This window comes from Nicotiana tomentosiformis, chromosome 12 (genome assembly GCF_000390325.3).
Source record: "Nicotiana tomentosiformis chromosome 12, ASM39032v3, whole genome shotgun sequence".
NCBI lineage: Eukaryota > Viridiplantae > Streptophyta > Magnoliopsida > Solanales > Solanaceae > Nicotiana > Nicotiana tomentosiformis.
The window spans coordinates 115,520,610-115,592,698 of record NC_090823.1 but is presented as its reverse complement, the minus strand read 5'-3'; the positions used below and the strand labels follow the sequence as shown (position 1 = coordinate 115,592,698).

Here is a 72,089-nt window from a genome sequence, read left to right as displayed (position 1 = left end):
TATTTGTATATACACTGTTAAATTGTACATGTTGATTTGTAGGTGCCTTGTCTTAGCCTCGTCACTACTTCGTCGAGGTTAGGCTCGACACTTACCAGTACATGGGGTCAGTTGTACTGATACTGCACTCTGCACTTTCTGTGTAGATTTTGATACCGGCTCGGGTTGATCGAGATTTTGCTATTGGTCCGCTGTCCGGAGACTCAAGATAGATCTATCGGCGTTCACAGACCTTGAAGTCCCCGTCTATCTTTTTTGTTCTACTGTTTCTTTTATTCAGACAGTTGTATTTCTTTTAGACTATTACTTATAGTAAATTCTAGAATGCTAGTGAATTGTGACTCCAGATCCGGGTGGTAATAATTAATACAATTTTATGATATTCCGCACTTATTATATTTCATCTTAGTTAATTATTGTTAATTACTAAATGAGAATAAGGAATTGGTTTAATGATTCTCTAACGTTGGCTTGCCTAGGAAGTGAAATGTTCGGCGCCATCACGATCCCGTCGGTGAAAAATTTCGGATCGTGACAATTCTTATTAAAAGAAATGATTTAATTTTTGTTGATTTAAATTATTAATATTAACTCATTAGAAGTTTTAAATATTTGACTATAGTTATAATTTTATTTAGAATTATATGTTTCAAGCATAAAAAATCAATCTGATATTTAAGTTTGGATATTTGTGTTTGCAAAGTTATTTGTGTTTTTTTTATTATTTCCAACTCCTCTCTCTCATGTTTTTATAGTTATACTTGTTGAAACTACTGAGTGTAATTTTCATATATTATAGTATGTGATAAATTATACAAATTAATATTAATAATTAATCATCATCTCATGGTATTTATTTGAAAAGTCTTGTTCATGTCTATAATGGTTTCCATCATTTAACTTTGTCGCATTTATGTTTTTCCTCGTCGTAATAGCATAAGTAACATTACATTGGTCTATATAAGGAAAACTACATAAATTAGTAATAGTTTTTTAATGCACGTACCACTAATCCTTCCCAATGGTTTGTTGCTGATTTGGGGTTGTTGATAGTTTTCCTTTCATTTTTTAAACGATTTATATAAGATAATTTTTTAATTGATTTTAAAGTCTTAATATTAGTATTTTTGTACCTAGTTCAAATAAGAAAGAATTTAAAGCACAAGTTTTAGTTGATTTAAATTTTTTGAATATTAGAAAATAATTTTTAAATGTTGATTTTGTCCAAAATGAACTCTATTTTAAAGGGGTATAAAAAGGCGAACGACATTTCACTAAGGGTTTTCGCAGAAGCGGATCCAAGATTTGAAGTTTATGGGTTCCCACATCAATCTCAAGTTAATAAATAGGTTCACAGGTATATAGGGCAAAATATGTTCATATTAAATACTCGCATAATAGAGCGACGGGTGGAATTGGAGACAGATGAAAAGCGAGACAGGTGAAAATCAAATACGGGGGCAGCAATCCCGGTTGTCCCCGAATGGAATGTTGCTCATAAAGACAAATAAATGCCTGTCACCCGGTAACATTCAATGGAGAATATTCTGTAGCATTAAGTACATAGTCTGCTACAGAGAATATGATATTCATAGCATGCTGTTACACATTCTTCAATGGCCTCCATAATTGTTATTTAAGAGGGGCTTGATCCTAGGACCTTGTTCCCTAGTTGCAACTATAAATAGTGAGTTCAACCGCCATTGTAGGGGGACGAATTTTCTGACAAACTCATTCTATATACTGTTTAAAAGCTCAATAATATTTTGTTTCTTGCTTATTAATATTGTTATTACTGCCTTCGAAAAGCTCTGCTCCTGGAACCAAGTTATATGTTGTCTTATCTCGATTTCAACGCTAAGTCTTGCATTCTTATTTAGTTTATTTATCATTTTGGGATCAAATCGATTCGCTTGTCTGTTAACCACATATAAATTCAACTGCACCATTTTATGGGTAAACAGTTTAGCGCCTACTGTGGGGCTCAAATAGTTGCATAATTGAGTTGATCCTTGCATCTGTTACTAACTCGTTTGATTCTTTGTTTCTTAGCAAAAAATCATAAAAAATGGCAGATAACGATGTCAACGTCGCACACAACGTTGAGGCACAAGGAAATCATCCTTGGCGCGAAGACTCGATTAGTGATACCCGCAACGAGGGGGATGAGGCCATGTCGGTGTCACGTCCCAAACTACCCCCTAGACATGACTGGCACTCAGCTAACACCACATGCCAGGCGGACCCATTTCTCATATATTTAACTATTTACATAAACACCGATTGAACAATACGTGCAGGCCTAAGAGCATTATTACTAATTAAAAACGAAATGGTTACCAACCAATACCTTAGTAAATTGATAGAGCGACCAACGGTCAATCAAATAATAATACTCTAACTCAAATCTTACACTTAGACCATGGAGCATTTAACAGAGTGGCATGAGTTTAACCGACGAGTATACACACACTAAAGAGAAGGAAATAACTAACACAAACTAGATAAAGCTGCAGTGACAGCCTCGACGAACAATGCGGTGACTTACCTCAACAATAGAATCAGCCTGAACGAACTTGTTAGCCACTGGCTCTATCTCCCGCAACAGTATCTGCATAGAGATGCAGGTAAGAGTGAGTTATAAGTAAATATAACTCAGTAAGATACTCGAGTCGTCACTTTGAATACATCTGGGACAAGTGTTAGAAAATACAAACACACCACAATAAGAACAATATAATAAATATGATAATTATACAACAACTCAATATATATGTATCAACAGAGTTAATAAGAATTAACCAGCAAGAGTACACATATCTTAGCACAGTGCACACTAAGTACTTGTTATGACTGCGGTGAAAGAAATTAATCAACATATCTATGAGTCCACAACGGCACCACAATGCCTCAAATATGTAATGGAGCATACACAATGATCGCTGAAACATACACAATGCCCCAAATATATCAAGAAGCATACACAATGCTCGGGGTGATGTTCAAAGGCATACACAATGCACCAACATTATGGCTCATAGTCGTATCAAACTATCAAACTCATCACCTTGGCTCACAGCCGTATGACCATATCAAACTATTAAACTCAACATCATGGCTCACAGCTGTATCAAACTATCAAACTCAACACCTTGGCTCACGCCCATATAAAACTATCAAACTCAACATCATGGCTCACAACCGTATCACGTTATCAAACAACTTATAAAGTATTTTTTTTTTGTATTTCTCATAAAATAATATATTTCTAAGACCACTGATTTTGCCAAGCGCACGCTTGTCCCAACACATAGATCAGGCAGAGAAAACACATTTTCAAACAGGTTTTAGAAAAACAAGTATCAAAACTAAAAGTCTCACTTACCTCGCTAAGGGGAAGTTCCTCAATCTTGTAACGCCTAGAACACCAACCAAACGGTCTTCAATGGCCCACTCTATTCAAAATATTGAATAACGCGTCCTAGTTAGTTTAGGTGAATAGTTTACATAATCTTAGGACAAATCAAAATCAAAGTCAAACCCCAATTTAATTAATGAAGAGAATCTGGATACAATTAAGTGTCTAACAAAGCACTTAGCAGTGCAAAAATTACCGTACAGTGGCCCTCAAAATTCAAAGTCTAATGTCAAATTCTGCAAATTACTCAATCCTTAGCAAATTATATTGCCTCCCAAATCCCAAACATTACCCTAATGATTGCAATATATAATTCACATAGAGGCAACGAAACTGTGTCAAAAATTATTTTCCATGGTAAGATTTCAATTCTACAATTCATTAACTAATATCACTATCAATCATGACATCATGATGATCCTACATTCCACTGTAAAGTCTAATTTTAATTACAAGTTTATCTCTGTTGCTATGAAAAAGGTTCCACTCATGGTAGTAATCATTATAGTGATATAATGAATTAAATGGGACATGTAATACTGTAGAAGGACATTGTATATTATGATTTCTTCCCCAAAACCTTTTTCTCCAATTGTGATCGCCGTCTACCAGACGTTGTTTCCTTTCGTTCTAATTTTTTTTTTCTGTTTTATTTATTTAGTTATTTATTTATTTATTTATTTATTTATTAAGACCTAAATCACTCATTTTTCTAGGCCTTAGGTCTTCATACATGTGCCAATAAAAAAAATATATAAAATTTTAATTCCTATAGCAAAGCTTTACACCTTATTTATTATAAATAAAAACTCTTTTAAAATATTATTTTCTATAGCTATTTTTTAGTTTTTATAACAAAATATGTATTTATGGTCACTTCCTACTGTTAAGCCATTAAATACGCTGTCTAATATTTCTCTCTCTCTTTCTTTCAGTTTTTTCTTTCCCAAAATCACCGTATAGTATCAAAGTTCTCTCTCCACAATCTCTCTCTCCACTATCGCTCTCATCTCACAGCGCTGTTTTCTTCCCCATTTTATAGCCACGATTCTCCTTTTATCATCTCTCTCAATTTTTAATATTTTTTGCTCCAAAAAGTTGTGGTAAGTGTTAAAGTTGTTAACTTTTCGCTAGTACTGTGCTTCTTCTTTTTCTCTTTACTAATATTTTTTAAATATTCACCATTGTTATGCTTTCACCAGAAAACTTGAAATTTCCTCTCCAATGACTGATTCAACAACTCAGAAGAGGGTTACCCGAGGTATACCCACCAAAGCACTCAATTTCGATAGGTCATCTTTCGATTTGCAAATCACTCAAGAGGAACATGTATTTGCAGGTTCAGCAGCAACAACTGTTGCAGAAAGGAGAACAAAAATACACAATGACACACCGAAACAAGGCCAATTTGAGAAATCTTCGAAAGAATCAACACTTCCTGATGCGAAAAAGAGACGAAAACTTATGGATGATGCTTCAGGGGGTAAGAAAAAAGAGGTCGATACATGAACTAGCTCGAAAACACCGAACAGAAAGGTAATTGTAGATGTATTTATATGTATTTGAGTCCGCATACATTGATTATTACCTTCTACAATAGTTTTCTCTTCTTATATGTTGATGTATTTATATGTATTCAATAGTGCCTACACTGATTTTTACTTATTACAGTGACTTTTGACTGTTGTATTTAGATGTATTTCATTCAACAACTTTTTAAAATACACTAATTGTTCTAGTTTTAGTTATGTATTCCAACTAAGTGTTTGCATCTGTATTCTCAAGCCAACTGTATTCTGTTGTATTTAAAACAACAGTCATTGTCATAACTCACATTTTTTGTGGTAATTATCAATACATTATGTTTGTAAATCATGAATGAGTTATGTATTCTAAATAACTATATTCATCTATATTTTCAACCATTTATTTTATCTTTTTAATTTTTGTTGTATGCAGGAAATAAAACTCTTTGTTAAACACCCGCCTATTTTATCACCACATATCAATTCCTATACTAACACAGACATAGTCTCCGATCTCAAAGAAAAGCTTATTCCAGAGCAGTATAAAATATTTGGTACTACTTATTTTGGAAGTTTTCTCGATATGAAGCACTGTGAGGTTCAACATCAATTGTTCAGGTGCTTCATGGTTCTTCAGCTAGAAGAAAGTCATGATGATTCATTTTCAATATATGTGAATGGTACAACATTATGCTTTTCAATCATGGAGTTTGCGGTAGTTACTGGTCTCAATTGTGTTAGTAACGCTGAAGATTTTCAGTTTAACACAAAGATGCCTAACAGGATTGTGATTACATACTTTGGCGGTGCAAAGAATGTCAAGAAGAAAGATTTGTTGAAATGCTTTGATGACAAAAATTGGGGTTATGACAATGATGGAGATGCCATTAAAATAGTTGTGTTGTATTTCATACATACTTTCATATTATCCACCGAGAAGAACTGCACAACCATCCCAAGACTACATTTTGACTTGGTCGAGAGCGGAAGATATTTTGATTCACCATGGGGTAAGGATGCATTCCAGGTCCTTATTAGATCTATTAGCAAGAAGATAGATTCTCAGAAGAAGTATTATAGGATAGCTGGTCATGATGCTTATGTGACTCCTACCGATCAGCAGGTCATGATGCTTATGTGAGTTCTGAGATAGATAAGCTTGTTAAGATTGTACCTATGTACCTATCGATCAACTATTTTTACAGAGATAAGCAAGGCATAGATTGGTCTCGTGAACCAGCATACAATGACAAGGCACAAACTGAGCCCTTTGATGTTGTTTTTATTTCGAATGTGCCTCAACAAAAAGTTGGGAGCATGTATGAATTCAGTCCTTTATCTTATTCTTGTATCAATTATAATACTAGATATATGAATTATATTTAACTGTGTCACTCTACTTTTTCAGGGATTGTGGGTTGCATGTCGCGACATACGCAGAGTATTTGAGCATTTATAGATTGGTTTCACAAACAACATTTGATGCCAATTTACTTCGTCAAAGATATGGTGCCCTCCTTTGGGACTATGCTATGCGGAAGATAGACGCCGATGCCATAAGCGACAATGAAGCACCTGTAAAGATTGTTAGGCAAATCACACATTCAAATACTTCTGTGAAGATAGTTTTAGAATAGTTTTCTGTAAAACGGATTTTTTTAAAGCTTATTACTAAATACATGGTGGTTTTACTCAACCTTTTTTGTCTTTGGAATACATGAATGTCTTTTTTGTCTTTAAAATGTTAATAAAGGAATACATAACATCCTTTAAGTTATGTTGTTAATTGATATATTATGTTATATTCACTATATTCAGTGTATTCACTTTATCTCAAGCTTCACTGTGTTTCACTGAATTATCCAGCAATATGTATTAAGTGTTTTTCAGTGTGTATTCAAATATTTTCTTTAATTACTATTAGCTATGTATTCAGATGTATTTTTAATTAATAACAGTTAAGTTATTCCCATATATGTTCAGCAGTAAATTTGTATTACAAGTCATGTATTCACTTTATGCACTGTATTCACTGTATTTAGTGTTTTCTCTGTTTTTAATGTATTCGCTGTATTTTCACTGTATTTAATGTATTTCGTTGTATTCACTGTATTTCACTATATTCATTGTATTTAGTATTTTCTATTTTTTCAATGTATTCATTGTATTTCATTGTATTTAATGTAATTCACTATATTCAAAGTCTGCACTTTATCTCAAGCTTCACTTTGTTCCACTATTTTGTCTAGCAATATGTATTCAACAGTATGTATTCAATGTATTGTAGAATGTATTCATATGTTTTTTAATTAATATAAGTTATATATTCAGATGTATATATGTATTCAGATGTATAAGCAGTATGTATTCAATGTATTGTACTATACATGTCCTGCTATACCTCATACCTTTATATAAATCAATTTGTAAAGATACTACGAAAAATAATATCGTTCAATTTAGTAATCTGAACTTAAAAAATTCATCCCGTAAGAATCCAATACACAAATAAATCAATATGTAATATAAACTTGAATAAGTCTATGACATATCATTATTGCAGTAATTAAAATCAGAACATGAACCAATTTCTATGTGGAACATTTCTACAATTACGCTTATTATGTCGTCCTTGCCCACATATACTACACGAATGTTGATTTTTCTTTTGAAACAATTCGCTTAGCGGCTTATCGCGCTTCTTCTTTGGCCTTCCAGGAGGTCTTTTCCATTTGGGTGGTAAGACAACTTCCTCTGATATATGTGCTAGTATATTCTATTCACTTCGATCAGGCAGCGGATACACAGGCACCTCGTATGTCATTACAACAAGCTTTGGTTTGTAATAGTCTGAGAAATAATCTTCCGGCATTAGAAACTTGCTTTTCAAAATAACCCAAGCATGTGGGCATGGTAATTCGTTAACTTGGAATCGCCCACAACTGTATTTTTTCTCTAGGAGGCAAACGGTGTTATGCCTTCCTTCATCATTCACCATATGCAAGTGTTCAATCGATGGTACAACCTGCATTAAACAAAGAAATATAAGCTGTGAACTTTTGTAAAAGTCATGTGTCTATCAAAGACCAAACGTATTAAATACAATATACATGTATACAATAAAAATATTTAAAATACACTGAATGTCAACAAATATTAATCTGACAGAATATTAAATTTAATACACGTATGCATGAAATATAATGACATACAATATATATGTATACAATGAAAATACATTTAAAATGCACCAAATAAAAACACTATTTTAATAGACAAACTATTAAAGTGAATACATTTATTTGTGATATACAGTAAAATTCTGTCAATACAAAAACAAAACTATTGAATACAACCAACAAAATACAGTTGTAGTAACATGTATTATCAACATATAATAAGCAGTTTTTACAACCGTTTCATAAAAAAGAATACTTGCACAAGTGCTATTATAATAACAACAGCCATAATGCTAATAGTAGAGATTGTATCAGGCATAAATACATGATATATCAGGCATAAATACATGATTCAAGGACTTATAGCAAAAAATAAAATAAAATTACAGTCATGCATGCATACAGTGCCTCATTCAAAGTAAGGATCTCCTAGTATTTTTTTCCAAGCGTTGTATACGTGTGTGAAGTTTCTTTCCGATTGCTGCAATTCCAACGTTCAAACATATTCCTAACTTCTTCTAGGAAGTCATCTATTGGAAATTCTCTTGCCGATACAAGTGCAGAATTGATTGACTCATCAATATTTGACGTCATAGTCCATCCCCGGTTATTAGGTGCATACAACCTAGCCCACTTTTCGTATCCAGCTAATTCCAAGTATTCTTTCACCCGAATATTTATCTTCTCCACCATTTCCATTAGACTATCAAATTCATCATGAGTGTATGCTTTTGCCATTGAGAAGTATACATCGCTCAACTTTGCATGACTCTTTTTTAATTTCTTATATACGTTGTTCCATAGAAGCCATATACAAGCAAAATGGGGTACCGTAGGATACACTCTCGATACAGATTTGATGATACTCTCATTTATATCTGAAATGATGCACATATTTTTCCGTTCACCATAAGCTACCTTGAATTGCTCGAAGAACCACAACCAAGCAGTATCGTTTTCTGAATCAACAACACCATATGCTAGTGGCAATATATGTCCTGTAAATATAATTGCATACATATAAAAAAATCATTCAAGCTGTATTAAGAGATCAAATTACAATATTTTATGTTAATCCGTATATATATATTTTTTTAACCGACTTACCTGCACCATCCAACGTGCTAGCCAAGACGAATTTCTCCGTGTATGCCGATTTTAGGTGGCTGCCATCCACAACCACGATGGGTTTACAGTAATCGAATCCCTTTATAAAAGCATACAACGATATATACAAATACATGAACTCATTTTTTCGGTGATTTTACCATTCTAATATGCGAACCAGGATATATCATATCCAGTGTATACAAGTACCCTAGTAATTTATTGTATGAATCAGCTGGTTCGCCTCTCAAAAAATTCACTGCCTTTTTTAGCACATCACGCCAACATGTAACTAACATCACCAAAGTCTGATTTTATATCATCAATTATATCCTTTGGCGTGTATTTCCTTTTATGATTAGTAAACTTGGACTTAATCATCCCACCAATCAACCTACTAGTTGCTCATACACCTTATCCTTCAACGGACATGTATGTTTATCATTGAACTCCCTCACTTTGAACATTTGTGATTTATTAATACTAGAAGCCTTAAATCTCCATTCACAATCCTCTGAAATACATAACAATGTATAGCTGCAAATACATTTGTGTTATACATACGATTGGTTATGTATGGATATAAAATATAAACATATCCTATAACTGATTTGGCTACATACACACATCATTTTCATTTGCCAACAATTTTTTGTATATAAAAACATACAACAAAATACAATGTATGTTTATTGAATATACTATAATTTTTTTTGAATACGTTGCATAAAAATATATATATAAACATACATTAATATAAATATTTAAGTTCTCATATAAATGTTTCAAAACACTAAATTACAAAAACACTGATACAGAAATATAGTGTAACGACCCGGCCGGTCGTTTTTACTATTGTAATCCCGTTCCCCCATTTACTGCTCAAATTGTGAATTACAGTTGTTATTTGGCTTGCCGGGGTAATTGATTTAGGTCCGATGAGGTTTTGAAATGATTTGGAGCACTTAGTTCCAAGGTTTAGAATTTAAGTTGAAAAGGTTAACCGGATGTTGACTTATGTGTAATGACCCCGGAGAAATTTTGCTAAGAAAATTAAGGTTTGGTGGTGCCGAGGTAGATCAATTAGTACAAAGATTATAGAAATTTCTCGCGGCTCGGATTTTTTGGGTTGAATAATGCATCGACGCGTAAAAAAAAATTTTGTCGGAAAAAGGGTCATTTCTGTGACCACTATGCGGTCGTAGAATCACTCTGCGGACCGCATAATGGTCGCAAAGTGGATCAGGATAGGGGAAAGATTTGAGGAAAATCTGCAGTGCACCATGCGACCGCATACCTGTTTTGCGGTGCATTATGCGACCGCAGAACAAGTATGCGGGTCGCATAATGACCGCGGACCGGGTCAGTAACGCTCAGCTTTGGAGGCCAAATTATGCGGCCGGTATGCGGACCGCATACCTGTTATGCGATCGCATAACTGCGTCGGAGCTTCCATTCTTTCTAAATTTTGACCCGACCCAACTTCGATTTATAGCCCTTGAAGCTCATTTTTTAGCCAAAAATCTGACATTTTAGAGAGAGGTGAGAGAATTTTAGAGAGAGAAAGTAAAGACTTAGTCATTTATCCATCAATTCTTGTTCAAGGTTTGAAGATTTCACAAGGATCTTACCAGGGCTTCAAAGAGGTAAGAATTTCTTTCCCTAATTCTTCAATTTTGAGTTTGGAGTAAAGATGGGTGAATAATAGTATGATTCTTGGGTGTAAGAATATTATGTATACGTACCAATAAGGTTGTGGAAAGATTGTTAAGTTCAAATGGGTAAAGATTAGGTTGAAAATGGTAGAAATCTTCATAGACTTTAATTAAAGATTTGAGGGTCGAGTTGATGCCGAAATTTGGTGAAATTTGTACGGTTGGACTCGTGGTTGGATGGGCATTCATACTTTGTAATTTTTGTCGGGTTCCGATGTGTGGGCCCCACGGGCAATTTTTGAGTTAATTTCGGATTTTATTGAAAAATTAGTATTTCCTTATGAAATTAATTATAATAATTGGTATTGACTGAATCGAATTAATTGTGGCTAGATACGAGGCTTTTGGAGGCAAATTCTCTTGGTAAGGGCATAGCAGAATAAAGAATTACACGGTTTGAGGTAAGTAACGATTGTAAATCTTGTCCTGAGGGTATGAAACCCCGAATTTCGTATCGTCTTTACTATTTTGAGGTGACGCACATGCTAGGTGACGGGCGTGTGGGCGTGCACCGTTGGGGATTGTGACTTGGTCCGTCCCGTAGCAACTGTAGAGTTGCATACTTTGTTGAAACTATATAATACTTATTTGTTTTAGAAAGAGTTACTGTAAATTGGGCTGAATGCCATGTTTGGGCCTTGTGCTAGTACTGCTTGGACCCTCAGGGGCCTTTTCTTACTACCCTCTCACTGTTTTCGATTGAAAAACTATACTCAGTCATGGTCATAATTGTTTACTGCATAACTCAGTTTTATTACTCTGTTTTGATGCATATAAATGTTGTTTTGGACTGAGTTCCTATTTTTACTGAAATGCCCGAGTGGCTTGGGAGGTTTATGACTGAGTGAGGCCGATGGCCTGATTTGTGAGGATATTTATGGGATCGGGCTTCACGCCGCAACATGTTTGATATAGGGCGAGGGCGTTAGTGATTTATGCCATGATTTAGCTTGATATAACGTTTGGGCTGAAGGATCCCCTCCGGAGTCTGTACACACCCCTAATGAGCGCAGGTACCTACTGAGTGCGAGTGCCGAGTGCGATCGCAGCCCTACTCTTCTCCCTCCTGTCTTCCTATAAATGGTTTTTTTAGTTGTTTTCCAGACTGTATTGGTCTTGGTATTATCAAACAGATATTGTAGATGCTTATGACTAGTGACAACCGATGTCGGGCCTTTATTTCCGCATTTTTCTTTGATTTAAATTACTGATGAAAGATTTATCGTTAAATAGCTTGAAGTTTATTTTTGAAATAAAATATTGCGTTACTTTTGGTAAAGAGTTTGATGGCCTAGTACCATGATAGGCGCCATCACGACAGGTTGGGATTTTGGATCGTGACAGATAGCATGAAGGAAAGCATATATTATAAATACAACATTATACATGCTGTATTTTTAAAAATTCTACCATGAATACATTATACAACTAGCCAGAATACATATCCATACAGTTGAATACAACATATTGGTGAAGAGGTTGTAAGTAAGAACACTCAAACCTGATGGCATTAGACCTATCAACCCGGAATTAAAACCTTTCAGCAATTGCATATTGCTCCATCACCACCTTCAATGTGGCCTTATCCTTATATACTTGTCCGGCCATGACCTCTCTTTGATTAGTTTTTGAAATAATCAAATCCCTTTCCGGTTCGCAAACCTCAATTGGTTCACATGAGTTTACTGACTTAAGAGCAAGTGTATCAATTGTATCAAATTTACTCACCCTATCTGTTTCGTCTAGTTGCATTAGGTCGCCTTGAATTAAACTTCCTCCAGCTACAATTTCTTTATCCATTGTTGTTATACACAATGGATACATCCCGAATTCTTTGTTCTCCTTTTTCAACTGTACATACACCCTGTAACCCATGTCGTTACGTATTTCTATTGGCGTGCAATTTCCTTCCACTTTGTATTCAATTTTAATTGACTTTGAGCTCAAATCTATGGCAAGTTGCTTCAAAAGTGAAGCAACCAAATCATTGTACGATGCATACTCCTTTATCAGTATCCCATCAATTGAATAATCAACATAGCTATTCTTAATGTTTCACTTGCCAAAATGACGCAGTAGCACAGTTAAACTTGCCATCTGGAAAATTGAATTTTAGTTTTTTTCTGTAGATACTTGTATGAATTACTAGTAGAACCTCAAACAATATCAGTGGGATAAAAATTCCTTGAACGATACCACGAAAAAAAAAGGATGGACTGAATCTCTGAAGATTGCTTTATTTTTTGGGTGTTTTTCGTTTGAGAAATCTTTTCATTAACTGGATTAATAATTTTGTGTGTTATAATTGAGTTTGTTGAGTTATATTAGGAGTCTATCACGTTAATTAATTCACTTTTTATTTTTAAATAGCTGGAGAGACCTATTTTTATGGAGATTGTCGTTACTGTATTCTTAAATACAACTCGTGAATACATATGGATACAACGGATGATAGCTTGACTGCCATATTTTTTTGCCGAGTTTTGCTATTGTCTTCATGAATATAGTAGCTTGAATATATCAAATACATTTCATAACAAATGAAAAGATAGCTATAAGAAGTAATTAAGTAAACGGTAGCAATAGCAAGTTAATAATCATTAAACAATAGTGATTTCTGAAAATTTCTCAAAACTATATGAGTTTAGCCCATTTCTTGACCATTAATTATTATCTTAGTTATTTTATTATCCAACTTAACATGTATGCTAGTTAATTAGGTTCACTAACCATTTAATAAATTTTATAACTTATAAATTAATACATAGGCATACAAATTTTGGTTATTACAGCCGGTCCATGGCGGGCAATATCCACGACATGTTCGAGAGGCAACTCCCGATGATGCTGAAGACGAGCACGTCATGGCAACAGTGAGAATCCCGAGAGAGCAGCAAAAAGCTATTATGGGCCATCCCTCGCAACAGGATCAAGTAATGACGGAGTTGAGGCAGGCATTGTCGGGTGCTTCCAACAACGCGAATGGATGAGGTCCAGTTCCTCCCGGTGCTCCCGCAAATCAAACAACACATAGGGTTGATAACATTACCCCGAGATACGAGGTCGGCTTCGACAGGGCCGGGTGAACGGTAGCGGATCCGGTAACAACAATGAGAATGATCCCTTTAAAACCAAACTCATGCGGTTTATGAGGGAAATAAATTCCCGTATGGACAAGATTTTAAGGCGCACCACCAGTATTAAAAGGACCGGATTCAAAGAAATACACTCAGTTGCCATTTAACCAAGCGCGACATCAAAGTTAATCCCGAAGCGGTTCAAGATGCCAGACGTCCCAAAATATAATAGAATTTCAGACCCTCGGGAGCACATCACCACTTATATAATGATGGTGAAGGGAAACGACTTAGCTCAATACGAAATTGAGTCAATCTTGTTGAAGAAGTTCGGGGAGACTTTCACAAAAGGGCCCTTGAAGTGGTATTCACTCTTGCCCGAGCACTCAATAGATTCCTTTGAGATGCTCACAGATTCTTTTATCAAGGCCCATGCCGGGGCCAAGAAGGTATAGGCCCGAAAGACCGACATATTCAAGATTGCACAAGGAGAGTTCGAATTGCTGCGGGAGTTCAGTATAACCGCTACTGCGTGCAGCTCGATCCCATAAATATCACTCATAATCAGGCCCTCGGCCTCACTCAGTCATAAATATCTCCACTCTCTCTCTCACGGGCTCGCTATGTTATGATACTAGCCTAAAAATAATAATATGATGTATCAATAATTAATAACAGAGACTGAGATATGATATGAAATGAATGAATATGATTGAGTACGAAATATCAATGAAATCAGTAAGACAACAGCAAGAAATGACCACTATGGGTCCCAACAGTTTCGGCATAAAGCCTAAACATGATATCTAACATGAGTGACAACTCAATTACTTTATCACATGATGAAAGAACGGATATCAATAAGATAGAATAACTAGACAGTGCCGTGGAATCGACCAGGTCACAATTCTCACGGTGCACGGCCACACGCCCGTCACCTCAATACCAATCACATAACATATAATTCGGGGTTTCGAACCCTCAGAACCAAGTTTGAAAGTGTTACTTACCTTAATCCGGGCTAAACTCTACTCCAAAATGCCCTTGCCCCTCAAATCGGTCTCCAAACATCCCAATCTAGCCACAAACAGTACAATATAATCAATATAGGCTAAAGGAATCAATTCCACAAGAAAATACGGAATTATAGCCAAAATCCAAAATCGGTCCAAACCCGGCCCCCGGACCCATGTCTCAAAATCTGACAAAAGTCACAAAATCCGAAAGCTCATTCGCTCACGAGCCTAACTATACCAAATTCATCAAAATCCGACATCAATTGGTCATTCAAATCCTCAAAACCAACTCTCCAAATCCCTAGCCTCAAACCCCTAATTTACACCCCAAAAACACACCATATGGGTGGGAAATCAGTGGAGAAACATAATTATCAAAGAAAAATGAACACAAGGAACTTACCTCAAGAATTCCCTTGAAAATCCTCTCAAAAACCTCCATAATCCGAGCTCAAAATGTTAGAAATGGTAAAAAATCTCGAAGTCTCGCATTTAAAGACTCCGCCTAGGCTTTCCGCACCTGCGGCAACTTGGCCACTTCTGTGGTCTCGCAGGCGCGCCCCTAAAGGTCACGCAGATGTGGGAACATCATCACACCTGCAACCTTCTGCTGCTTCACTCCCTTGGCCGCTTCTGTGGCTTATCTCCCGCTTCTGCGGGGACGCATGATAAGTTGGTATTTTACCAACTTATTTCATCTTGATACTTAGGTTTTTGTATAATTTTGTTGAGAAACTAAGGCATTTATTGAGGTTTATTGGCATATTTCAGATGTCAAGTGATTTTGAGGTGATGGTGAAGAAATCATGTGAAAACGAGTCAAAAAGGAGCTAAAATGGACAATGGAAGTCTGCCCAGTGAATTACCCTTCGCGAACGCGGAGGTCCATCGCGAACGCGAAGCATCAGAAAGTCAGACCTCCATGAACGCGAAGCATACATCGCGAACGCGAAGCAGCAGAACTCAAACCATCGCGAACGCGTGGGGATAATCGCGAACGCGAAGCTTAAAGAAACATACCTTCGCGAACGCGATGAAGAAATGGGCGAAAAAGCCTAGGCAGTTCTGGAATTTCATTATTTTGACTCCAAACCATTTAATACACGACCTAGCACATCTTTGGTAGATCTTTGGTTATTTTTCAGTTCCTAGACTAGAGAAGACAAGTTTTGGAACTAGGGTTCTTGCACACACACTTGGGGCTTGAAGATTTGATACTTTTGGTTGAGAATTTCTTACTCATTTATGCTCATTTCTTTATTTTCTTGCGTTGTATTGAATATTTAAGTGTGTAGTATTTTTTTCAACACTTGATTCTTGTTTATGGGAATATTCATATTTAAAGTGTAGATTAAATACCTTGTTGTGCTTATGTATTGAACGATTTTTATTTATTATGAAGTGAGTTATTGTTTCTTTAATTATTCTTGTTCTTGAATATTTTCGAAGGGATTAACTAACCCTAGGACTCGCCCATTCACTTTGGATTAATTTTGGGAAAAATAATTCGGGGTTGGGAAAGATTAATTAACAAGAACTTGAGGCGTTAACCCTCACTTTATAGATTCTACCTAGGGATAAGAATGAACTACTTGTAGCCATATTCGGGTGTGCTTAATCTCTTAATTATTTTAGGGATAATTCAATTAGGAAGTCTTGTTAGTCTTCGAGAGAGGCTAATAGAGAATAATTATCCGAGGCAGATTAACATAAACTCGCTCATATTTATAAAATTGTGAAATATATTGAATCGTTACTTGAGTGTAATTCCCGATGCATCCATGTTTGTAGCCATTGATCATTTTACTTGCTTTCTAGATTAGTTTATATTTTCGCATTTTGCTATAATATTTTCTCAACCACCATTCTAAGTGTTTGGCATTGCATAATAAGTGATAATTCTCCTACATTCCTAATCGCCTACATATTGTTCTCTGTGGGATTCGACCCCGACTCATAGTTGGGTAAATTATATTGCATGCGGCCGTGTCTATTTACTTTTTAGTAGTGGATTTGGACGTCATCAACGCACCTGCGATGAGACTTCCGCATGTGCGATTACACCGGCTGAGTCCATACTTCAGCAGCCTTACAACTTCAAATCTTGACCCGTTAATCACCCGAAATCGACCTAATATCCCCGGACCTCAACCAAACATACCAATAAGTCTTATATCCCAATACGAATTTAGTAAAATCCTCAAACCACCTCAAACAATATCAAAAATACGAATTACACACGGATTCAAGCCTAATGAACTTCGAAATTTCTAAATTCTACAAACGACGCCAAAATTTATCAAATCACGTCCGATTGGCCTCAAATTTTACACACAAGTCACAAATGACCACACGAACCTACTGCAACTTTCGAAATCAGAAATTCGACCCCGATATCAAAAAGTCCACTACCGGTCAAACTTTTCAAAATTTTAACTTTCGCCATTTCAAGCCTAATTCTACTCCCGACCTCCAAATCACAATTCGGACATGCTCCTAAGTCCAGAATCACCCAACCGAGCTAACGGAATTATCAAAATTCAAATCTGAGGTCATTTACACATAAGTCGATATCTGATCGACTTTTCCAACTTAAGCTTTCAATTAAAAGACTAAGTGTCTCAATTCACCTTGAATTCTCTCCGGACCCGAACTAAGTAAACTGATAAGTCATATAACAACTATAAAGTACAAATGGAGTAGTAAATAGGAGAACGGGGCTATAACTCTCGAAACAACCGGCCGGGTCGTTACATGAGCAAAACTTGGTGACCACGTTTGCTAAAGTTTATCATTCCCCCACGAAAAATCTTGGGGGAATAAAGGTTCATCAGTCGAACCAGGGAGAAATCTTCCCTCATCTCCTGGCATAAATGCCAAAGACAGGCTACCGTCCGCTACACAGAAGGTCTCACCTATGCCAAGCAGACCTGGTAACGGAAGCAGAACTCTAAGATTACGGAGTCAAGTCCCCCGCTCAATGAAAAGGGGCCCAAACTGAAGGAGTACGTATAAACATACGTAAAACCCTTCTTGGTGAAGGTTACCTACTTCACTAGATCAGGAGCGATGATGTTCAAATCATGGCAATCACAGTCTTCCTTCACAACAGGGATACTAGAATAACAGATAAAAAAAGAATATACACCAACAACCTATATACGAGAGTTAGCAGAAGGGAACTTCTCTTCGAATTCCTTAGCCGTAGTGAGCTTTCTGGAGATAATGGTGCTCACTGTAGGAGGAGCAACATCATCAGTATTTTCTTTGTTCTTTGAAGAACTAGAGTTTTTGGAAGAGGAGGCCATAGTTAATAGAAGAAAGTGAGGCTTTCTCTTAAAGAGGTTAAAGGAAGTTGAAAGCAAGAGTGAGTTGAGTAAAGAGAGTTTGAGAGAGTTCGAAAAATTATGAAGTCTAAAAGAAGAAGATTGAAGCGTATAAGTAAGAGAATAATAATTAATATTTTAATTGATTTCAAACTAATAATTAAATTACAAATTTATCCAATGTGAAATATATTTTTAATGGGCAATAAAGGCAAACGACATTTCGCTAAAGACCTTCGTGCTTTTAATATAATATATATATATATATATATATATATATATATATATATATATATATATATATATATATATATATATATATATATAAATAGATTATTATTCTGTGAAGCATACTAATTACTAGTAATTACTAGCATGTTGGAATTGACATTAAAAGCATAGCTTAGTTTTTTAAAATTCTTTTTTAGTTCTGGCATTGGCATATGACTGTTTGTTTGTTCATGTGCTTTTAAGATTCCTCTATTTGACATAGAGAGAACTATATATTGCTATACGAATTTAGACCTCATATTAAAGTATTGTCATAACGCCACAGCTTTAATTGGCACATATTATACTAACCTATTTCTCTTCTTTTTTTGCGAGGTATTGCTATCCGTTGAGGCCTACGTTTAGAGGAAGAAGAATATATTTAGTTTATTGATACATTGTACAAGAAACAATGAATAAAGAATAGTGAAATTCTATTTTTGGTTGCTGAGGTGCAGGTAGGTTATTTTGTTCGCTTATATTTTTCATATTTGCATATTTGTTTGCATGTTTTACTTGATTTTCTTATATTTTAGGAAATTTGCATCTAGTAGTTTGACTAAGGGATTAATTGACTTAATCTGGAATTGATGCAAACTAAAAATTCACCAAACTGTATAGAGAACCTCAGTTCCCACAGAACGCACACAGCAGTAAATAAATAACACAACAGTATTTTACGTGAAAAACTCCCAGCTCACGGGATTAAAAATCACGACCTACATTCGTAGGATTTCAACTTCACTAATGGGGCAACTTTAGATTATAACCTAGGAATTAAACTCTTAATCCCTCACCTACTTGCAATAACTCTATTGCAAGCCTCTTTGTAATAACTCTATTACAAAGCTCACCACTTTGACTAACTCTAGTCAAACACAAACACAAGGTTTATGGTTTACAAAGATATCTTACGAGATGCTTCTAAATAAATTGAGTAAGAATTACAAGTGAATAACATTAACAAATATACAACAATACTGAGGACACAAGATGGACTCAGTGCTGGATTCTGGTCCTTTGTTCTATTGCTACTTTGTTCTTCAAGCCTTGGAGTGGATGGCTGCACACTTGAGAGAGTTAATGATTTAGGGTTTTGCAAGTGTGTCTCATCCCTTGCCTCATATTGGCAATATATAAGTGAGGTCATTGGGATGATGTAAGCAAGTATCCGGTATACGCCATGCTTCAAAAAGTGACTGTTGCACTGTAGCGTGTGCAGTGCACCAATGCAACATCGTTAACAGACGTAAGGAGTTGACTTGTACTGTGACCGGAAAAACTGATGGCCATATGTTCCCTCTGTTATTCCTTTGACTGATATCATTGGAACTTGTGCCGGACATGTGACTTGTTGTTCCGAGCACTTTGAGGCTTTGTATCAGGTTCCCTATCTGGTTCTCATATGAAGTTTGTTAAATCATCAAAACACAAAGGCGCATAAATTATCAATTTTTCCCTTTTTGATGATGACAAACTTAGAATTGAAGTTCCCCTTGAGAACCAGATCTCCATATGATTCCCCTGCAGATTAGTTTTATTCCCTGAGAAACAGAACCTGTTTCTCCTCTTCAATTTGTCTTCCCCTTTTTGGCATCATAAAAAGAAATTATGCAAGTAAACGCAAAAGAAGTCCAGCAAAGTTAACTCATGCCACGTATGTGCACACAACATAGCTAAGAACATAGCACAAGAGTATAACATGTATAGAAAAAAACTAACATGCTCATTGATTAATTTTGAGAAGAAAAACATAGGTAGCAGTACCATAGTTACAAAACATCCACACAATAAACAAAAAAAAAGTACCACAGTCATAAAAACAACGCGCCAAAATAGAACACTGGGACTAAGATAAACTGGACACTAACATGGGTCTGGTTAAGGGACACTGGAAGAGGGAGGTAAGGATGAAAGGGCAAGGGCTTTGAGAAGAACATCCATTCGAGCATTTGCACACAACTACTCGTTTATCAACTTCTCTTTCAGGTTCTCGACTTGTTTCCTCAGATCTGTATTTTCAGCCAGCAAGCAGGCAACCTCTGCACCCTGTGCACTTCTAGAATTAGGTTCCTCTTTGGCTTGACTGAGCTGTTCCTCAAGAATGGCATTTTTAGCCTTTGGCCTCCTTATTTGCTCGTTAGCAATATTCTGAGCATCAATCAACTGAGAAATCATAGAATTGCTGCCAACTCCCCCTTCTTATCGATACACTCACACTCCTCCGAGGTAGTCATGGAGAATGCTTGCTTTCGAGTTACCACAATTGCTCTTCCCAAGGGAACTTTGAAATATTCAAACACTCTAGTAAGCAGAAACCCATAAGGCAAATCATGGTTCCCATCCTTGAAGTTTGCCACCTTTTTTATATGTTCAATCATGATTTCAGGCAGGTTGATAGTATTGTATCCATCCAATGCTTCCAAGAGGAACAAGTCTTCTATTGAAGTAATGGAGCGTCTTTCCGCGAGAGGGAGCAGGACCTTGTTCACCATCTCAAACATGAGCTGATATTTTGGAAGCTGGGTCTTCTTGTACACCCGTTCCCCTCTCTGAACAGCCTGAGACTTTAGAATGATCTTCCTAAAGTCAGGGGAACAGGTCCCTTCAACAGACGAGAGCCTCTCAGTGGGCACACCCAAGATACTTCCCAGTACAGCTTCATCCATCACAAAATCCATTCCATTAACCTTCAGGCAGATATTATAATCTTCCACAGTGAACAGATCCGCGTAAAAACTGCGAACTTCCTCTTCATAGACTTTGGGACTCTAAATGGTAAACAGATGAAGTCCACTTCGGAAACTTGCATATTGCAACCAGCTGTCTCATGCCTGACTTTTCAAGAATATCAGCATCAAACACTCTACCCCACAACACCCTTTGCTTCTTCAGGTTTTCTCTTCTGTCAACTTCAGACACTTCCACTTTGGCTTTATTGGAGAAACCAGGTTCCTCACTGTCACTTGCCTTTCTCTTCAGAGATTTTTTCACACTTTTCAAAGAGGCTTGCAATAGAGTTATTACAAAGAGGCTTGCAATAGAGTTATTGCAAGTAGATGAGGAATTAAGAGTTTATTTCCTAGGTTACAATAGGTTGTAATCTAAAGTTGCTCGGTTAGTGAAGTTGAAATCCTACGAGTGTAGGTCGTGGTTTTTAATCCCATGAGCTGAGAGTTTTCCACGTAAAATACTGTTGTGTTATTTATTTACTGCTATGTGTGTTATGTGGGAACTGTGTCACGGGCCCATTTCCTTACATTGGGTAGCGGCACCTGCTCGCCCGTGCGGCGCCTGCAGTTCCCCTCGCTGCAGGCCAACCTTCCTATCCGTCCCAGGATTTCCCAAGCACGATCCTGTGCCTGTCGGTGGGACTCGCCCGTAGGCTCGCCCCAACTTGTGCCGCCCGTAAGATGCCTAGGCCCTTGGCCCTAGACATGTCGTGGCGCTCCATCTTAGGATCACAATCCATGCGCGCCCTGAGGACTTGTCTTAGGACATGCCTTGTCCTTAGCCCAAGACTGAGCATCGCTCCCGCGTGCACAGCCCAATCCTCAAGCTTACACTCGTTTAGTGCATCCGCGACTAGCTCGTGCCTCGCCCGAGTAAGGCAACCTTTAGTCCTTGGCCATTGTCATGCGCCTCTTTCGTGCCATGCCCATACATAGCCCTCTTGCAGCACGCTTCCATTCCGAAGTAGTGCAGTGTCGCCCACACCTGCACCTTTAGGCCAACGGACCCTTGCTTGCATGGTTGAACCAAAGCCATGCTCACAAGTCAACACATGATGCCCCTATGACAGGTGCGTCAAGCATCCAATCGGCGTGGAGGTCTCTTTCCAACACTCGGCAGCCCGCGGGGCTGGCCGTTCCACAATAGCAGCCTCCACTGCCCTTTTGATGCCCAACGCAGGCCCTAAGGCGTTGCGCAGCCCATACGAGTTCCCAAACTCGCATGGATACCTTTGACACTCCCTTGAGTCATCTAGGCAGGCCCTTGGGGTTCGCCCCCAAGGCAGCTCGTTCTATACGGCTCGGTGGCAGCGCGTATGGGGGAGGCAGGTCGGAACTTTCATCACCTATACCCCCTTATATATGCTTAAAATTAAAAAGCCCAAGTTGCCCGAGTAGACTGCTCTACGTCAGACCATCAGAAGGCTCCTTTCTCACCAGTTCTTGGCCGAAATTACAACCCCAAATTCTAAGTTGTAACAAACTGTCTCTATACAGTTTGGTGGACTTTTAGTTTACATCACTATCATTACCATATATTTTTGCCGACACTTTGAATAACGTTCCTATTGAAGCTTCGCAAATCTCATTTTTGGTAGTCTTGTAACTGGTTCTTGGTTACTTCAACATGCAATCTGTCCTTATAAAATTATGAATTGCATTACAGTTAGTAGCAAGGTTCACATTCTTTGCGGATGCATAATCGAGTATGCCTTACTATCTCGTCCAACTCACTCCATAATCTCTGAAAACTATTCTCACTATCATCTTCCTTGGCCGAGTCTTTCTTTTTTGTTTCTTTAATGAGTTGGAACGAAAATATGAAAGTTGGGAAGGAGGTTTTCATGCAACATTGGAAACTTGAAGGGAATTAGCTTCTGGTTTGTCTTGGCCTTTTGTAAGAGCTTCTGATTTTTTGATAGATGTAGAAAGCCTAATTCCTTTCAAGATTTCAACACTGATTGAAAAGCTCCTTCAACTGAGATATATTTGTAGATTCTTGTTCCAACTCACTAAGGAAACGAAAAATGGACAAATCAACAATGGGATGTGCCAGTGAGGATGTGAAAAGTTTTAACAGATTACGAAGCGAAGATAGCTAACCTCTAAGGCATGCTCTATTATGCATCCATGAAGAACTTGAACCCTGTTGGTTATAATGCATTCCATAATTTTATAAAAGCTAAATTGCATGTTGAAGTAACCAAGAACCAAGTGCAAGACAAGATTAGGAGACTAATAAAAAAATTTAAAAATAATATTGCCAAGAGGAGCTTTTTAAGGCTTCATGAGGAGATGTCATTTGAATTGTCATAAAATTTTGAGGTGATGACAACCAAGTTGACAAAGTGAAGAAAGCATTTAAGGTGGATGAAGCTAGAAAAATGTTGTTGACTTGGGATAATGTTCAAGTTTAGTTTTAAGAGAAGGAAGTGCTGTTGATTTAGAGGATTGGTTCGAAAGGAATCTTGGTTTAAGTAGCAAAGAGAAGTGAAATGAAATGTTGAAAAGGTGAAAGCCATGAATATTGCTAGGACTGAACATTACTTGAATGAGATCAAACCTATGAAGGAACAAAGTTGTTGTATGATGCTTTGGAAGCTTCTCAAAAATGCTGTAGCATAAATGTTACTAGTAAGAAATATAGGTTGATTTTGTCCTACTTGTTTCGTTTTCAACTTTTGTTTTGCTTTTGGGCTTATTGCGCATTGGTGGGAAGACGTGGAATACTGACAGATTTTCCTTTTTGCATCTGATTCTGGAACTTTCAGCTTTTGGTACTTTGCTGAGGTGTGGGGGAATCAGCTGCCGCAGTTGCTAAGCAAAATACTCAAAAATACGCCTTTAGAACTACATATTCAGAAAAATGTACTTTATGTAACTTCCTTGATTATTGCCTTTATTTATAGTCCCAACTAATAACCGAGCCCGAAACGAAAGTATTGTATTTTTGGATTTAAACGATTAAAATAGATGAAAAAATAACTGACTATCATTTTATATATAACGCAGTTATTTATCGCGTTATATCTTAACGACATATTTGTTCATCAAAGTATTTGTAATTTGACTGCATAGCGCGCTCTATCTATTCACTTACCTATCAATGAGTATGTTCCCCGGAGGGAGTACTAATTACTCAAGTACAAAAGGGTTGAGACATGTTGAGATCAAGATCAATGCATCCATAATTAATTAAGTATATTTTGGCAAGTTCGAGATGGAGTAGTAGAAAAGATGGGAGCATGGCCTTTTCTTCATCACTAATTAAAGAAAGAATATTATGGAGTAATACTGTAGGTAACAAAAACATTTTGCAACCCATGACATGCAGTTTGGCCTAATGCAAAAATCACTAAAACCTATCAGGTCCCACCTTCATGGATAGGGGTGGCAAACGGTCGTTCGGGTCGGATATAGACGGATTGAAAAGTGGTAATATAAAAACCGGATAACTTATTTGACCCGACTCATATTTAATACGGATAAAAAATAAATTATCCGTCGGATAATATGGATATCCATATTATCCATGATGACTTCTTGAGTATGATCACTTTTGGGAGAATTCTTAGTCTCATAAACTTAAGGAACCCCCAATTTGAGTTTTTACAAATGTAAAAGTTAAACCCATTAGTTATCCATTGATTATCTATTTTCTAAGTGAATAATATGATTCTTATACATATTTGACCCGTTTTTAAAAAGTTTATTATCCAATTCATTTGTTAGTGGATAATACGGATATATAACTATTTTTTTTTATCCAGTTTGTCACCACTATTCATGGATTTACATTCCCCGTGTAAGGTACTTACTTAATTATTAATGTGTTCATTGCTTGATTTTGTAATAGACTGAATTTTCACTCAATTCCTTTGCGTCTTACAACATTAAGACATATTTACAAGAAGTTAATACTAAGAAATGATTAATGTGATTTTTTGGGGTGAAAAAACAAAACAAAACAAAACAAAAGAAAGCTGAAACGAAATTGTGGTGGAGTGAAAAACGAAGGGACGAAAATGAGTGGAAACGTTGGAGTCGTGATAACATTCTTTTTCTTTTTGTAAGTTAGCGGAGCGTTCTACACCTTGGAGAAAACATTGATAGCGCAGGTCATTGATGCGCTATGCAGCCAAACTGCAACTACCAAGTATAGCGTAGATATTACATGCGCTATTCTTTAACGGACAAACGTGCCTTTAAGATATAGCGCGGTTAATAATCGCGCTATATATAAAATGGTAGTCAGTTATTTTTTTCACCTATTTTCGTCGTTTAAGTCCAAAAATATCACACTTTGGTTCCGGACACACTAATAACAAAAACAAATACTCCACTCGAGAGAAGCAAGAGAAAAGCCATTTAGAGAAAGGAGAACATGCTTAATGGAACATTTTCCCTCAGTTTTATTTTATGCGTTTTAACGTGAAGTTAAAAAAAAATGTAAAGAAAAAACTGTACATACCAAAAACGTTTTTGAATCTTATGATCTTAATTATATCATAACATTATGAATAAAATGACAATTTTGGAATTAAAAAACTTACTAAATACAGGAATATGATTTTATTTTTTCCTTAAGTGGATTAAAATGGAAAGAATATGTGTTTCTTGTTAAGAAATGGTAACTGGTGATAATATGTGTTTGTTTCCTTCGAATGATCGATAAGACCCTTTCATCACAATACGCCATTATTTATCTCCAAAAGATAAACCACTTTCTATTTACCAGCCTTCCACTTTGTCCTTCTTAGCTTTCTGAATAGTTGGAGGGAAAAGGACATTCTTTTCTTATTATTCTCCTCCTCCTTTTGTTAAAACAAACATACTACACAGGGAGAAGGAATTTGAAATGATCAACTACACTATTTCATGATTCTGCCTACCATTTCTTCAATGTTTTGCTCAACTTAAGTAGGATAAATGCATTATGAAGAATTCATCTTCAAACGGCGATAGACCTCCAAATTCATATACTAGAGCTTTGAGTTCATCATCCGGTCCTCAACTGTTCAACGATCTTACACAGAGCAGTTTTCTAACTACTGTAGGTTTATTCACTATACATTAACATCAATTACAACATACCAATGATTCCATTAAATACCTAAAAGACCAAAAAGGAGAAGAGTAACCTATATGAGCAAACAGAGGAGTACATTCCATACCATATTCAAATGGAGAGAATACCCCAAATGCACGGTAATACAAGGTGGTACACAAAAAATGGATAAAGAAAACTCAATTGTACCTGTTGCGACATGTACCTACCACAATTAGACTTCATTGGGGCTATAAGTATAGCTGTATAAGTTCATCACTTACTACAGATGGTGTTAGAACGCCCAAATCTGTGAATAGTAGTGTAAGATACTGAGGTGGTGTATAATCACGAGCAGAAGTTTCAACCTCCACCTTGGATGGAATTGGCACCCCAAAATCAATTGGACGTAAAGCTGGAACCATATCTTTTTGGTCCAGTGTATAGAGACGAGCAAACTGCAAGAAATTAGAACTTGTTAGGCAAATGAATTCCATAGCACACTTCTGGTTCCATCTAGTCAAAATACCCCTCAAGACATGTGCATTGAAATCCTTAATGTAATAGATAACATGCTGTAAACCTACCTTATAACTTTCAGCGGCCACATAGACTGGTTTATTCATGCTCTTAGCTACCAAAGCAATTTGGTAGGTTCCCATCATGTTGATAACACCTCCACTTTCAACCACTCCATCTGCCCCAACAAAAACCATGTCCACTTCATCCATGCTATATGCCACAGCAGAATCTATTAAGAGCTTCACAGGAACATCAAGCTTGGCTAGCTCGTTGGACAATCGTAACCCAGTCCTGTCTGGCCTCCCCTCTGCAGTTCAGATAATGGAATCCAAATTATCATGTGATAGCATTAAACAATAACTCATCTTCTCAAATAGGTCTAGATGAAAGCAGATGCAGTTTCACCTTTCACCATTATCAAAACAAGAAGGGCTATAATCAACGACAACTCGAAACTTTTTCACCAATTAGTACTACTTGAATTGAGAGGAACCGGGAGAAAGAGAAACAACAGTCTTTCTGACAGGGGAATAAAGAAAAGTTTGAACCCTAACATTCCATGTGAATCTTCAAAACAAAAGTAAATAAATAAATGAGCAAAAGCAAAGAAAGTTCCTTCTCCCTCATTTATTTGTAGCTAACTGTCCATAAACATAATTATCTATTATCTGGTTAACTGATAAGCAAAAGTTTTCTTATAAAGGCAATATATTGATGAAAGAGAAACTTTTCCCATTCCCTTCTGGCTTGTCCATCCAAGATGAAAATAAATACTGAGAAGAGAGAAAACAATCGCCACTTCACAATAGATAGCACATAAAACTATCTAACTGCAGCAATAATTCATATGTACTAGCAATGTAACACTTCTGTACAAACCAGTGCAAAGAACTCGAAAAAGCTTCCTATTCTGAGCTGCAGTTTTCAGAATCTCTAAAACCACTCTGGAGAAGCCATGTACTAAAATGGTGCAACCATCAAAATAAAATCTTGGCTGAGCATCGCAATTATCTTCCGAGCCTGCATTTCAAAGTTTTTTTCTTTAGAAGCTATGTTAATTTGATTAAAATGCTTATTCCTCTAAGTAATTTCCTGGTTTACCTTATAAGATATTTCCCCAAACTTCTCTGCACGTTCAAGAAGGCGAGACTTAGCTGAATTAAAGTCCTCATACTCCAATGCTGAGGTTCTTGTTACATAGCGCATGAACAAATCACAACCAGCTGTCAAAGAGATGGAGGTTTTGTCCCATGACTGCAATAGAAACATAAAAAAAGAACATAAATTTCTCAACTCCGTGATTATGCTTGCAAGCAAATTTGGCTCGACTACTATAAGGTAGATGTATCTGCCATACAAATCTAGTTTTACACATCAAAATTCAAGGGCCTGACAACAGTAGGCACTTAAAAAGTTGAAGAATAAAGCTCTAATGACATTAGGCACGTCACCCTCCATCAAGGGTGAAATTGGATAATTACTACTGCACCATATCTGCATCTTCGCTGTTGTGATAATCTATTGATATCAAGATTCATAACCCACCATTAGTTCTCCCCTCGAACCCAAAACACAGACTTCTGTCGTGATTGGTCCGATAGTGACAATCATCTCTAACCAATCGAATCTAAACTATGTTGCGCGGACTCTCCAAAATGAGGCCGCACCCGTGTCGGATCCTTCAAAAATACACTATTTTTGGAGGATCTGACACGCACCCGATAACATTTTCGGAATGTCCGAGCAACATAGAATCTAAATATAATCCTCTCTAATTGCAGGACTAAATCTGATGATATGGCTCATTATATGCTTTAATTCTTTCAGCACAACAGTAGTGACCCTTCAAATATTGTTATAAGGATTAACAAACAAAAGGGAGTTTGTCACAACTTATTTCCTTTTTTAAAAAGGAGGGATGTAACACGAGGACTTCCTAGAGGTCACCCATCCTAGTAGTACTCTCACCCAAGCACGCTGGCATAGCATCCTGTCAAAAACTTATTTCCTTGACATCCACATTCAACTTTATCTTAGCTTAGCGACTCGAAACATCACATTAGAGAAACAGATCCAATTCTTTGAAGAAACTTCTGAATCTCCCCCGCTTGAAGAAAGCACATTAGACCAGGCAACGTGGAGCCAAACTCTTTTAATGCAATCTACAATTTTCACCATTAGAAAACTACTCAAAATTCCAAGTTTGATTGAATTAGGAACCTATTAACTAAGAAAGAAAAAAAACAGGAAAATTCTTTAATTCTTTTAGCACAATAGTAATGACCAACTAAATACATTTATCAGGATTAAAAACAAAAACTATATTAAAAAAAAAAAAAAAAAAAAATGGAACCTTGAGAGAATCAGAAGCCTTTTTAAGCTCAATCTCAAGCTCCATCATTGTAGTAGCTTCACTGGACCGAATAACCGAAGCCAAAGCTCTAATAGCAGCCACCGCCTCAGCCAAATCAGGCTGTTTCCGCCAATTATCGAACTCATCAATCACACTGAAACCCTTACCCGAATCTCCACACTTCGAAGAACAGTTCACTGATACAGTCTCTTCGGATTGATCACCGACGGCAGCCTGAGCCTGAGCTAGCCAGTCACTAGTTACAACCCCAATGTGAGCCGCTCTCGTTTGATAGTACGCCGAAATGTTAGGGTTAGTTTGTTGTAGGGTATCGGCCATGGATAATGAAGCGGCGGCGGCTGAGGGCGGAGAAAGATGGCGGCTCTCTGGCATTGTGACGACGTCGTTTTGGTTTTTTCCGAGAATGAAGGAAGCTGACCTGTGCCACATTTTATTTTATTTTTGGGAATGGAAATAAAAATGGATAAGATGAGGCGAATATGAATTTTACTTAGTGGAATAGTAACGCGCCGCAATAAGAAGTGCGGGAAACACGAGCTTGACCCAACGGCCTAATTGACCCTACGATAATGACATTTGAAGTAGTATTATTTAAGTTGAGAATGACAAAAGAATGATAACAAAGGTTTAACTTTTTCCTCAAAATTAAGATAGCTCTAAGGTTTAATCTCTAACAATGCAATAATAACAATTATCTCATACCTGAAGTGATTACTTAGTTTTTAAAATAAATAAATAAAAAAATTCTTGATTTGTATTGTAGCAGGTACAGTCAAACCTCTCTATAACAGTCTCGTTCGTTCCGAATAATTTTTGATGCTATAGTGAAGTCTGTTATACAGGACATATATTATAACATAATATAATATATGGTTCCCAAGAATAATTCTGCTTTTATAGTGAATGACTATTATATATGGATGATGTTATAGAGAGCTCTGACTGTATAGCAATAACCATCGAAGCATAACAAATTATTTTCCTAAAAAATATTTTCTACCCTCTAACCAAACACTAAAAAATATTTTTTGAAAATAGTTTTTCACTCACCAACCAAACAAGAGAAAATAAATGATAAAATCACGCATTTTCCGTAATAAATATTTTTTCTTCGTACCAAACACACCCAACAAGCATGGAGTATTTCTTTTCTAGGTTATCCATCGTGCAATGTCATGACAACTTGCAAAGGTAGATGCAGTGTACTATATACTACTACTATTATGGTGAGTATCGACCACTTCAGTCTGGTTTTGAATGTTATTGGTTCGACATATTGGTTATTGATTTATAAATATGTTAAACTAATAACCGAATCGATAAGATATCATTTTTCGGGTATCGGTTAATCGGTTATCGATCGTTATCCGTTGACCCTATAAGATAACTTAATTTAGAGGGAAAAACATAGTTTATAATGCTGATTGTGATGTAAACTAAGAGTCCACCAAACTGTATAAAGAACCTGGTTCTATATCAGTTCTCACAGAATACACACATAGCGGTAAGTAAATAACACAATAATATTTTACGTGAAAAACTCCCAACTCACGGGATTAAAAACCATGACCTACACTCGTAAGATTTCAACTTCACTAACCGAGCAACTTTTGATTACAACATAAGAATTAAACTCTTAACCCCTCTCCTACTTGCAATAACTATATTGCAAGCCTCTTTGTAATAACTCTATTACAAAACAACAAATCTTGACTAACTCTAGTCAAGAAACTAAACCAAACAGTAGTTTAAATTTGTCCTACAAAGACACTTCTTGAAAGTGGTGTAGGATTACAAATGAAAAATAAATAACAAAGACTCAACAAACCTAATGACTTAAGATATCTTCAATCTTTGGATCTTGTCCTTGAGGTTGCAGCAGCTTTGTTCTTGAGAGAAATGGTGGCTAGCACTTGATAGAGAAAAACAATTTTAGGTTTTGCAAGTGTTAGGCCATGAAATCCCTGACCTCATATTGATAATATGTGTGTGTGAGGTCATTGGGATGGTGTAAGCAAATATTCGGTATAAGGCATGCTCCATAAAGTGAATGTTGCACTGTTGCGTGTGCAGTGCAACAGTGCATCGACTTTAATAGTTGAAATGAGTTGATATGTACTGTGACCGGAGGAACTGATCTCTATCTGTTCCCTTTATTGTTCCCCTTGTTGTTCCCTTAACTGATTTCGTTGAGAGTTGAACTAGAAATCTGACTAGTTATTCTGAACGCAAATGAACTAATTGTTTCAGGTTTCTTATCTGGTTTTCTCGTGAAGTTTGTCAAATCATTAAAACAAAGGACACATATCTTATCAATTTTCTCTTTTTTGATGATGACAAACTTAGAGTTGATATCCCCATGAGAACCAGATTTTCCACATTGTTCCCCTGCAGAATAGCCATATTCCCCTTGTGAACCTTTCGCTATCTGGTTTTCATATGAAGTTTGTTAAATTATCAAAATACAAAGGCACATAACTTATCAGATTGATCTTATAACCTTGATCCCTTTCAATTATGTTTGAAAAATACATAAGTTATCCCCTAATTCATGCCATTCAGCCTCGATCCCATGCCACTCAAATTTATGTTACTCAGTTTCGAATCCATTTGGGCTATAGGGCGATGCGAGTTGAAACTTTTTTTCCCCTTTTTTCAAATGCAGTGGCGCGCGGGACGATTTGGAGGAATCTTAAGCCTATTGATCAACATCTATCGGATATCTGAAAGAATCAATGTTCCAAAAAAGAAAAAAGAAATAGAGAGTTTGTGGATAACTCTTGTCGGAAAAAATATTATGGGCATGGCAGCCCGGTGCACAAGGCATCCCGCGTTCACGCAGGATTCAGGTAGGAGCCGCAACGCAAAGGGTGTGATATAGATAGGCTAACCTAATATAAACATTAGTGGCTGCTTTCACGACTCAAATCTGTGACATATAGATTATACAAAGATAACTTTACCGTTGCTCTAACGTTCTCATACACAGAAAAATATTATGGAAATAATAATATATCCTTCCAATAAAGGGAATGGATTTTTCATAACAATTAGTTACTCCATTAAATAAAGAATGAGGGACTATTTGAATACATCAAGAAAATAGTATGTTTCTTGTCGATTCTTTTTCCATCCTTGTCTAGAAAGTTTATTCCCCAATTTATATCCACCCTCGTTAGTCGTTTCCTATTGTAAATTTTAGACGTTATACGAAATTATTTTCTTGAATTTTCTTTTACAAACTTATGTGTTGAATTAATAATTTTTATGAAGTTAATTCCTTGAATATTCCTTTTCATTCTTTGAAGTTCCCCCTTAATGATGTTTTTTACTACTATCAAATAAAGATATTCTCATGCATACAGTTAGTTGAATTCAATCCAATTTAAATTAGTACATTATATTATTAAATCCACTGGTTTATATTATAAAAGAAAAAAAAAGAAATATTGTTCGGTAAAGTTGACTTTCTTGAGGGTGGTCATTAAAGCAAAATAATAAAAACAAGATATGACTGACAGATCTCATTATTAAATTTTTATTTGCAACTTAAAAAAAAAAAAAACTCAATCAGTTAATTAGACAACAGTGGATTTATTGAAATTGCATGATTGAGTTGACGTGCTCACCTACCCTCCTGAAAAGGGGGGGATATTTATCTACGTGGCTATATATATTTGGTTATAATTTTTGTCTTTCATTTACTGATCTGTTTGGGCCCATTTGATTCTGCAAAAGGGTACTTGCGAGCCCTCTGAAATTGTATTATAGGAGTAATTAAAAGGCACTGTCCTTTTCTTGTTCATTTTTCTATTCCTAATAAATATTTTTTGTTTTGATTCATTTTGTATAATCCTTTATTTTATGTTGTGATTCAGCTATTTAATTATTCATATAGGAAAGTTTTGATATTTATTTCAGGAATATATATATTGATTGATGAGAAGCAAAAATGGTGGTTTCTTGAATTTTTATCAAGAAAAGTTGTTCCCTTTAGAGGTTAAAGATTCAATCTTTTTCGCTGTTGAGGTGATTTGGGGTTTCCTTATTTGGCTTTCTTTCCAATTGGGTGTTTTGAATTTTCTACGGGGGATTTTTTGAATTGATTTTATTACCATATCAAGAATTGGATTCTGTGAAGTGGGTATTTTATTCAGAGGGAAGTTCAAAGGAATTCTATTTAATGCCAGTTGATTGGAAGCTATTGGCAGCCAGCCATTTTCGATATCTATTGATTTGGAGAATGCTGATAAATGAATCATGAGTAGTAAGGCTAAGGCATTGATAATAGTTCTATAATTAGTGAATAGTTTGTTGATTCTTTTATGTTGGGCACTTGTCAGGGGCTCTATGCTGTTTTTTTGTTGCAGCAATTGGATATGAGTTTTGTTACTGAATGAGGTTATAGCAATGAGAGGCAAAGGCCTCTCTAATGTTGTCAATGGATGCCTCGAATAGGACATTCTCTGATCTGTTAAAGTTACTGAAATCGTGGATCCCTTGGCGACATGAGCCTGATAATGTATCGAGGGATTTTTGGATGCCCGATCATAGCTGTAGGGTATGTTATGATTGTGATTCTCAGTTCACATTGTTTAACCGTAGGCATCATTGTCGTCTTTGTGGGCGAGTATTCTGTGGCAAGTGCACATCTAATTGGGTTCCAGCACCATCCAGTGAGCCAAGGCCACTACAAGATGAGTGGGAAAAGATCAGAGTTTGCAATTACTGTTTCAAGCAATGGGAGCAAGGTTTAGCTGCTAGTGTTAGAACTCAGATTGCTATCCTTCATACGAGTACTTCTTCGCCTTCTGCAACCAGTTTTATCAGCTTCAAGACTAGTGGAACTGGTGAGAGCAGTAGCATTACCGTTACTTCAGTGCCACACTCTTCGGTACTTAGTCCATGCAAATCAGCTGTAACAGAATCTACTCTAGAGACGCAAAATGTTGCAACATCGAGAGGGAGCTTTGATCCTGCTAGTAAAGGGGTTTTGGACCCTTCCCTAAACCAATATGCATTTTGCACAACAAGGTTCGTCTTACATCTTCTATTATCAGTCAATTTGAACCACTTAACGAAAAAGAAATCAAACCAACTATTATTTGTCGTTGAATTGTTGTTTGGAAAGTTGCACCATTTATGAGTTTCTTTGTTGTCAAATGTGAATGGGTAGATTGCCTTAAAACACTAGGGGCATCTCTTACTAAGTAGTGAAGAAAGCACTTTTTTGCCCCTAGTTTCGATAGCGTTGGAACATCCTAACTCTGTGGTATACCTCTCTATTATGCTATTGCATGTTTGAATCCTCTTAAGGATTTGTGTGAAATCAACCACATAAGCACATGTGTTCTAAGGCCGTAGCTCGCTACTCAGGTTCTGCACTAGATGTCGCAACCACATCTTGCTTCTTATTTTTTCATGAAATCAAGTTCTTGCCAACCAAAGTAGCAACGGATTAGAAATTACCTTTAGAAACCTCTTAGACAACCCATGTTGGACAACTATTAATTCAACACCCTCGTGCACATGTAATCCAATTTTGGGATCACGAACATTAAACTAAAACTTACAAGTGATGGAATGGGTTTAGAAAGGGTAATCTACAATGTGAAAAGAGAGACAAGGGGAGAGAACAATTGTTTTCTTGATGATTAAACTCAATATAAAGGAGCTCATTTATAAGAGTTGTTAAGCTACTCTAATAAGTATGTTAAATTATTTAAAAGGAATATACTTAATGCAAAATAAACTCCTAATTAAGACGCAATATTCTACACTATCCTATACAATTTTCTACAATGAATCTGAAGATATTCTTGACAACAATGTATCTGGACATATTCTTACCAATTTGAATACCCTTCTATAACGAAATGTGCAATTTGTCCCGATAAGTGAAAAATCCCTTTCCTTCTCTTAAGTAATTCAGAAGAAGGTAAAAGAAATGATACTAGAAGCAACTTGGCAAAGCACTAATAACTGAAGTTTGCTGCCTGGTAGGCCACACCTTGATTATTTGTCCTGAGCAAACCAATTGTTCTGTGAGTTGCGTTGCATTTTTAGTGACCTGTTTTTCCAACTACTCATGTCCACAAACATGTTTCAGTATCAGTTGACTGTTTGTTGCTATATTGTGGAATCAGGAGTGATGATGAAGAAGACGAATATGGTGTTTACCAGTTAGATTCCCAGGTGCATTTTCCTCAGGTTAATGGCTACTATGGCCATGTTCAGTATGACGAGATCAAAAAGGACTATGGATCTCATAAAGTACACGCTGACAGAGAAGCTATGGATGAAAAAAGTGCGAGCAGCTCTTCCTTACATAATAGTTTTGATTCCCAGGCTTCCGAAGAAGTCCAACAGATTGTAAAACAGGACATCTCTGATGAATGTGAAGTGCCTTCATCCCTAAATGTTGCAGAAGATGCTAATCTGGAACCTGTGGATTTTGAGAACAATGGAGTTCTGTGGCTTCCACCTGAACCAGAAGACGAAGAAGATGAAAGGGAAGCACTTCTATATGACGATGATGAGGACGGGGATGCTGCAGGAGAGTGGGGATGTTTACGGTCATCAAGCAGCTTTGGAAGTGGTGAATTTAGAAGTAGGGATAGGTCAAACGAGGAGCAGAAAAAGGCTGTGAAAAATGTGGTTGATGGCCACTTCAGGGCTTTAGTATCACAGCTTATGGAGGTTGAAAAACTTGCCATCGATGAGGAAGACGAAAAAGAGAGTTGGCTGGAGATTATTACATCCCTGTCATGGGAAGCTGCCACACTTCTGAAACCAGACACTAGCAAGGGCGGAGGGATGGACCCTGGGGGATACGTAAAGGTGAAATATGTAGCATCTGGGCATCGTAGTGACAGGTAAGCAAAATAAAAAACATTCATTTTTGTACACAATGCTGTTCTGCTGGTGTTGGATCCTTGCCTCCTATGTAACTAGTTAGGATAAGCAGCAACAGAAAACTTTTGAAATAGGAGAAACAGGAGCTTTCTTGAAGGTTCATGTTCCGCGCACACAGGCTCTCTCTCTCTCTCTCTCTCAGACACACACACACACTACCTCCTTTTGTCTGCTGTGATTTCTGAAGGAACTTCAAATTACTAGAGTCTTTCATTGATACAATTCTATTTGATACTTGGGAACTTCCCCAGAAACTTGTAAATTCTTGTCTTGAGAAATATTTGGTCAAAGTGGTTTTCGCAAAGTACGAAACAATGAAGATATTGACATTGTGCTTTTCACTCTATGATTTGTAAACTAGATATAGTTGTGCTAGGTAACAGCTTATTACATACATTTTGCAGCTTTCTTTTGCTTGCGAGTGTGTTCTCGGTCAATAATAGTAATCATTTTTGTTCTTGTTGTGCTCTCTCTACCATTTTTACCTATTTGGATGTTGCATACATTCCCAACTTGCTCGGGTTTGAGGCGTAGTAGTAGCTGTTGTTGTGATGTTGCATACATCCTAAAAAATATTCCTTTAATATGAAACTTTCCCTCCTTAAATAGTGCGGTGGTGAAAGGAGTTGTCTGCAAGAAAAACGTAGCTCATCGACGAATGACGTCCAAAATAGAGAAGCCTCGCATATTAATCCTTGGAGGGGCTCTTGAGTACCAGCGTGTCTCCAACCACTTATCAAGTTTTGATACTTTGTTGCAGCAGGTTTTGATGAATAACCTTGTCTTCCCATATTTGGAGCAGATAGTGTATAGCTCTTGTGCTTATAGATGTGTGTTGCTATTCAGGAAATGGATCATCTCAAGATGGCTGTTGCCAAAATTGATGCACACCAACCAGATGTTCTTCTGGTGGAAAAATCTGTTTCTCGCTATGCACAAGAGTACCTCCTGGCAAAGGACATATCACTTGTCTTAAATATCAAGAGGACACTTTTGGAGCGTATAGCCCGCTGCACGGGTAGTCAAATAGTACCTTCAATAGATCATCTCTCCTCTCAAAAATTGGGATACTGTGACATATTCCATGTTGAGAAGTTTTTCGAAGAGCATGGTACAGCCGGGCAGAGTGGAAAGAAGCTGGTGAAGACTCTAATGTACTTTGAAGGCTGTCCAAAGCCACTGGGATGCACTGTAAGTCTATCGTCAATTACTAGAACTATAATGAGAAAATTATTGGTGGTTTTCAGTCTCTTAACATGGCCAAATTACTTCTATGAGATCAAAAGTGTACACATTACATTTTGTCATATATAGACTTCTAAATACTTTTTGGCTCTCTTGATATTTGTTGTCTCAGGTATTACTCCGTGGCGCAAATGGGGATGAGTTGAAGAAAGTAAAGCGTGTCTTTCAATATTCAATTTTTGCAGCTTATCATTTGGGTCTGGAAACTTCTTTTCTTGCTGATGAGGGAGCATCTCTACCTGAACTGCCTCTGAATTCTCCAATAACTGTAGCACTTCCGGATAAATCATCAACTATTGACCGGTCAATCTCAACAATACCTGGTTTTACCTTTCCTTCCACTGAAAAAACTCAATCACCACTATGTGGTGGTGCACCACAGAGATCAGGTAGCATTCCCACAACAGTCCTGGTCAAGGCTGCAAGCCTTTGTACTCAGCCAATGGGTATGACAGAGTTCCCAACTGCAGCACGCATTGAGACTTCCTTCTGTGGGCCCTCTGCAACTGGTGCATCTGTGGACAGAGGTATCGTGGATATGATAGAGTATTCCAGATTAACGCCTTCGGAGAATGCAGAACAAGGTTGTTTGTCACAGAATGTTCAAAATTGCATTGCTGTGAACCAAAGTGGCTCAAATCCAGTGGTTTTGCAACTAGACGGAAAACATGTTCACGATGAACCAGCTTCTTCAAAGGAAGAGTTTCCTCCGTCCCCATCTGACCATCAAAGCATTTTAGTTTCCTTATCATCCCGATGTGTTTGGAAAGGAACTGTCTGTGAAAGGTCCCATCTCTTTCGGATCAAATACTATGGGAACTTTGATAAGCCATTGGGTCGATATCTACGAGACAATTTGTTTGATCAAGTAAATCTCTCCTCTTCACTTTCCATCTATGCCCGAAACATTAAGAATATAATTACGAGTCTGAAAATATCTGTTGCCGTTTCTTTCGCAGAGTTACAGATGTCGTTCATGTGAGATGCCTTCAGAAGCACATGTGCAGTGTTATACTCATCGACAAGGCACTCTAACTATTTCTGTTAAGAAGCTGCCAGAGTTTCTTTTGCCTGGTGAAAGGGAAGGAAAAATTTGGATGTGGCACAGGTGCCTCAGATGTCCACGGGTTAAGGGCTTTCCTCCAGCAACTCAAAGAATAGTGATGTCCGATGCTGCTTGGGGCTTATCCTTTGGGAAGTTCCTCGAACTTAGTTTTTCAAACCATGCAGCTGCTAGCAGGGTAGCTAGCTGCGGGCATTCTTTACATAGAGATTGTCTTCGGTTTTATGGGTATGCTCTCATTCTGTTTGTTGCCTGCAGTGTTATAAATGTAAGAGCACTTCAAACATTTCTTTTCTTGGTGTCATGCATAATATTTAAATCTGTTGGCATGATTAGCTGGTGTCATGTTCTGCTCAAATAACAGTACCTCTCTCCCTTGGATTTCTTGATTGAAATTTATTGCTCCCTTCTTTGTCATGTTGGTATAGTCTAGTGCTAGCTTGCAATTTATTTTGTCAATGCATGAAAATAATCTACATAAAATGGCGTCTGTGTTTAAAACTATGGTTCCCCTTTTATTTTCAAGTGTCTGTAGCAATGTTCTATCCATCGATTTTGGCTATTACTTTTGAGTATCTTTTTGCAATGTTAGTAAATTTGTGACACATGCAGTTTCGGAAAAATGGTTGCTTGCTTTCGCTATGCGTCAATTGATGTTCACTCAGTGTGCCTTCCTCCTGCAAAGCTGGATTTCAACTATGAGAAAAATCAGGACTGGATACAACAAGAAGTGAACGAGGTGTGAAGAATGTGATTTGGACTTTTGAGTGTGGTATAAAGTCGCATCTGATCTCACCGTGTACTTGTTTTCATGGAATAATTTAAGCAGGTTGTTAGTCGAGCTGAACGTTTGTTTTCTGAGGTTCTGAATGCAATCCGTCTTTTGGTGGAGAAAAGATCTGTTGGTCAATTTAACAGCAGCGTTAAAGCACCTGAAGCAAGAGGTCAGATTGCTGTTTTGGAAGGGATGCTGCAGAAGGAGAAAGAGGAATTTGAAGTAAAGTCTTCACTTCTGAATATTAATTATCTTTAGCTTCTGCAAAGTCTTCAGAAGTAAACTGCATAACATGGTCCTGGTTATGTTACAAAGCACTTTCTCTCCTTCCCTCCACACCTCTGATTGTGTTTGTTTGTTGGGTGTTGGTGGAAGTAATAATTAAGTATGAGTTCCCGTTTGTTCTCTTTCACTCTAGTTATCTGCAACCCATGTACAAATATGTCTTTTTGTGATTCAGTAGTTCTGCTTTTATCACCTTGCGCTCGGGAGACAGAAAATGGTGGAATTGTCTTCAGTTGCCCATGTTGCAGATTCTATTAACGTTTGCTTTGATGCATCAGAAATTAACTTGCTTGCTGTCATTATCAACCTTTTGCATTGATACTTAACTTTCATGTGTATCATGATACTTAACTTTCAATTGTATCATGATTCTAACATCATGTAAACTAATTGACTGGAATTCTTAATTGTCTGACTTATGTTAGGGATTTAAAGCAATGATTTTGTAAAACAATTGTTAATTTGCTCTTTGTGGGTTTTCCTGGGTATTCTGTATTAGCAGGAATCTCTCCAGAAAATTCTGACCAAGGAGGCGAAAAAGGTGCAGCCAGTGGTTGATATTTTCGAGATTAATCGGTTGCGAAGACAACTCATTTTCCAGTCTTATATGTGGGATCACCGACTTGTATATGCAGCCAGCTTAGAATGCGAGGCTCATTGCGTTACAGGAGAGAAACCCCTGGTCGGTAATGATAAGTACGCTGATCCAGATAGGACCAGTGATTATTTGAATGTCTCTGGTTCTGTTTCTGCGACTAGAGTACTTGATGCAAAATCTAATGATGGAGCAAGTTTTGGCCAAAAGAATCATGTGGATGCAGATCATCAAGGATCTGAGGTTCTCTTTGATTCTAGTTGTGCAATTGAAAAACCATCAGATCTTCCTGTTGGAACAGAAAGCTTCTATGGATTGAACTCTGCGGAATCCAATATAGAGGGTTCCAGAGCCCTTTCTGACGGGCAGTCCCCGATCATGGATAATTTGTCAGATACTCTTGAGGCAGCTTGGACTGGTGAAACTACTTCCGCTGTCGGAGTGCTGAAGGATGGTACTTGCAGATCTTCCGAACCACTTACTGCAGATTCTTCAACAACTAGATTAGCAGAAAAAGTGGACGTTGAAGACCCTGGTGAGGAACATGGCGGAGCTAAGGCATCTGGATTTCCTCCTTCTTTATCCTCTAAAAGCTCTGAAAATGTGGAAGACGCCGGGGGATGGTTAGGTATGTCTTTTATTAGCTTCTACCGGTCACTGAACAAGAACTTCTTACCAAGTGCTCAGAAGTTGGATACGCTTGGCGAGTACAGCCCTGTCTACATTTCATCATTTAGAGAGTCAGAGGCCCAAGGCGGAGCCAGGTTGCTCCTACCTGTTGGGGTTAATGATACCATTATACCAGTGTACGATGTCGAGCCCACTAGTATTATATCTTACGCACTAGTTTCACAGGATTATATTGCACAACTAGCTGATGAGCTAGAGAAATCAAAGGATTCTAGTTTGGACTCTAACCTTCCGCTGCAGTCCCTAGAATCTGGAAGTCTGCAGTCCCTTCAATCTATGGATGAAATGGTATTGGAATCCTACAGAAGTCTAGGATCTGCTGATGAGAGTATCTTGTCCTCGTCCAGTAGTCATAGCTCTTCGGTTTTGGATCCACTCTCATACACAAAGGCAATGCATGCGAGAGTCTCCTTTTCGGATGATGGACCACTTGGGAAAGTGAAGTACACAGTGACTTGTTATTATGCGAAGCGCTTTGAAGCTTTGAGGAGGATTTGTTGCCCATCTGAGATGGATTTTATAAGATCTCTTAGTCGCTGTAAGAAGTGGGGAGCCCAAGGAGGAAAGAGCAATGTTTTCTTTGCTAAAACCTTGGATGATCGATTCATTATCAAGCAAGTGACCAAGACAGAGCTGGAATCATTTATAAAGTTTGCTCCTGCATATTTTAAATATCTTTCTGAATCTATAAACTCAAGGAGTCCTACTTGCCTGGCAAAAATTCTGGGGATCTATCAGGTATTTTAAATACTCTTGATTACATTTGTTGTGAATCTAGTAGTTCTTAAGGGGCAAATATGAGTCTTGCATTTGGAAGGTGCGCTTAATGTAGTTTTTTCCTGGTTTTATGGTTTGACTTGAATATTTGAGCCACTACTTGGATTCTGAATTACTATTTACTTTCACCTAAAGTTTTCAATAGGATTGATCTGGTAAGGCATGATGCATTTTCACTGGTGTCTTTGGGTATGTGAGATACCTTTATTTTTGGCTCTGTGCCTTTAGAAAGGAGTATCATGGTCTGTATGAATACGTAGTCATCTTTACTGTCGGCCAAGTCTTTCGAGTTATAGTTGTTATGGTTCAATAGCCTTGTGGTGAATTGACCTCAAAACATGGGGTGCATATTTATCTTCTATGAAGACTAACTTTGATGTGTAATTAGCGTCTAAAATTATAAGTTTCTTGATTATTCCTCATTTCATATTCTCGGGAATTTTCATAAGACAAATATCATCAACTATGATTATAAGTATCTGGTCGTTTTGCATAATTATGCCTATTGTTTATGTGAAGGTGACATCTAAGCATCTTAAAGGAGGGAAGGAATCTAAAATGGATGTGCTAGTTATGGAGAACCTTCTATTTGGGAGGAATCTGACCCGGCTTTATGACCTTAAAGGATCTTCCAGGTCTCGTTACAATCCCGACTCAAGTGGAAGCAATAAGGTCTTGCTGGATCAGAACTTGATCGAGTCAATGCCAACTTCGCCTATTTTTGTTGGAAACAAAGCCAAGAGACTTTTGGAACGAGCTGTCTGGAATGACACTGCTTTTCTTGCAGTAAGTAAATGAATCTGTTCATTTCAATGAATTTAGTCACTCTTCTACACTCCATAATAAGAACTCAGACGTCTTTCATAACACAATCTTTCATTTTCCTCTTACCTAACAAGCTATTATATATGTTGCCTAGTACTATAAACATGTGAGTATAATTTAGCAGAGTTCTTTTTGGTTTTGGACTAATTTAGTAGTTATTCTTGCAGTCAGTTGATGTGATGGATTACTCACTATTAGTCGGGATTGACGAAGAGAAGCATGAACTTGTTCTTGGGATTATTGACTTCATGAGGCAGTATACATGGGACAAACACCTAGAAACATGGGTTAAGGCCTCCGGCATCCTTGGTGGACCCAAGAACGTCTCTCCGACTGTCATTTCACCTAAGCAATACAAAAAGAGGTTCCGGAAGGCAATGACCACCTATTTTCTTATGGTTCCAGATCACTGGTCACCTCATACAATTACTCCCAACAGGTCGCAGAATGATTTACAGAACATGCAAAGTGGAAAATCTGCTGAATGATTTGTATATCTTGCTTGTATATCCTAAGGTCATATATTTCTTCCCATTTTTTCATTTCTTTTGATATATGCAGTTCCAGGGGTATTCTCCTTAATGAAGGAACACATGATTACTTGTTAGAAGACGTCGAAGGATGGTTATAGACTTATAGTTCTAGTGGCAGGTTTCTCCTGCATAGAAAATTAGGTTTACCTTAAAGGTAATTCTTTTGTACATCTTTTCTTTTTTATTATGATTGTTTCCTTGTGTAGAAACCAAGTTGTACATGACTTACAAAGGATCAACAGCAATTTTTGGTCAAAGCGTGATCTTGTTAAGTTTATGCTGCTGAAGTCTGTACATGATTTTGTTATTAAATTTTGACAGATATTTTTCCCCCTCTTTTCCTGCTGATAGAATTGGTGTGTATGCTCATTGTATTCCTTTTGATTTGTGTACAAGCGGGAAAAATAAGGAAATAGAGGTAACTGTAATAAGTTTCTGATATTGTGTTACTGTCAAAATCAGAGAACATCTATTTAGTTAGTTGTTGAAGGCTTGAAGCACATCCCATCTGGTGACCAATTCCTCTGTATGATCTATTTCGTTGTCATTTTTTAAATTCTATCCCCGTTAGCAAATTGGAAACAGCCTCTTGCAAAGATGCAGGGTAAGGCTGCGCAATAGACCCTAGGGTCCGGCCCTTTCTGGACCTCACGCATTGCGGGAGCGTAGTGCACCGGATTGCCCCGTTAGCACATTCCCTATTTTATGTTAAAGACAACATGTAGATTGAAGCTTGATGTATTTTCAGAAGAAACTGAGTTGTAAACAAGTAGCCAGTGGGAGCCCTCTTAACAAAAAAAGATCAAACATTTTAAAGAGAAATGTAATTTTTAGCCACTCAAAAAAAAAATAGCAGATAAAATATATATTTTTTGTATATATGTGTATCATATACATATAATATATATATACATTTTTTGGCTAGCGAATGTAAACTATTGTTAGTTGATCGGCCAAGTTTGTATTTTGCCGATATTAGAAAGGGGTAATTGAAAGCAAAAACATCTGGTGGAAAGTGCAAAATGAATTGTCATACGTAAAATGTACACTTCTTAATTTACATCTGCACCAGGAAAAGGCAAGTCCTTGTTCCTTTTCTTCTTGTCAAAATATACTATTCATAGAGGGGAATGAATACATAAGATGTACATAAACAGACTATTCTTGTTCTGTTTCTTGTGTTATTTGTTAGAAGTGTCAAAGTGCTGATAATCATAAGATTGTATTGAGAAATGCACAAAAATCTGTTTATTCAGCAGCAGCAGCAATATGAAGCCAACATTTTTGGAGGAGCTCTATAATCTCTTCATCTCTGCATATTAATTCACACATATCACTATGAATCTCAAAATGAAATTATATATTTATTAGTACTAATCAATAGACTAATATTGTGTCCCTTCGGCACATCCGATAAAATTGGAATGATACAGAGAGGATTAGCATGACCCGGCCTTATGCAAAAATGGCATGCACAAATCGAGAAATGATTCAATAGACTAATATTGTTACAAACCTTGATTTATAAGAAGACTTTGGCACTTGCTGGCAAAATCGAGGTCCTTCATCATATCCTTCACATGTGATCTCTCCATTCTCATCTTTATAACAAATTACACCAGTTGACTTATCTTCAAATACCTATTAATATCATAACAAATTTAAGGAAAATTAGAATACATGGTATGTTGCTGACATGTGACCAGGAGGTCCGATTTCAAGCCGTGGAAACAACTTCTTGTAGAAATACATGGTAAGATTGCGTACAATAGACTCATGATCCGACTTTTCCCTGAACCTTTTATTTATTTATTTATAGAATACAGGGTACTGCTTCTGGTGTGAACATTACTTACGTAGTTAAATCAATACGTTCTAAGAACAAAATAAATGATATAATCGTTATCTCGACCAATTGATATGACTTTAAGCAGATTAAAAAATCAGAAGACAATACCACAAGCCTGTTTCTTGAAGTTGATCCAATCTGAAGCGGACTAGTTGTTGTTGTTGTTGTGGAGACATGGATTGAGATATTGTGACAACTTGCACGCACCTCGACTCTGTGGGCAGAGAGACTTGTTCTTGCAGTGGAAGATGATTTGTTAATTAGAATAGGTGCTGAAAGAGAGTATGTTACAGCCATTGATCCTAATGAAGAAAAAAAAGGGAGGAAAAATTGTAAATGGAGTGCTAGTTTTTGCTTTGCAGTATTGCTGTGGGACTTTAAAAGTGCCACATGCCAATAAGAAATTATACACATTTGTCCGTTGTTTAAAGTAGGAGTCAGTTCTGTCCCTGTCGTGCATAAGTTGGGGCACATATACCATATATTTAACAGAATTCCTCAACCCACATATTAACCTCACTAATATATTACTTAGCACCGGATTGTAACGCGTGTCATCCATGAGGAATTCTATTAAATATATAGCATATGTGACCCAATTTATTCACGTCAAGGAGAGAACTGAGTCCACCTTTAAACGACGAGCAAATATGTACTATTTCATTTACTGACATATCTGACCATTTTCTGTATTATCTAACCAGGTTTTTGTTGGGTCTTTGTAAGCTAAAATGGATGATATATAATAGGAAACTATCAAACCAATAAGGGATGTTATTTCACGACGTGTTATTTTGTAAATACTCCTATATTCATAATGCATAGTGAGTTTCAAGTTGGAAAAAAATGGAAGGTTATAGTACGTTGATTATCAATATAAAAAAAGATTAAACTATAATAAATACTTCTAATAATGGCGAAAGAATATAGATGAATTAAATATGAGATTAAAATATAGTTAATTGATTGATTGATTGAGGTTAGAGGTACGTGGGGGTGAGTCCTTGCGGCGTGTAACTTAGCTTTGTGATTATAAAATCATGTAATTAAAAATAACATAAAAATTTAAAGGTAAATTTATTTTTAAATAATGGATATTGTCTCCATTATTTTATGGAACAAATTTGAAAAAAGAAGAGTGACAAAATGAAAGAGAATGAGTAACTTTTGATGGTGGTGCGGACTCCGTCATGTCTGTCGGTAGATAACATATTTTGTACTTAGTTTATTTTGTTCTTAGCTTGTAAGATGATCATTGGTTAGAATACTAGGTACGAAGAATCAACGTATCTTTTTCTTAAGAGGTTAATAATGGACCACATAACAACTCCTTAATTAATTAAATGTCGCCCTAGAATGAATTGACTTATACAGTATTCTATTCTTGTCGATGCACAATTACGACACCTGTATAGCTCCGAGAAGAAATGGAACAGTGTATAGGATAAAATATGTTCATATTAAATGCTCGCATAATAGAACGACACGTATAGCCGAAGATAGATGGAAAGCGAGGCAGGTGAAAATCAAGTCCGGGGACAGCAATCTCGGTTGTCCCCGAAGAAAATGTTGCTCATAAAGACAAATAAATGTCTGCCACCCGGTAATATTCAATGGAGAATATTCTATAGCATTAAATACATAATCCGTTACCTAGAATATGACGTTTGCGGTTACACATTCTTCAATGCCCCCCATAATTGTCATTTAAGAGGGGCTTGATCTTAGGGCCTTGTTTCATAGGTGCAACTATAAATAACGAGTTCAACAACCATTGTAAGGGATGAATTTTCTGACAAACTTATGCTATATACTGTACAAAAGCACAATAACATTTTGTTTCTTGCTTATTAATATTGCGACTATTGCTTTTGGAAGCTTTGCTCCCGGAACCAAGTTATATGATGTCTTATCTCGATTTCAACGCTAAGTCTTGCATTCTTATTTAATTTATTTATTATTTTGGGATCAAATCAATTCGCTTGTCTATGAACCACGTATAAATTCAACTGTACCATTTTACGAGCAAACAGTTTGGAGCCCACCGTGGGGCTTAGACAATTGCATAATTGAGTTGATCCTTGCATCTCTTACTAACTTGTTTGAATCTTTGTTTCTTAGCAAAAAATCATAAAAACAAAGGCAGATAACGATGTCAACGTCGCACACAACGTTGAGGCCCAAGGAAATTAGACTCAGCACGGAGATTCGATTAGTGATACCCGCAACGAGGGGGATGAGGCCACACCGGTCCATGGCGGGCAATATCCAAGACAGGTTCGGGAGGCAACTCCTGATGATGGTGAAGACGAGCACGTCGTGGAAACATCGAGAATCCCGAGGGAGCAACAAAAGGCTATTATGGGTCATCTCTCACGATAAGATCAGGTCATGACGGAGTTGAGGCAGGCATTGCCGGGTACTTCCAACAATGCGAATGGACGAGGCCCAATTCCTCCGGGTGCTCCCGCAAACCAAACAACACAAAGGGCTGATAACAACACCTCGAGAGGCGAGGTCTGCTTCGACAGGGCCGGGGGAAATTGTAGCGGATCCGGTAACAACAATGAGAATGATCCCTTCAAAACTGAACTCATATGGTTTATGAGGGAAATAAACGCCCGAATGGACCAAATCCGGGCGCACCACCGGTATTGAAAGGACCGGATTCAAAGAAATACACTCAGTTGCCGTTCAAACCAAGCGCGATTTCGGAGTTGATCGCGGAGCGGTTCAAGATGCCAGACGTGCCAAAATATGATGGGACTTAGTATCCTTAGGAGCACATCACCACCTTTACAATGGCGGTAAAAGGAAACAACTTAGCTTCGCATGAGATTGAGTCAGTCTTACTGAAGAAATTCGGGGAGACCCTCACGAAAGGGGCCTTGACATGGTATTCGCTTTTATCCGAGCACTCAATAGATTCCTTCAAGATGCTCACAGACTCTTTTATTAAGGCCTATGCCGAGGCCAAGAAGGTACAGGCCCGAAAGGCCGACATATTCAGGATTGCATAAGGAGGGTCTGAGTTCGTGACCGGATTTCAGAAGGAAAGGATGCTGCTACCGGCCGATGAATGGGCAGGTGAGACATTTATTAAAGGTCTGAATCCGAGGAGTTCCGACGCTTCCCGAAAAACTGAAAGAAAGTCTGCTCGAGTTCCAAGCAACAACGTGGGCAGATGTACACAACTGCTACGAGTCGAAGATAAGAGTTGAGGATGACCAGTTCGGTTTCCCGACATCAACCAAGGGTCGGGACCAGGAGAAGAATAAGGAAAAATCGAGGGATGATTTCGACGCAGACCGATGGTCTTCTAGGGGTCAATTTTTGCCCTATGAAAGGGCCTAAGGACGCGGCAGATGTTTTCGGTTGGCGGATAGATTTGCTACCGATAGGAGAGTTGATCGCGGCCGGAATAACAGATCATTGCAGGACAAAGAGGTACCGGGCTCTAGAGACTCTGCTTACCCCAGATTATCTGAATATAACTTCAACGTCATCATGGTGGAACTAGTGTCGGTCATGGGGAACATTAAGGAAGCACGGTTCCTGAGGACGATGAGATCTGATCCCAGTCAGAGGGATCCTAATTTATGGTGCGAGTACCATGGGACTAATGGCCACCGAGCTGGGGACTGCCGACATCTGCGTGAGGAGGTGGAGACATTACTGAAAAATAGTCATCTTAGAGAGTTCTTAAGTGACCGGGCCAAAAACAACTACGTTCATAACCGGGATAATGCGGAATCCTCGAAAGCAGGAAAAGACCCCCGTCGTCCGACGATCAACATGATTTTCAGGGGGAAATAGATTAATGGTGTAACTTTCTCGATAGCAAAAAAAAGACGAAGGTATCGGTGACCCATAGCAAGAGACTCCGGGAAGTCATTGAGGACGATAATCACTTTCACAGAGGAGGACGCATATGGACTCCTACTACCACACAACGATGCCTTGGTAATCTCTCTTAATATTTTGGATTTTAAGATTAAACGTATTTTGGTGGACCGAGGGAGTTCAGCCAATATTATCCAATGGAGAGTGCTGGAACAAGCCAAGCTAAGCGGAAGCATTATTCAGACCACAAAGATCCTCGTTGGGTTCAATTTGGCAAGTGCAACAACCCGAAGGGAAATTTTATTGCCCATGAATGCCGAGAGGGTAATGAGGACGACCCTTTTCGAAGTAGTTGACGACGATATGGGTTACAACTTACAATATTATTCTTGGAAGACCATGGCTGCACAGGATGAAGGTTGTGCCGTCAACATACCATAAACTTCTGAAATTCCCAACCTCGGAGGGAATTAAATAGATAAGAGAAGATCAACCGGAAGCAAGGGACATGAATGTGATCTCAGTTTTCAGTAGCAAAGGGAAGGAGCGTACAACATAGCAATTACAGGAACTGTCACGACCTATTTTTTTGAATAAGCTGTGCCAGCACCCGATCACTAAATTTGACTAAGCGAACCATATGTGCTTATCAAATCTATTATAACTCCAAAATTTATATGCAAAAAGAAAATACTTTTAATTAATTTAAATATCTAAAATAAACCAACTCCAAAATTTTATTCGTAGTAACTACTGAAATACTGCAAAGATATTATCAAAAGCATATGAATCTTAACCCACCGACTGTGTCTATGAAGCCTCCATTGATAAACTGATGCACCGCTCAGGACATGGGATGTCCTGGCCAGTTATCCAAGTAAACAAAGAAATAACTAAATAATGATGACTCAAAGGAGTACTCCATGAACAAAAAGGGAGCTCACCAATAGTACTAGAAATGAGGGAATTCCTAACCCGTAGCCTGCTCGCCTGCAAAACCAGTTCCTACGTTGTACCGCAGACCAACGCAAGTTCCCAAAAGAGAACATCAGTACCATCCATTGTACTCAGTGAGTCTCAATGACAGGGGACGAAACTTTAATAAAATATACATTACAAGCAAAGATTCTAAATGCATGAAAAACATAAATCTTCTACCAACAATTCTAAAAATAATTACATAACAACAATTTATGAATATTCTAAAAGAAATTCTTTTCTTTTTTTGTCTTATCTAAAAAAAATACTTCACTTTATGCTTCGGGAGTTCCAACTATCCTGACTTATTTCTGTCTTAGTCACCGTGTGATCGGAAGGGGTTTGATCCCAACCTGATCGAATAGGACCAATCCACGAGGTGCCACTCGCTTCATGGTTCTCAGCGCTCATTTGTCATACCTTAGCCTGGCTAGGCAAATTCTCAGCAATGAGACCCTTGGCTAGTGTGCTCCCTACTTTGGTACAAGTAGTTTCAGGAAGTCAACGCCTTGGTTAGGACCCTCGGCCTAGACGATGACCCCTTCTCAGAATAGAGGATACTCCCAAAAATCTTATCTTTTTAAAATTTCTTCTTTTGACTTTTCAAGTCTAAATCATGTTTGAAAGTGATCTATCAGTATTCATAATAATATTCTTGAGTGTATGCATAATATAAGCATGATATAAAATTACTCAAAGTATTTTTAAAAGTTCTATCTAACTCTTGAAACTTTAACATGTAAGATCATGTAATAAAGCATAAAAATATAAAAAATAGATGCTTATACATCTCGAGTAAAATATATAAGCTTTAACTAGAATATACTTAGTCAACATATACTCATTCATTCCAATTACGTACATGTTGACTCTTTAAAGCATTTTATCAAACACTTTGTGGTCATGTTTTTGTGAGTAGAACCACTTTAGTAAAGGTTTATATCCACTCACCTCAAAACTCCTCAATCCAATAAGTAGGCTCCAGTCCAATTTATACCCGTCAAACAATTGATTCTACAATAATTAGTGCATTTTAATTAATTTTAAAGTTTCACACCTAAGCATTGAACTTGCTGTTGATACAGAGGAAGAAGGAATTTAACTATCCAATTCTTCTATTGTAGGATAATTGAGAATATAAAATTTTATATACCTACGTTCAAGAACGAGTTATTTGTAAAGAAGCCTAGAATTTTTGTTGTCTGTGTGAATAGTTCGCTGACTTGCTGCCTCTGTTTCTTGAGCAAACAGAATGTCCAATTCTATTTTCGTATAAGGCTTTTACGCCTTTTGCCTTCCAAGACCCCTTTATGGGTGTTTTTGTTTTTGGCAAATATTCTATTAGGTTATGACCTAGTAGCTGTTATATATAATAAATCCCAAATTGGGTAAAAATTACAAATTGTTCAACAAACAAACAATACGACAGAGAGATCCAATGGCTATTGCTACCAGGTACAATGTAGCAGAAGCATAATAAAAATTGAAAAGTACACAAATATTAATTTGAAACATACAATAGTTGCCGACGATAATGAATTCACATTCTAATTGCAAACAATTCCTTGTAGCACCTCCAAAACTCTCACCCAATGCCTTTTGTTGCAATCCAAAGGAATAGGTATGTATAATCCATTAGTTGTGAGACCGATCAGTTTGGACATCTGAAGTTTGGTTCTGCATTGTTTCAGCAGCATTGTTGCTTCACTGTATCTTCAAATGGATTTCCAATGAGGATTGTGCATGCATTTGATGAATGCAGCAAAGTAATAGTACTGTGAGCTTGAGCTATTAGGACAATATAGTGCTCTCTCATCACCAGATTAAGCATGCGCGCACACTAATACCACTGGACAATGATAAAATACTATACTGTAGAAATATTCAAACAACAGTTTTGTAGCATGCCATGTGAAACCACAAGGCTGACCATATGCGCAGCCTTATACTTATGTTGCAGCAGAACAATCCTCTTGTTGAACATAAGCAGCTGGCAGTTATTGTACAAAAGCTGTGAATCTGTTTTTTCCTCTTTTGTAGTTATAGGTCTTCCCTATTAGTAACTCCATGTTGTAAGGAGTAATGGCAGTACACTTTCCCCCTTTGATGCATACCGAATACAATACTGCATGCTTTGTGATATAAGGACAATATAGTGTTCTCATATCTCCAGACTGAGCATGCATGTACACTAATACTACTGGACAATGATAAAACACTATACTGTATTAATACCAACATGAAGCAGCAGTTTTGTAGCATTTGGTGTGAGCTGATGTACTCTAGTTGTCATTTCGAATCATTTGAATACTGAGAGCTGCCTTGTTTAGTGGCAGTTTACAGGTGTTGTGCAGAAACAGTAAAGCTTGAGCTGCCACAATTGAACCATTGCTCTAGTTCCAGAAGTCCAGTATCCATATTGCTACACACTGTTGTGTATTGAGAGCTACCTTGTTGTTAGTAGTTGATAGTTGTACAGAAAGTGTGTTGATATCTTCTAGCAATGTTGATGTTATATGTTGTAAAGGCAGTACTGAAATACTCATGCAGAATCTGATTCTTACTGTATGTGAATTGTAGACAAGTATTGATGTGCTTATCTGCTCGAGTGGCCACACTATTCTATGTTGTTCTCTGCACAATGAATCAACCAAAATTAAGAATGGGGTTGTGTGGTCCCAGGTATGTGTCTTCTGGGAGCACTGAAGAAGCTTGGCTTTACACTTTCTCCACTGATGTAGCTTCTTCTAATATCTGATTCAGGGTAGCATATTGCTGATTGATTCTGGCTGCTTGAGACTAGCAGAATTGCAGAATTGCTTCCAGTTTACAGGTCCTGAGGTATTGCCATATGTGTTGCTGATGTGCTATTTTAATGTGTTGTCATGTTATATGTTGCAGCAGTAATACTGATCTATACTGATGTGATTTTGGTGAGTGTTCAGAAATTGCTCCAGTATTGACTCTTTTCCAGCTCCTGCAACATATAACGGCCAAATTAGAGGGAAAATTCTCTAATATGATGTGTGTTTTGGTAATTAGCTCCATTTCAGGCCTATGTCTGGCTCCGTGCTGTGTGATGATGTTGTATTGTGTGTTTGTACTGTCAGCATCCCTTAGTATAATTGCCTATTGAGATTTATCCTCTCTCTGGTGCCTGCACACTGAAGCATACACATTAGAGATTAATATTGTGCTCCTAGATTCTTGTGTGTACTGGGAGCTGTGAAGCTCATTGGTTGGTGAGTGATGGAGATTGTCTATTGTTGGTGCTCTTTTGTTGGTCTTTTGGTGAATATCTTCAATTCATTCCCACACTGGTTATGTTTCTTTGTTAATAACAGACTTGTTGCCTTATGTATTTATAACAACAACTAATATATATCCCTGTAATGTGGCACTGATTGTCTTAATCAGTGTGGTAGACCCTTTTTGCTACCCTTACCCTAATGTTAGGGATTTATGATTTATCCATGTTGATGAGTGTCTTTGCTGCTGGAGGCAGGCTTTCGAACGAGTGAAAAATGGAGTTACCTACAGAAGAAAAAAACAAGTTAGCTAATAGGTCAGCAACAACATTTCCTTCTCTGAACACATGCTGAAACAGGACATTGTAGTTATTCTTGATATCTTTTATCTTTTTGACATCTGCTCTTATTGTCCATGGGCAGTCCCATTCTTCTTAAATGATCTTTTTCATTACTAGAGAGTCAATTTCCATGATTAGAGGATGAAGCTGTTTATCCACACAATATAATAAGCCATGTAAAATTCCTTTTGCTTCAGCAACTATGTTGGTTATATGTCCTATGTCTGTAGCTTCAGTATATAGCAAATCTCTAGCACTATCTCTTATGCAGTAGCCATATGAACTAGGGCCTGGGTTTCCTTTAGATGCTCCATCAGAGTTATATTTAAACCAGCCTGCATTGGGCAACTGCTAGATAATTCTTCTACTAACTACATAAGGCTTGTAGCTCTCAAAATATTTGATCATATCTGTCCACAATACTGGAATGTTTGTCAGCCAAGGATATCTAACTCTTGCCAGGAAGTACAGTGTCTTGTTTACTTCATGTATTACCATCTTTTCTGAGATAGCTCCCCCATGTTTCATCTTGTTTCTCCTCTTCCAAAGTTCCCAAGTTATAATGGCAGGAGTTTCTTGGAAGAGTGGCTTTAACTTTGGGCAGCATGGTTCATTCCACTATGCTCTGATGACTTGGTGCACCTGTACCATGTTTATTATAATTCCCGCTGGTTATAAGAAGGTTTTCCACACTCATGTCTGCTGTTTCACTCTTCAGGAAGAGGTGTTGGTAGGAATCTTCATTTGGAGGTGAGCAACACTAGCATTTAGCGACTATAATATATCCATTTCTTCTCCATAAGTCATCAGTGGGGATCTTTATTTTTCATAGTCTCCACAGAAAGAAAGAGATTTTGAAAGGTAAACCTTTTGCCCACAATTTACTTAATTTTGAGTTATTTGCTGCTCTATGTCTCATAATCCTCCATGCACTGTTAACAGAGAACTTGCCAGATGTAGTTGGCATCCATTGAGGAGTGTCCCATTTTTCACTAGTCTGATCAAATGTCACATTGTTCCTGATGTGGTCTGAGATGTCTTCTGGAAAGTTTTGATCGAGTGTTAGATCATCCCAGGTATTACCATTCCTTAATTCTGCTACATCTTGTATTTCTTCGTTTATGTTGAAGTTTTGAGGGAGTACATAATATAGAGGTCCAATGCCTGTCCAGTTCTTCATGTCAAACACTTGTGTTACCACTATTTAGTTCCCAGAGAATTTCATGTTCAACCTCTTCTCTTGCTTCTAACATTTTCCTCCACACATGGGATCCTTTTCTGAACTGTACCACAACAAGCATTTCTTTTTTGCATTATTTGTTCCACATGAAATTAGACCATAATGATTTGCTGGTTCTGAGTCTCCACCATAGTTTTGCAAATAGTGCTTTGGATACATCAAATAGTGAATTTAACCCTATTCCTCATTCCTCCTTAGGTAGACACATGTTCAGCTACTTGCTCCAGTGTCTGCTTCTTCCTTCTTCTTTAGTGCTCCAAAAGAATCTGGCAAAAGTCTTATGCAAGTGCACCATGACATTTTTAGGAGGATCCATAACTGAAAGAATGTGAGTAGTTAGGCTTTGTAGCACATTTGATATAAGAGTTGTCTTTCCTCCAAAGAAAGTAGTTTTCCTTTCCAAGAATGCAATTTTGCTTTCACTTTCTTGATAAGATCATTGTAGTATGTCTTCCTTCTTCTATTGTAGAAAATTGGACACCCAAGGTAATTAAAAGAAAAGTTTCCCTTTTTAAAACCTGTAACACAACCAACTGAATGATCTAGATTCCTTGCCACTTTGTCATGTGTGTAATAAGAGCTCTTGGACTTGTTTATCAGCTGACCAGATGCGTGTTCATACTACTTTAGTACCTCAACAACTTTCATTAAGGAGTATGGATCAGAGGATGAGAATATTATTGTATCATCAACATATACCAGGTGATTCAAAGGATTTATCCACTTAGGCATTCCAAATCCTATAAACTTCTTATCTTCAAACAATTTGTTCAGTGATCTTAATAAGACCTCTGCTGATAATATAAACAGTGATGGGGACAAAGGGTCTCCTTGCTTGACTCCTCTGCTGGACTTAAAGAATCCTGAAGCTTGACCATTGATTAAGACTGAGTACCAGTTATTAGCAATTAAGTTCCATATCAGTTTGATAAAACGTTCAGCAAATTCCATTTTCCTCAACACATGGATTAAGTAATTCCAAGACACCCTGTCATATGCCTCTGCCATATCAAGCTTGATAACCATATTAGCTGGCTTGCCTCTCAGTCTGATATTAGTGACTATCTCCTGAGTGAGTAAAATATTTTCAAATATTCTCCTTCCTTTCACAAAGCCAGATTAGTTGGGAGATATTAGTGATGGTAGAATCTTCTCCAGTCTGTCATGTACCACTTTTGAAATCACCTTATTGATGAAATTGCTAAGACTTATAGGTCTTAGGCCTGAGAATGTTTGTGCTTGCTGAACGTTAGGGAGTAGTACGAGGTTTTTGTGTGTTATGGATTTTGGTAGTGGGGATACTGTGTAGAACTGCTGTAGCATGTTATAGATGTCATTTCCCACAGTATCCCAGGAGTGTTAAAAAATTAGTCCAGTGAAGCCATTTGGGCCACTTGCACTATCCCCACTCAATGTAATTACTGCATTCTTGACCTCTTCTATTATTGTGAATCTACAAAGTTCCGTATTTTGATCAGTAGAGATCATGGTAGGGACATTATTTAATAATTCAGAACTAGTGAACTGTCCTTCCTCTGTGAATTGTGTCTGAAAGAATGTAGTTGCAGCATTAGAAATTCCTTCTTGGTCTTCAAGCCAGTCACTATTAGCATTTTGAATCCTTTTGAGTTGTAATTTCTGTCTCTTTCCATTGACATAATTGTTGAAGAATGTGGTATTTCTATCTCCTTCAGCAAACCATTTCATACCTGTCTTTTGTTTCCAGTACTGCTCTTCAATGCTCAGGTACCTCTTTAGTGCTGCTTGTGCTTGTTGTAAAATTATTCTGTTCTCATTTGTTGGTTCTTCCTCTAAGAGCATCTCTTTTATCCTGACAATATCTTCTATGATTGCCAACTGCTTGAATATATCCCCAAAGGTAATTTTACTCCAATGTGATAGGGCAGCTTTCAATCTTTTAATTTTTTGTTTGAACATGAGGAAAGGGTCACCCACAAAGTCTGCAATCTAGTTTTGCTCCACTACTTCATTGAAAGATTCATGTGTAGTCCAGAAATTGAGAAACCTAAAAGGTTTAACAAAGTGAACAACATCTTTCCCACATGTCATTAACATAGGTGCATGGTCAGACCCAATCCTTATGAGGTGTTCCACATCAACACTTGGAAACAAAGAGTTGAATTGCGGGTTGACAAATATTCTGTCTAACCTCTTGAATATGCATTCTTAATTGGATCTACCATTCCACCATGTGAAGGGACTACCTGTGTATCCGGTATCAAACAATTCACAAGAGTTGATACAAAAAGCGAAATCTTCATACTCTGGGGGATATACTGGAAGTCCTCCAATCCTTTCTTCTTCATTAAGAATCATATTAAAATATCCTCCAACCACCCAAGGGAGTTCCATATCAGAAGCAAGGTAATACAGATTATCCCATAATTCTAATCTTTCAAGTGAAGAGCATTTTGCATATACAACTGTCATGATGATGTGCTTCCCAATTTCATGATGTAAAACTTTGATTGTTAGTTGTTGCTCAGTGTCTATTAGGAGCTCCCACTCCACAACAACATCTATGAATAACCATATCTTCCCATTGATATTTGATAATGCAGTTTCCATACCCATCCTTCTCCTATATTTGTGTATGAACCCTTGTTTCTGGAAAGGTTCTAACAATGCTATAATGCACCATGTTGCTTTTGCATGTTGATAACCCTTTGAAAGGTATGTTGAGTATTGACAGACCTTATGTTCCATATGAGTGTCTTAATCATCATCTATTTATGGAGGCTGCCCTCTTGGGCAGAGTTCTTGTTGGTGGTAGTGTTTCTTTAACTTGTATTTGCATTTTGCCTTTCTTTCCATTTTTGGTTGTCAATCTAGGAGATAGGTCCCATTCTTTAACAACATCTTTGAAGTTCCCAGCAGTTGATTCCTCATCAGCTTCATCTTCCATATGTTGTTTATCAAGCAGAGTTTGTTGAATCTCAATTGGTAGTTCCTTGTGTGTAATGATGTCATGTAACACCCGATCTGGAGGTATCGATGGCACATTTAGTTGGATCTGAATTGGAAATCCATTAGTTGAGGCACACGCAATTGGCATGGATATTGAGGCTTTATCCACATCTGTGATCCCCATCTGTTCTTCCCCCAATTTTGTAACCATATCACTCTCTATTTGTAGGTGATAAATCATTGTATCTTTAGATGCTTCTGCAGTAGCATGATTGTCCTGCTGCCCAGGCATGTACTCTAACAGAGTAATGTCAGTGTTTTGTATATTCTACCATGTGTCATTGGTTTGAAGGTCTAAAGCTAAGGTATGTTGTGAGGTGTCTGTATGCTTCTTATGGATATGCTCAGCAACTGTCAAACTTTCCATTGCGTCAACCCTGAGGTCTGATTCTTGGCACAAATCACTCCATGCTTGCCTATCACATCTTGTTGCTGCTGTTGATTTTGGAGAGTCCAAACAACTTTGAGAGGGTATCTCCTGGCAAGCATGATTCATTGGCACATTTAGAGGTTGAAACATAGCAAGGTCTCTAGAAATAGGTGTTGGAGGTATTTGTGATTTAACAGAAACTCCTTGGCATGTGTTCCATTTTAATTGAGTGGTGGGGCTCTGGAGATAGGTGTTGGAGGTATTTGGATGCATGTTATCTTTAGGCTCATTGATGTTAATTCCTGCATTTTGTCTCCTCATAGAATTCCTCTTCTTTTGGCTAGGCTTATTTTTTGATTTGGGAGTTTGGATACTGAAATCTACAGTTTCATGGGCTTTTCCTTTCAGTAGTCTTCTTATTTGATCATCCTCCTGGACTGATTGTTCCTCTTCAGAGCTGATCATTTCACAATGTTCAGCTTCATCAGCATATTGGTGTAGTTGATGATTGCCAGAGCTGAGGGCAGTGGTAGCAGGGGTTGGACAGTCCAACCTATGGTCAGTCATTTGTACATTAGCACACTCATGCAAAACATGAGGAATCCCAGCCCTAGAAGGTACCCCTTCCTGTTTGTGAATTGGTTTCTCCTGACATACCTCCAATAACTTCATTAATAGCACAATTAACAAGAGGAATTTGGGATTGAGTAGCAAGATTCTGAACATCTATACTATGATCTATATGGGGGTTATGGGGATTGGGAACTTAATTCTGAGCCACAAAATCTGTATCATGCTCCAGGGTAGCTGGAGCCAAAGTTGAGGGATTAGAGATCATATCTGGATGTTTGAGCTCGTTGATCTGCTTTGTGGTTGCATTATTAGGTTGCTGAGCTGCTTGTTGTTTTGGCAAGTAAACCTGTTGTCTTTTATTTTGGGTGTTTCCTTTGAAGTTTTTTTTCTTTTGGATTTGCCATTCATCTTTGGATGTTTTAGCTACTGCATTTTGGTGTTTTGCTCCTTTTGGTGTTCTACTGTCAGTAGGCTTTTATTTTGGTCTGGAGCATTATTCTTTGGTATATCCTATTGTGTCTTCTGTTGGCTTTTGCTTATTCCTGGAACATCTTCAACCTTCTTTTGGTTGTTGCCCTGAATGTCATCTCTGAGTCTAAGTTAGCATGTAGTCATTGAGTGTCCCTAATGTCTACAGTAAGTATAGTATGCAGGAACATGGTCATACTGGACTTCAAGCCATTGTCCATCTCCATTAACATCTTGGTTTTCATCATAACCCAACCAAACATGACTAGGTCTTTCTTTGGTAAGATCAATTTGCATTTTAACTTTGGCCACACTTCTTCTGGTTTTTTGGAATGATGCTAGATCAAGAAAGAGAGCCTTACCAATAGGGGATAACAGTGGGGTGAGTATTTCCATGTAGTACAGGTGCTAGGGTAGCTCAGGAATTACAATCCATGTTGGAACAATAGGGGAATCCTCATTAGGATTGAAAACTGGATTCCATGCTTCTAGTTTCATCATTTGGCCTTGAATGTACATGTACTACTTGGTCCATACTATTGAGTAATCATATTCATTATCCAAGTCAATGTATACAATTTTTGCATTGAAATGAGCAATTTTGACACTACTTCTAAGTTCAGTTTGCACTATAAAGCTCTTTCTAATCACATCCATCTTTGGCATAGTGTTAGCAAATTTACCAACCACTATAAACATGATCTATCAGCAAATTTCACCATGTAATCTTCTCTTCTAAATATGACAGCTGGTTTGCCTTGCTTGGTAGTAATGATGGGAGGGGATAATTCAATAGGAGCTACCTCTGCCTCATGTCTGGCTCTCAGTCTAGTAACATAAGAATGGGTGATTGTTGGTGGTATGGGGATTGAGTGACTGGGTGTTTAGTTTTGTGATGGTTAGTGTTGAGTTTTTGAGGGGGAAGGGGTGGATTGGTCTGTGAATTAGATTGACTGTCTGTATTGCTTAGTTGAGGATTACTACTGATAGTAGGGGGTTTATGCACTATTGGTTGATCATGTGTAGGATTTTCTGTAGTGTTAACATGAAGTAGCTGATATTTTTTGGTGTGTTTTGGTCTGTCAAAATTAGAACAAACTTTAATGAGAGCACGAGTTGAGGGTTTTGGATGTTCTTGGGATTGACTTTGAGCGTTGGAGGTGGGCTTATCACCATTGTCGACCATCTGAGCAACTGGTATAGAATGAGGAGGGTGATCACGGGTTGTTACTAATGCAATTCCTATACCTGTAGTGTCAGTTTCGTTACTAGGAGCTTGGGGTACTGTTTGCTGAGCAATTTGTTCCTTTTGAGCTGTTGGAACTTCATTGATGATCCCCTACAATTCTAGTGAAGAAGAAGGTGGTTGATTTCGACTTCTTTTATTAAATTCTTGGGAAAGTGGTTGACGACTATGTTCTTTATGAGCTTGAGAAGATTGAGGAATAGCAGGTTCATTCAATTGAGTTGTGGAATTGGCTTGGATATTTCGTCGAACGCCTGGTGTGTTCGACACTGCAGAATAATCTTTTTTCAATATTGTAGGAGTTGGTTCGATGAGGTGATGTTTTGGAAGCTCATAGATGTTCTCCACATCTGCAGAAACATTCTCGCATTGGTTTTGGGTGATTTGGACTACCGGAACTCCATTTCCGATCAACTAGTGCTCGCCTGAGAGTTGCAGAAGTTCGGGGACAACGATCGGGGTGGTATAATGGTCTGAATTTTGGTGGAGATCTAGTATTTGACTTGGAGAACAATCTACTTAGCTCGGAATCTCGCAATTTGGTCCAGAATTGATATGGGTAGTTTCTGAAGAACCCAGGTGATTTTTCACTACAGTGGTTTCGCCACCTAATTTGAAATCTGCAGCAGGTGGGGAAAGATAAATGGGATTTACGCATTTTGCTTGACTCTGGTACTGTTCACCAGAATCGCCTGTATGGAGAGCGTTCTTTATGGGCTTTAGGCTTGTCATGTGGTCTCCTTTTTTGTTTTCTCTTTTTTTTTTACTTAACTAGTAATTAATTATACCCACAGTTGATAATTAATAATATTAAAATCATTAATATTCCTCTAATTGTATATCTAATTATTTATAAATAGAAAAGTAGCTCAAAAGTCAATCACAAGGTTTTAAATCCGTAATAGAAGTATAAGTTTTATGCACTCAAGGCAAGATTAAAAAAAAAATTCTATATTTAGTGTGTGTTTGAACTTTTATAGATTTGAGGAGTGTTACAATCTTTCCTCCTTAAAAACATTCGTCCTCGAATGTTGCTAGGGCCTTATTCTTAAGCTAACAATCATTCCTTAAGTCCTTGAACTTCTTAAGTTTTCTTAGCACTACTCACTTTCCCAAGGGACTTAAAATTTTGGCTAACTCCCTAAATTTTCAAAAATTTCGGTAGTGTCTCCCCTGTAAATTAGACTATCCAAAAAGATATCCCGGTCACCAATACCACAACTACATAAACAACAACCAAATATACCATAACATGCCATTCATAGGCACCATACGCAACTCATAAACTAATTACTCACACTCTGGCAAGGAGGTACTACAATAACCAACCAAAATCTAAAGCACAACACTTCAGCAAAAAGTAAATAACTTTAATGAATTAAATGTACTATGGCATGGTACTAAATTATTTAATAATTAAATATACTCTGACAGAAACTAAATTACTTCAACAACTAAGTATAATCTAGTAAGGACATAAACACTTGCTAACTTGTATTTAATAAATAAAATATAAATGCCAACCCAAACCTAGGTTTACATACCTTGTTCCTCAAATAAATAAGGATATTTCTTCCTCATATCTTCCTCGACCTCTCACGTAGCCTCTTTTGAATCACTATTACTCCACAAAACTTTTACCGATGCTATATCTTTTGTTCTCAACTTTCTTACTTGCCTATCGAGAATTTCTATAGGTACCTCTTCATAAGTCAAGCCTTATTTAATTTCTATGGTATCAATAGGTATTATATGTGACTCATTATGAATGTACTTTCTAAGCATAGACACATGAAAGACAAGATGAACTGAAGACAATTCGACGGGCAACACTAGTTCATAAGCCACTTTTCTCTTCTTTTCTATAATATCATAAGGCCCGATAAACCTAGGACTAAGTTTTCCTTTCTTACCGAACCTCATAATTCCTTTAATTGGTGAAACTTTCAAAAATACCTTGTCACCAACCATGAACTCTAAGTCACGATGCCTCTTGTCAGAATAGGACTTTTGATGACGCTGAGCTGCTTACAGTCTTTCTCTGATTAACTGGACTTTCTCTAAGGCCTCACAAACAAATTCTTGACCAATCAACGACACCTCTGTCTGTTCAAACCAACCCACTGGAGACCTACATCTTCGCCCATACAACGCTTCATAAAGAGCCATACCAATGCTAGCCTGATAGTTGTTATTGTAAGCAAATTCTATAAGTGAAAAGTGATTATACCAATTACCTCCAAAATCTATAACACATGCTCGCACCATATCTTCGAGAGTTTAAATAGTCCTTTCTATCTGACCATCGGTCTATGGATGGAAAGCGGTGCTCAAATTGACCTTGTAACCTAATATTTTCTGAAATGCCTACCAAAAATGCACTGTGAATTGAGGGCCTCTATCAGATATGATTGAAACTGGAGTACCATGAAATCAGACTATTTCTTTGATGTACAACTGCGCATACTGCTCTGTGGAATCTGTCATCTTTGCTGGTAGGAAATGGTCAGACTTTGTGAGTTGGTCTACGATAACCCAAATTGAATCATGCTTACGGTATGTGCGAGGCAGACCTACTACGAAATCCATATTAATCATCTTCCATTTCCACTGTGGTATCTCTATATCCTGAGCTAGGCCACTAGGCCTCTGATGCTCGGCTTTGACTTGCTGGAAATTTAAATATTTGGCCACATGATCTACTTACATCTTCATGCCTTTCCACCAATACAACTCTTCCAAGTCCATATACATTTTGGTAGCACCTGGGTGGATAGAGTACCTCGAGCTATGAGCTTCTTCCATTATGGCCTACCTAAGACCATCTACATCAGGCACACATAACCGATCATTCAACTTCAAAACTCCATCACTTCCTAGAGTGAAAGCAGTGATTTCTTTGGTTTTTGACTCCTTCTTTTAACTTCACGTACGGATCTTCGTCTTGCTTATCCTTAATATGCGCAACAAGAGACGATTGCGCTAAGGCATAAGCAATTATACCTCCTTCTTCGGTCTCACACAATCTAATTCCATCATTTGCCAATTTTTGCATTTCTCGACCCAAAGTTCGCCTTTGTACTTCAAGATGGGCCAAGGCACCCATTGACTTCCTACTAAGTACCATATTAGCTTTGCCCGGGTGATAAAGGATATTGATGTCATAATCCTTCAATAGCTCGAGCCACCTTCTTTCTCTCAAATTTAATTCTTTCTGCTTGAAAATGTACTGGAGGCTTGTGTGATCTGTAAACACTTCAGAATGGTCTCCATAAAGGTAGTGTCACCATATCTTTAATGCAAACGCCACTGCTGCAAGCTCCCAGTCGTGTGTGGGGTAGTTCTTCTCATGATTCTTTAATTGCCTCGAAGCATAAGAAATATTTTCCATCTTGCATAAGAACATAACCAAAACCAACTATGGAGACATCACAATACACTGTGAACCCACCCGAACCTGTCGATAAGGTTAACACAGGTGCAGTGGTCAACCTCTTCTTTAACTCTTGAAAACTCTGCTCACAAGCGTCTGACCACTGGAACTTAACTTCTTTCTGAGTCAACTTAGTTAATGGAGCTGCAAATGAGGAAAATCCTTTACAAACCTTCTATTGTAGCAAGCTAACCCCAAGAAACTCCTGATTTCGATTGGCATTGTCGGCCTTGGCCAGCTCTTGGCTGCTTCTATCTTCTAAGGGTCTACTTTTATGCCTTCATTAGATATAACGTGGCCTAAGAATGCCACTGACTGCAACCAGAACTCACATTTTGAAAACTTGGCATAAAGCTCATTTTCCTTTGAGGTCTGCAAGGCTATCTTGAGGTGCTCTGCATGCTCTTCCTTGTCTTTAGAATATACTAGAATATCGTTTATAAACACGATAATAAATGTATCAAGGAATGGCTTGAAAACTCTGTTCATGAGGTCCATGAATGCAACTAGAGAATTTGTCAACCCGAAGGATATTACTAGAAATTCATAATGCCTGTAGTGAGTTCTAATGGATGCTTTAGATATATCCTCTTCTCTGATTCTCAATTGATAGTACCCCGACCTCAAGTCTATCTTTGAAAAGTACTTTCCACCCTGAAGTTGATCTCATAAGTCATAAATTCTTGGCAGTGGGTACTTGTTCTTAACGGTAACTTTATTCAACTGCCGATAGTCAACACATATTTTGAGAGACCCATATTTCTTCTTGACAAACAGGACCGGGGCACCCCATGGTGAAACACTCGGCCTGATGAATCCCTTGTTAAGAAGGTCTTTTAACTGTTCTCTTAACTCATTAAGTTATGTTGGAGCCATCCTATAAGAAGGTATAGATATGGGCTGAGTGTCTGGCATGATATCGATGCCAAAGTCTATGATTCTTTCAGGAGGAAGTCCGGGAAGGTCATCTAGGAAAACGTCTGGAAATTCTCTAACAACTGGCACCAACTGAAGAGCTGGTGGTTCTGATTCTGGATTAATGATGTGAGCCAAATAGGTGAGACACCCCTTACCGATCATTCGTTGTGCCTTGAGGTAAGAAATAAACTTACCTATAAGCGATGTTGAACTACCCTTCCACTCTAAGACTTCTTCATTTGGAAAATGGAACTTGACTATCTTAGCACGACAATCTAACTTGGCATAGCAGGAAGACAACCAATCCATACCCATGATCACATCGAAATCCCCCATTTCTAACTCTATAAGATCGGCCTCGGTGCTGCGACCTTAGACTGAAACTATACAACTTCTACAGACTCTCGTGGCTTTCACTGACTCGCCAACTAGAGTAGATACTAGGAAAGGCTCACTAAGTTATTCAGATTCTAGCCTGAGGTTAATTGCAAAGTTTGGAGTCACATACGAAAACATTGAACCTGGATCAATTATGGCATAAGCATTATGTGAGCAAACTAGAAATATACCTGTAATAACTTCTGTAGATGCCTCTACACTCTGATGATCAAGTGTAGCAAACAAACAGGTTGTCCCCCTCCCTGAGTAACTCGATCTGCACCTCTGCCTGCCCCATGCCCGGTCTGATTTTGAGAACCACAAGCCTGAGGTGGTGCCACTGTAGTAGATGAGGAACTAGAAGGATGAGCTGATCCCCCACTGAAATTATGTCGCAACTTTGGGCAGTTTGCCTTTATATGACCAACGTCTTTGCAATGATAGCAACCGTGGAACCCGAGCTTACACTGACCTGAATGTTGCCGCTTACATGTACCACAAAGACCTTGTTGTTGTGAATATTGTTCACATGACTCTGGCTATATGAGGGTGGTGTCCTAAAATTCTGATTCTGGCAAGATTGGTTTCTATAACTCTAAGTACGTCTGAAAGAAGACCCACCACCTGACTGATGACTGGAATGAGCTGGTGCTAATGACCCCTATTGAAGGAGCCCCGATCCCCTTCATCCTCTACTGGGTGTACCACTAAACCCTTCCACTGTCTGGGCTTTCTTGTTATGCTCTTTTTCTTCTCTCCTTTGTTGTCTGTCTCTTTTTAAGTGCTTGGCGAAACCCACAACAGAGGAGAAAGTTGTCATTCCTATAGCTGCAGCTGACGTGTATCCTTAATGTGGTAAGCCAAACCGCCAACAAAACTGTAGATATTTGCTTTTTCTATCTTAACCATGTGAGGAGCATGCTTAGCCAAACTTATGAATTCCATGTTGTACTCTTGCACACTATTATTCCATTGCTTGAGCTGCTTGAACTTTGTAGCCTTAGCTTCCCTATCCTCTTCTGGTATAAAATTAGCCACGAAGGCCTCTTCAAATTCTTCCCAAGTAGGCGGGCCATCATCTTTATCTCTTTCCTTTTTCCACATCTCAAACCAAGCACCAGCCACATCTCTAATCTAGTAGGCAGCCAGCTCCACAACTTCATCATCAAATGCCTTCATCGCTCGGAGGTCTTTCTTGACACCCTCCAGCCAAAACATTAGATCTTTATCAACTATAGTACCACAAAACAATGGAGGACTTAGCTTCAAAAATTCATTCACTCTTGAGGACTCAGAATTGTTCTGTCTATTTGGATTGAGGTGGAATCTCAGCTCTTTTCTCGTTATGGTTGGCCATGAAAGTTTTAAACATCTCCATAGCACTACTGAAAACATTAAAAAACTGACCAATCTCTGGAGATATATAATTGTCTTAGCTGGAACTGCTGTTGGGGGTGGCACTGGATCCTAAGGTACTTGCTCATCATGATCCACCCCTTCTTCATGTTCAACCGGGGGGGGGGGGGGGTACTTGAACCCCATTTGTAGAGTTATCCTTCCTTTTCTGAGTTGAAGCCTTCTTAGTTCTACCTTGAGCCACAATAGTAGCAATAGTTTCTTGAGCAACATCCTGAGTGTCGGTGTCAGAATTGCGAGTACGAACCATTTTTACGAGTTTTGGAGAAACGAATACATTAGATAATTTCTTATATATCTAAAATAAACCAACTCCAAAATTTTATTCGTAGAAACTACTGAAATACTGCAAAGCTATTATCAAAAGCACATGAATCTTAATCCACCGACTATGTCTATGAAGCCTCTATTGATAAACTGACGCACCGCTCAGGACATGGGATGTCCTGGCCAGTTATCCAAGTAAACAAAGAAATAACTAAATAATGATGACTCAAAGGAGTACTCCATGAACAAAAGCGGAGCTCACCAATAGTACTGGAAATGAGGGAAGTCCTAACCCGTAGCCTGCTCGCCTGCAAAACCAGTTCCTACGTTGTACCGCAGACCAACGCAAGTTCCCAAAGGAGAACATCAGTACCATCCATTGTACTCAGTGAGTCTAAATGACAGGGGACAAAACTTTAATAAAATATACATTACAAGCAAAGATTCTAAATGCATGAAAAACATAAATCTTCTACGAACAATTCTAAAAATAATTACATAACAATAATTTATGAATATTCTAAAAGAAATTCTTTTTTTTTCTTATCTAAAAAAAATACTTCACTTTATGCTTCGGGAGTTCCAACTATCCTGACTTGTTTCTGTCTTAGTCACCTTGTGATCAGAAGGGGTTCAATCCCAACCTGATCGAATAGGACCAATCCACAAGGTGCCATTCGCTTCATGGTTCTCAACGCTCATTTGTCATACCTTAGCCTGGCTAGGCAAATTCTCAGCAACGAGACCCTCGGCTAGTGTGCTCTCTACTTTGGTACAAGTAGTTTCAAGAAGTCAATGCCTTGGTTAGGACCCTCGGCCTAGACGATGACCCCTTCTCAGAATAGAGGATACTCCCAAAAATCTTATCTTTCTAAAACTTCTTCTTGTGGCTTTTCAAGTCTAAATCATGTTTGAAAGTGATCTATCAGTATTGATAATAATATTCTTGAGTGTATGCATAATATAAGCATGATATAAAATTACTCAAAGTATTTTTAAAAGTTCTTTCTAACTCTTGAAACTTTAACATGTAGGACCATGTAATAAAGCATAAAAATATGAAAAATAGATGCTTATACATCTCGAGTAAAATATATAAGCTTTAACTAGAATATACTTAGTCAACATATACTCATTCATTCCAATTACGTACATGTTGACTCTTTAAAGCATTTTATCAAACACTTTGTGGTCATATTTTTGTGAGTAGAACCACTTTAGTTAAGATTTATATCCACTCACCTCAAAACTCCTCGATCCAATAAGTAGGCTCCAGTCCAATTTATACCCGTCAAACAATCGATTCTACAACAATTAGTGCATTTTAATTAATTTTAAAGTTTCACACCTAAACATTGAACTTGTTGTTGATACGGAGGAAGAAGGAATTTAACTATCCAATTCTTCTATTGTAGGATAAATGAGAATATAAAATTTTATATACCGGCGTTCAAGAACGAGTTATTTGTAAAGAAGCCTAGAATTTTCGTTGTCTGTGTGAATAGTTCGCTGACTCGCTGCCTCTGTTTCTTGAGCAAACAGAATGTCCAATTCTATCTTCGTATAAGGCTTTTACGCCTTTTGCCTTCCAAGAGCCCTTTATGGGCTTTAGGCTTGTCACGTGGTCTCCTTTTTTGTTTTCTCTTTTTTTTTTTACTTAACTAGTATTTAATTATTCTCACTGTTGATAATTAATAATATTAAAATTATTAATATTCCTCTAATTGTATATTTAATTATTTATAAATAGAGAAGTAGCTCAAAAGTCAATCACAAGGGTTTAAATCCGTCATAGAAGTATAATTTTTATGTACTCAAGGCAAGATTAAAAAAAATTAAATTCTATATTTAGTGTGTGTTGAAACCTTTATAGATTTGAGGAGTGGTACAGGAACCGACGTTTGCTCCCGAGCTAAATGGACACAACTTGGGGGAGGAGTCGTCGGGATACTATCCGGTACCAAGATATTTCCAAGTACCGGAAGAAACGGACGCAACCAAATCCATTGCAGAAGAACTCGAGCATATCACATTGTTTGAGAAATTCTTGGAGAGGAAGTTCCACTTGGGGACAGGACTAAACCCCTAGGTCAGGTCAGAATTTATAGAATTTCTTAAATTTAACGTTGAATGTTTTGCGTTGTCGCATGCAGATATGACAGGTATTCCGCCAGAAGTGGCCATGCACAAGCTAAGTCTAGATCCTAACATCCCTCCGGTAAGGCAGAAAAAATGCCCTATTGCCGAGGTCAGAAATAAATTCGTCAAAGAAGAGGTAACTCGTTTGCTTGAGATCGGTTCAATCTGGGAGGTAAAATATCCTGACTGGCTAGCTAAGATAGTAGTATTTTTAAAGAAGAATAATAAATTTCGCATGTGCATAGACTATGAGGATCTAAATAAGGCGTACTCAAAAGATACATTCCCATTGCCAAACATTGATCAAATGATTGATGCAACGGCCAGGCATGAGTTGATGAATTTCTTCGATGCTTACTCTGGGTACAATCAAATCAAGATGAACCCGAAGGATCAAGAAAAAACTTCGTTCATAACAAACTTCGGCACATATTGCTATAATATGACGCCTTTCGGGCTTAAGAACGCCGGAGCCACTTATCAGAGGCTTGTAAATAAAATGTTTGAGAAACAAATAGGGAAAACCATGGAAGTTTACATAAATAATATGTTGGTTAAGTCTTTGAATACAAGTGATCATCTTAAACACCTGCAAGAAACCTTTGACATCCTAAGGAAGTACAACATGAAGCTTAACCCCAAAACGTGTGCATTCGGAGTCAGCTCCGGTAAGTTCTTGGGGTTCCTGGTGTCACAAAGGGGGATCGAAGTCAATCCCGATAAAATTAAAGCCATCGAGGATATCCCTAACCATCTATCAAATGTGAAAGAGGTTCAAAGGTTGAAAGGAAGACTGACCGTTTTAAGTAGATTCATTTTCCGGTCTTCGAAAAAATGTCATCACTTCTTTTCTCTTCTCAAAAAGAAGAATAACTTCAAATGGACTCCGGAATTCCAGCAAGCTCTGAAGGATTTGAAAAGGTATTTATCGAGCCCTCCAATATTGTCAAAACCGGAGGAGGGTGAAAATTGTTGATTTACTTAGCGGTCTTGGAGGTAGCAGTAAGTGCCATTTTAATTTGTGAGGATGAAGGTACGCAATCTCCTATCTATTATGTTAGTAAAATTTTAACGGGAGCGTAAACTCGCTACCCACATCTCAAAAAATTGGCCTTAGCTCTCGTAGTCTCCGCTCGAAAGCTTGGGCCTTATTTCCAATGACATCTGATAGCCATAGTGACAACGTTTCCCCTGCGTTATATCCTTCACAAACCTGAACTTTCAGGTCGACCTAAGTGGCAGTCGAAATGAGTGAATTTGCATAGAATATAAACCTAGAACTGCGATTAAGTCATAAGTTTTGGCCTACTTTGTGGCCTTTTTTAGTAGAGGACTGCTGCCGTTAGCTACCAAAGAAGCAATGATGGTGTCAGAATCGACATCAGGAGTTTGGACCTTGTTCACTGATGGAGCTTCCAATGTAAAAGGGCCCGAGCTCGGTGTAGTACTAATCATGCCTTAGGAAGAAACCTCAAGGCATGCCATACGAACTGTTCTTTTGACTAACAATGAAGCCAAGTATAAGGCTTTGATTGCAGGACTCGAGCTGGCCCGAGGACTAGACTCTGAGGTTATAGAAATCAAATGTGATTCTCAACTGGTAGTAAATCAGGTCTACAGAATCTTCGAAGCCAAAGAGGAACGCATGCAACAGTATGTAGTGAAAGTCCAGGCTCTGCTCGCACGGTTCAGGGAATGGTCATATACCGACATCCCGAGGGAAGAAAATGCAGTAGCAGGTGCACTAACCAATCTGGGATCGTCCACAAAAATGAATGGATCAGACTTCAGTACGGTCTTGCAGCTTATGCATTCGGTATTGGACGTGGACAGCTATTACAGAATAACCGCTACCAATTTGGTCTGGTATTGGAGGAATGAAATCATTGAGTATCTCGAGCACGAAAAGCTACCCGAAGATCCCAAGGCATCCAGAGCATTGCGTACTAAAGTATCCCGATACTGCTTCAGGGGAGGTCAATTGTATAGAAAATATTTTCAAGGCCCGTTGGCCCGATGTTTAGGAGATTTCGAAGCTAATTACGTCATGAGAGAAGTTCATGAAAGGATATGCGGAACACTCGGGTGCAGAGTCTTTGTGATTAAAGCAAATCAAGGCAGGATACTACTGGCCCCGGATAGAACAAGACGCTAAGGCTTATGTTCAAAAATGTGATAAGTGTCAATACCACGCACCGTTGGTACATCAACCAGCGGAGTTATTGCACTCGATTTTGTCGCCCTGGCCATTCATAAAATGGGGGATGGACATAATCGGTCCACTGCCACCGGCTCTCGGCAAGGTAAGATTTCTTTTGATTTTAATTAACTACTTTTCTAAGTAGGTTGAAGCATGTCCTTATCAGAAAATTGGCGAGCGTGAAGTGGTAGATTTCTTGTGGGGAAACATAATTTGCAGGTTCGGGATACCAAAAGAGATAGTCTGCATCAACGAGCCATAATTTGTAGGCGCAAAGGTCACAAAGTTCCTCGAAGACCTGAAAATCAAAAGAATCACATCATCGCCATATCACCCGAGCGCAAACGGCTAACCAAAGTCGACAAACAAAGTGATTATTCAAAATTTCAAAAAGAGGTTGGAAGCAGCCAAAGGCAAATGGCCTGAAGCGCTACCGAGAGTACTTTGGGCGTACCAAACAATGGTCAAGTCAAGCACCGGGGAGACACCTTTCTCTTTCGTATATGGAGCAGAAGCATTGATCCCGGTGGACATAGGAGAACCTACCATGAGATATTTTCGGGCAGACGACGAACGCAGGAACTTGGCACATATAAGGATGGCGGCCCAAAAGCAGAGAGTGAAAAGATATTACAATCGAAGAGCCAATCTCCGTTATTTCAAGTGAGAGACTTGGTTTTAAGAAAAGTGACTCAAAATACCCGAGAGCACAATGCAACATGACTGCCACAAAAATTGGGATTACGAAATCCAGGAACAAAGTTGTATCATCGGGACCGGGGACTGCGCGACCAGCCCCATAGAAACAAGTTGTACAAATTAACCACAAGTAATGGAAATTTGTTTTTAGCACAATGAATGCTTATGTACTTTTGAAAATGGAAGGAATAAAGTAAAGTCCTTTTATTTTTACCTTGTTCTTGTCCGAGCGATGATTTAATTTTATCATTTGAAAGTTAAACAAGTACTTCAAATGCTAGTGTTGGAATGAACAGGAAACGTCCTCTTCAAGAGCACCGTAAACATAAGAGGGCCCTCTCTTATAAAACCCTCACAGTAAAGGGTTGATTCCGGAAGAACTTATGTCCCGAATCCAAATACTATTGGGGAAAAATTCACCTGAAGCCTTGCACATATCGATGCAAAGAGAAAAACTTGCGCAATACTTAAACGAAAAAGTAC

At 37.8% G+C, this 72,089-nt stretch overlaps 3 protein-coding genes, 1 long non-coding RNA gene, 1 other non-coding gene and 1 pseudogene across 6 annotated transcripts; 2 read left to right on the top strand and 4 right to left on the bottom strand.

The window, feature by feature from the left end:
* Positions 1-26,476: 26,476 nt before the first annotated feature.
* On the bottom strand, positions 26,477-29,787 carry LOC104096863 (uncharacterized; annotated as a pseudogene).
* A 3,169-nt stretch (positions 29,788-32,956) lies between these two features.
* Positions 32,957-43,344, top strand: LOC104096864 (1-phosphatidylinositol-3-phosphate 5-kinase FAB1B-like). 2 transcript variants are annotated; one of them, XM_070192229.1, is made up of 12 exons: positions 32,957-33,093; positions 33,231-34,343; positions 35,456-36,184; positions 36,834-36,987; positions 37,071-37,415; positions 37,582-38,337; positions 38,429-38,760; positions 39,145-39,271; positions 39,362-39,529; positions 40,095-41,615; positions 42,174-42,440; positions 42,647-43,344. In XM_070192229.1, the coding sequence occupies exons 2-12, from the start codon at positions 33,742-33,744 to the stop codon at positions 42,965-42,967; spliced, it is 5,322 nt and encodes a 1,773-aa protein (XP_070048330.1). In that variant the 5' UTR covers positions 32,957-33,093; positions 33,231-33,741; the 3' UTR covers positions 42,968-43,344. The 2 variants fall into 2 exon arrangements, with proteins under 2 accessions (XP_070048330.1, XP_009601608.1); XM_009603313.4 differs by lacking the exon at positions 32,957-33,093 and having other exon boundaries at positions 33,116-34,343.
* Positions 43,345-44,018: 674 nt separating this feature from the next.
* Positions 44,019-45,297, bottom strand: LOC104096865 (uncharacterized). Its single transcript, XR_011412752.1, has 3 exons — positions 44,970-45,297; positions 44,529-44,653; positions 44,019-44,324 (listed from the first exon to the last, which is right to left on the bottom strand). It is a non-coding gene; the product is annotated as an uncharacterized lncRNA (long non-coding RNA).
* Positions 44,406-44,513, top strand: LOC117276903 (U6 spliceosomal RNA). Its single transcript, XR_004507168.1, has one exon. It is a non-coding gene; the product is annotated as a U6 spliceosomal RNA (small nuclear RNA).
* Positions 45,298-54,721: 9,424 nt separating the features above from the next.
* LOC138903260 (secreted RxLR effector protein 78-like) lies at positions 54,722-55,537 on the bottom strand. The gene is made up of 2 exons (XM_070191198.1): positions 55,145-55,537; positions 54,722-54,829 (listed from the first exon to the last, which is right to left on the bottom strand). Exons 1-2 carry the CDS (start codon positions 55,535-55,537, stop codon positions 54,722-54,724), a joined length of 501 nt encoding a protein of 166 aa, XP_070047299.1.
* Positions 55,538-55,870: 333 nt separating this feature from the next.
* LOC108945273 (uncharacterized) lies at positions 55,871-57,238 on the bottom strand. The gene is made up of 2 exons (XM_018771057.2): positions 56,737-57,238; positions 55,871-56,472 (listed from the first exon to the last, which is right to left on the bottom strand). The coding sequence occupies exons 1-2, from the start codon at positions 57,236-57,238 to the stop codon at positions 55,871-55,873; spliced, it is 1,104 nt and encodes a 367-aa protein (XP_018626573.2).
* Between the last annotated feature and the right edge of the window lie 14,851 nt (positions 57,239-72,089).

Excerpts from the sequence above, each read along its gene's own strand:
- LOC104096864 (XM_070192229.1), top strand. The coding sequence starts at position 33,742 with ATGTTGTCAATGGATGCCTCGAATAGGACATTCTCTGATCTGTTAAAG. Across the intron at positions 36,185-36,833 it reads TCTGGGCATCGTAGTGACAG|TGCGGTGGTGAAAGGAGTTG; the intron begins GTAAGCAAAATA and ends CTCCTTAAATAG. Across the intron at positions 37,416-37,581 it reads CAAAGCCACTGGGATGCACT|GTATTACTCCGTGGCGCAAA; the intron begins GTAAGTCTATCG and ends TTGTTGTCTCAG.
- LOC138903260 (XM_070191198.1), bottom strand. The coding sequence starts at position 55,537 with ATGGTTATCAAGCTTGATATGGCAGAGGCATATGACAGGGTGTCTTGG. Across the intron at positions 54,830-55,144 it reads CCTTAATGAAAGTTGTTGAG|TTATGGATCCTCCTAAAAAT; the intron begins GTACTAAAGTAG and ends ACATTCTTTCAG.
- LOC108945273 (XM_018771057.2), bottom strand. The coding sequence starts at position 57,238 with ATGGAACATAAGGTCTGTCAATACTCAACATACCTTTCAAAGGGTTAT. Across the intron at positions 56,473-56,736 it reads GTTTGATACCGGATACACAG|ACTTTGTGGGTGACCCTTTC; the intron begins GTAGTCCCTTCA and ends ACTAGATTGCAG.